Source organism: Paramisgurnus dabryanus, chromosome 5 (assembly GCF_030506205.2).
Source record: "Paramisgurnus dabryanus chromosome 5, PD_genome_1.1, whole genome shotgun sequence".
Classification (NCBI taxonomy): domain Eukaryota; kingdom Metazoa; phylum Chordata; class Actinopteri; order Cypriniformes; family Cobitidae; genus Paramisgurnus; species Paramisgurnus dabryanus.
Genome location: NC_133341.1, coordinates 17,822,365 through 17,894,453, shown reverse-complemented (window position 1 = coordinate 17,894,453; position 72,089 = coordinate 17,822,365). Strand labels below are relative to the sequence as shown.

Genomic DNA, 72,089 nt, shown 5'->3' with positions numbered 1-72,089 from the left:
TTATATTTAGGTGGCATCAACGTCGATGAAGCACCTAAAACCGCCATTTTAAGCACTGAATGAAAGAATGACAGGCTCCTTAGTAACATCGCACAAGGCAAAAAAGAGGGTGACATCTAGTGAAGAAGACGAGTAATTTGATTAACGTTAATATTACATTCATTTTTTGCAGGGAAAAAAATCGATTCTGCTCTTTGAGAATCGATTCTGAATCGACAACGTATAAAAAAACGATTAATCGAAAAATCGATTTTTTTGCCCAGCCCTAGGTAAGCACATAGTAAAATATTGAAAAACGGTGGTGTTTTCCTTTACATGTATTGTTTACTTCAGAAGTCATATATTAGGCAGTGGCTATTTAAGTGCAAACAGTGTTAGATACTATTTACACTTAGTGCAAATAGAGATAAATGCTAAATACACTAAGTGAAAATAGCATATTGTCTTAGGGATTTGCTATGAACACTAGGTGAAGATAAGTTTTATTTATTAAATAAAATTTGGGTGAACTCCTCCTTTATAAGCAAAGGCACCTCAAAAAAGCAAGTCCACTGCAGCAGACTAAATGATTTTACTTCACCAAAGTGAACTTCGCCGCAATCATGGCCTCATTACGCTACATTGTGAAAGAAAGCGGAATAGATTGTGAAACACAAAGTCAGCATTGTTTTGCAAGGCACAATCAGGAGGGCAAGCATCCAGAGAACGCATTCTCATCAATCAATGTATGCCATTAGTAATGTGTACCGTTCTGATTAAGCCCACCACAGAGAGGTGTGACACCGTGTGCTCCAGTCTACCTAAATCTGTCATCACGTGCCCTAATCTCAGCTGACTGAGGTTCAAGAGAAGCACCGGCCTTCGCACAGGGACTGTTGAGAGAATGATTGCTTTCAGGAATTTTACAAACGTTATTGCATTCACATATGTGACCCTGCCTGGCCCACAAAACCAGTCTTAAAGTGCATCCATTTCATTGCTTAAAAACAGTTATTTTATGTATTTGGTATAATACAATATGTTCCGGTGGTTAATGGTTAAAAAACACATTATTTACCACATACCATACATTTTTGTAGCTCCAGATATACTTCTTTCCTCAAACGCTATGATTTTGTACAAAACTCAACGATTTGAAAAGCCCCTGATCTGTACGTTGTGATTAATTTGAATACCTCTGATGTCAGCCGGAAATGTGATGCTGCTTACCATGTTTGAAAGATTCGGTCACAATGCAATGCTTACAGGAGTTAACCTACGGGCAGTGAGTCAAAGCAGGAGGAATTATGATAATGACCGTCGTGTCCAGGTCAACAGGCCAAGAAGTAAACTGTTGCCTACAATCCCTGTTTGTTGTAGTCCAAGAAAAAAGATTTACTTTGGAAATAATAACTCGGGTCATTGTTTACTTTGGGTAATATTAGGAATGCTCCGATCGATCGGCCGATAATGGCATTAAATGACTCGATCGGTGCTCGCTAAATCTGCTGATCTCATAAACCGATCTTTCTGTTTACTTTTGTCATCAAAAGGATCCTGAATGCGGCTGCAATTAAAGACATTTTTTATGTAGCGCGAGCATTTTTACAACCCGTTGCTCATGTGCGGTGTGCAGATTTTTATGTCTCTCTTTGCCTTTACAGAGATATGCGTATTTTCCAAGCAGACGCGCTCCGGTCAACAGCGCGAGGCATCTTCACATCCCCATCAAACAGCGTATGCAACACATATCTATCACGGACAATTGAATCCTCATGCCAAAAGTTTATTGTTTGCATGCGTTTTAAAGTTTTGAGCGTTTAAACAGCAGCCTGTCATCAGTGCACGTGAACAGAGCGATCTCTCTCTCTCATGTCTTAAAGCTGCAGTAACCTAATTCATCTCTCAATAAAATCACTCTCTGCTCTTGACTAAAGAACTTTTATACTTCATACGAATGCGTGTATATTTAATTAATACAGTTAAGACTGTGAAGTGTTTTATTTTCAGTAATTTTAGGAGACATAAGCCTTTTTAAAGCCATATTAAATTTCTCTTTGCAGAATAAATATTTGTTGTGCTTATTTTTTTGAGTCTCTATTAAAACAATAATATACCTAATTACTGCAAGTAATATAACAAAGGCAACATCCGTGGTATTATTTTATCTAGAAAAAATGTAACAGTTACAGTCATCAAAGAGCTTGCATATCAGCTTTTAAAAAATCGGTATCGGAATCGGTATCGGCCGATCACGAAGATTACAAATCGGTGATCGGTATCGGCTGCAAAAATCTTGATCGGAGCATCCCTAGGTAATATGTACCTTTTCTATATCATTAACATGTACTAATAGACATTTACTCACCAAATGTAAAATTATAATGTAAAATCGTGAATTGGACGATAGTTGCTCTTTAAGTCGCATGGATATATTTGTAGCAATAGTAAACAATACATTGTATTGGTCAAAATTATAGATTCTTCTTTTATGTTAAAAATCATATCAAGTAAAGATCATGTTCCATTAAAATATTTAGTAAATTTCCTACCATAAATATATTATAATTTTATTTTTGTGAGTGTGCAGTTGCTAAAGATTTAATTTGGACAACTTTTAAGGTGAGTTTCTCTATATTTAGTTTTTTTTTTGCACCCATAGTTGTATCTTAACCAAACATGGTCCTATCCTAATTAACCATAAACTAATGGATAGTTTATTTATTCAAATTTCATATTAAGTCTCAATTTTAAAAAATGTACCCTTATGACTGTTTTTGTGGTTCATAGTCACATATTGGCTGACTATGTAATAAGAATTTGAAGCAAATAAATAATTTCTCCTGTACATTTATGTATTTGGCAGACGCTTTTATCCAAAGCATCTTACAGTGCATGACAACGTATACATTTTTATCAGCATGTGTGTTCTCTGGGTACGAACCCATGACCCATGTGCAGCTAATGCAATGCTCTACCACTGAGCTATACAGGAGTCTTACTATGACTGTACTTGCTATTAATTTCTCAGTGGTTTGGGAATTTTAATTTGTAAATTGCTACAGTATTTAAGCTGTAATAACAACCTTTCAAAATGTGCATGTTCAACCTAACCAACATTGCTGTTATTTACTATTTGTAGTGGATTACACTATCATGGTAGCTGTTGTTTTAATAGGAAACAATTTTATAGGGGAATAATGAAATGGTTTTAGGGTAGTCATATTCAAACCAATTTAGGGCTGTAATATTAAAGGACTATTTAAGAAGGCGGCCATCATAAATGTCAAGGTATAAGGAATATTCAACTTCTTTTACTGGCATTTTAAGGCTTTTAAACATTTATAATAATGCAAACTATGTATTTTCTAATCATCACACACACATGATACAATGTTGCTCCTTTTTGTACATTACTTTAAGAATCTATTGTGTACCTTTAAATGTACAGTTAACTGTTTTGTACCCCTGAAATTTAACTGGTACAAAATGTTCCTTAAAGTACACAATAGGATAGTCCTTAGGATATAATATTGTACCACAAAAAATTTCAATGTGTTGTATACCCATAAAGGTACCAAAATGAACTTTTGAGGGTACCACCTCAGCGTCAGAAAAGGTACCGTTTAGTACCTTTTTACAGTGCAGGGTGGTTTAGTACTGTATCTTATTAAAAATAAAGCAAAGAGCATAATCTGAAATGAAATCTCTATCAGTAAGCATTAAGTGATTCTTACATTTTTGCCTCCAATGTAAAGACAGCATTTTAAACCTTACGACAGAAAGGGTTAAACTTGACCGTAATTGACTTGACGTGACATTTCATAACAATTCTAACTGGAGTTTTTTTTGTCTGGTGAACTACCGTATCTGTCACATAACCCTACCACCACATCCATGCTGCTAAATTCTGTTACACCCTGCTGTTGAAGTGTGTGGTACCTCTCCCACCCAACTACAGTATTTTTTTATTTCAACTGTTTACTAGTGCATTAACTATTATTACATTTATTGTAATCTCTTTATTTATTTATTGGTGCCCTTGGTGAAAGAAATATTGCTCTCTTTTACATCTGTATATTTAAACTTTTTGATATTGCTTTTTTGCCTCAATAATCTTGTTTCTTCCCAGTTTTGTTTTGCCACTTTTTTCCAAAATATTAAAATACTGTATTCCGTCACAGTATACAGTAAGATACAAAGTCAATCCTATACAAGAAGCATAATCGAAACCAGTCCGAGCATCTCAGGAGAGGAGTCATACATGTGAATACATACATGTGTGAATGACATCTAATGTGTGTGTGTGTGTGTGTGTGTGTGTGTGTGAGTGTGTGTGTGTGTGTGTGCGTGTGCGCCTGTCGTGTACGGCGTGTCGCCACGGCTCGTGATGCACCCCAGGATTAGACAGTTCCAGCGTGGTGGAGCTTGATTGATGAGCCCATTCCAAATGTTTTCGCGTCCAAGTCAGTGGGTGTTTGAGTTGCCTTTGCGCATCTTAATACCAAACAAAACATTAGCGTCGATTCCTAGGGATGGCTGCCTCTCGCTGGATTTCATTAGTCACCCCTCCGCAGCACACAAATGCGCTGCATGGCTCCGGGACACGGAGAAGTGAGGGAGAGCGGGAAAGATGAAGGGCAGGGGGCCATTAAGGGATCATCATCTCATCCGAGATTCCCTACCGATAGGAATCAGAGTGTTCAGAGCGGAAAAAGGTTCCCTTATTCTTCAGTAGTTTCTGATCAGCTCAGCATCTCAGTGTGACTCATTTTTGACAGCTTGTGAATGTGGACACAGAAACTTAGATAGAGATGAAATAATGAATAGATTTAAAGGCCTCCAATATTTTTGCCTCATTTAATTTTGGAGTTTTTTGATTCGCAAAAGTATCAAATAGCTTTATTCAGTCAGCGCCACACACACCGAACCGGCTTACATTAGTAGAAATACTGATCTCATTCGCCCACTAATGAGGGCACTCATCTGTGTGTTTGTCTCCCCTGTCTGCCTTTCCTCCTGCCAAGCCTTGATGCAATTACACCCCCACATCTGCAGGGGGCTCCCTCCTCCCATCGGCTCGGGGCTTTTGAGGGGCCCTGGTGCTCCTGATTCACGGTTAATCAATCATGGTGCCTGGGTAATGACGCCCCACTGCTCCTCTAATGTCTTCTGGCGGGAGCCTCTGCCGCTGGCATTGAGCTCACGCAGGCACACATATGGCCGCTCCAAGTGAGTGACAGGACCCCTTTTGCGCGTGCGGCACCCCGCTCAACGGAAGCCATCAGCTCCACGCACACACACTCATGCCTGCGGCAAGGAGGAGTGAGACTGGGAGGAAATAGTGCCGCTTGGACAATCTTCTCACGTCAAAGCTAACCGTCAAGAACAAAGCAAGTAGGGCATTGCAATGTTTCCCAAACTGGCTCAGTTTGGGGAACAATTGCAGACCTGTTAAGATAGTGTGTGTCGGAAAGGCTAAGCAAAAAGTATGATGCTGCAACATCAAGATGACGTGTATGTACCTATGATATGAGTTTAAATGTCTCGTCCCAGTCCTTTGTGACCTCTCATAATCCTTTAAAGAGCACCAATGGTCCAATTCACGATTTTACATTTCCTTTGGTGTGTAAGTGTGTATTAGTACACGTTAATGATATGCAAAAAGTACAAACCCCAAAGTAAACGATGACGCAAGTTATCATCTCCAAGGTAAATCTCTTTTCTTGGACTATAAAAACATACGGATTGTAGGCAACAGTTTACTTCCTGGGATTTATGAAGTAGACAAGACCGACATTATCATAATTCCTCCCGCTTCAGACTCACAGCCTGTAAGTTAACTCCTGTTAGCATTGCATTGTGAGCGAATCTTTCAAACATGGTAAGGAGCGTCACATTTCCGGCTGACGTCAGAGGTTATCAGGCCAATCACAAAATAGAGGTTACCTGGCTAGGGACAGTTTTTTACAAAATCTGTGCATTTCAGGAAGACAGGGAAATCTGGAGCTACAAAAATGTAAGGTATGTGGAAAATAATGTTTTCTAACCATAAACCACTAACGCATTATATTATACCAAATACACAAAATAACATTGTTTTTAGCAATTAAATAGGTGCTCTTTAATACAAGGGCTTTTTTAAACATGTAAAGTATTTAAGTTTGTCACCTCTCCTCTGTGATAAACGTGTGCATTTCATGTTACATGAAGTTCAGTAGCAGTGCGCTTTGTTGACAAATTTGTATGACCGTTTTTAAGTTTTTATTCATTTCTCTTACTAAATGTTTTAAAAAGATGTATTTCTAAGAATACTTCTAACCCTCGTCCTGTTTCATATGCTTATAAATGATTCATTGCTACCTTCACCACAAGTCTGTAGTTGATGAGTCTGTTTTCTAATTGATATTCCCAGCTTCCATTATCCACATTTACTCTATGCCAGATCAATTTTATCTGGTAAACTTAGCACATATGGCTTTAATAGCCCTTGTCAAAAGCAAAAATAGACAATCACAAAGAAAGACTTTAATTTGGATGAAAAAAATAAACTGAATTAAATATTAAAGGAGATGCCCAATGCTATTACGTGAATTCTGACTTATTTACACTGTTAAATAGTTTCATTCTCAAGCTAAACATGACATAAGATGGAGAATTTTTGTTCGTATCCGAAGGTTTTCGAGTATGGTCCTGTATGACGTCATAAAGGGTGAATTCCTTATATGGCCATTTCTCCTGGAAGAGCGCATGTATCATGTAGCGCATACATCAGCCAAAGTCAGAGCAAGAGCATGGCCATCAACATTCGGGTTATGGAAGTTGTCAGCAACGTGGCAATAGTTGTCAATTTGATTAAAAAATTTAAAGTGTCACAAAAGAAGTGTGTTTTTGGTTGTGAAGGAAATACAACCATGTTCAGCTTCCAAAGGAACGAGCTTTAGGGGAACAATGAATGCAAAGTTCCTAGCTTTTCGGTGATAAATGTTTCATAAACAAGAACCGGTCATGAGACAGAACACAGGCGGTAAGTAAAACTGCATTAAATGTCTGTGTTTTGTTGGCAATAGGCACATAAGTGCATGTTATGTAATTAACACAAACAGAGTGAATCAAAAGTTAGCAGTACCGCTGTACTTGTTTTTATAATAAATCTGATAAAACTAAAGACTCTTTGGAGATATGAAGAATGCAACATTAATCTATAGGTACTCAAAAGAGATTGGCAGAAAATGTTTGTGTTATGTCACAATTGATTAGATTCATGCTGTCCTGTGCAGTAAAGTTGCCATTTTTTATTGTACCCAATTGCAATCCTGTCAACTCTGCTTCAGTATCCAGGACCAGCTAATATTCCTGCAAAATCTCGCCGAATCTATTTCTAGTGAGATGTCCACCTTAGGCTCCAGGTGTTTGTATGCAGTATGTAGTGGCAAAGGCCCATCTGTGCAGCCTAAAACCATCCTAATTTATGTTTCACACATCTTTCTGCTGCCACACTTTGCATCCCATAGCACATAATCTCTCTCTCTCTTTTCTCCTGTCTCTCTTTCCAGCGCCCGTGACAGTGAAGTTGCTTTGGCTGTTAAGGAGCAATCCATCATCTGTTTAGAGTGCTTCATCAACATCGTGTACATAGTAGTGCTAAAACAGAGAGGATGTTTTATGCCGCTCAGACAGAGGCTTTTTCTAGTGCCATATGGATGGCATAAAATCAGCAAAACCAATTAAAAAGAATACCATGCATGCATTAGATTGTAAAGGCTCAGGCAACAAAAGGATTAAATACAGCTCTCATATGTGCTTGTGCGCGCAGCATCCGACTTTAGACTTTAGTTTTAAACAGTTTAAAAGCTGGTATAAATAATGGCATAAGTCTTAGGTATGCTTTAAATCTCTTTTTTCCACATTGCTGCTAAAGTTATTAACACCATGGTACGGATAGGGTGCTATTGTGTTACAGTGTGGCTATGGTCCATTGTCGCTGTTACGCGTGTGGACAAAACGTAACTTTTGGTCTCTGTTTAATGGTCTTGCTAGTGGCTAAACTCTGGAACAAATACTTCATCGAAAATAAAAAATTTTGGTTTCCTAAAGACGAGTGGAGATGGCAATGGATCAATGCTATGTGAAGGGAGCTTTGGCAGCCGATCTGTAGTTAACATTGTATACATTATGTACACATTTTACACAGTAACGTTAGCTCAGTGTAGTTTTTGATATGCTTTTCTAGCTATAAATTGAACTAAGGTGAAATGCTTGTTGTTTATTTAGCTGGTTATCAGAAATAAACTACTCTAAAAGGACTCTGTTGTTATTGATTTTTTTTTTTCTCTGTTGTTATTGATTCTTTGTGAAAGTTTACCGGAAGTTACGTGTGTTCCACAAAAGCCGTTTGTTTATGTTATTACTGCTGAAACCGTCTATACAGTCAACATAAAAAAGATACTAAAACAGGTGTGGTACAGAATTTTTAACAGAACTTCACAAAACAAAACAATCATGTCTCTGTTGTAAGAAACACCCGACCACCTTTGGGTGAACACCAGTTTTGTTATTAGCCGTTTCAAGCAAGGATTTCTTCAAAGCCGGCTAACTGTTACATGCACTCACCCATTATTAATATACACAGCACATTAATAAAGCGCAAATTTAGATGTCATGCAATTTAAAAAATATATGATAGTCTAACTCCTTAAGTGGCGCTGTCCCGCTCACGGGACACCTACGTTTACGTCAATATTTTCCATATAAATTTTATGTATATCACTACAAACTATATATTGTTGGAAAGGTCTAAGCCCCTAGAATACATATATCAACAGTGTTTTATAAAATAAATTATGTAGGGAGAGTAATTGATTCAATTTTACAGAGAGTGCGCCTCAAAACATTTATATCCTGATAAATGTCACTGTCCCGCCAGCGGGACGCCAACATTTACTTCAGTGTTTTGCATGTGAATTCTTATCCAATCATGACAAACTATATATCATTTGAAAGCTCTAAGTGTGTAGATTTCATTTATTATCACTATTTTGGTAAAGGAATGACATAGTGTGAGCTATTTTCTAAAATGCCATGGGTATACAGGTTGGCCCACGTTGTTGTTATATATTTGTAACACTAATACCCTGTTCCAAACCTAAACAATCATGACAAACTATATATCACTGGAAAGCTCTAAGAGTGTAGTTTTCATATTGCATCACCATTTTGGGAAAATAATGATGTAGTGAGAGTCAGTTTCTAAAATGTCACACTGCCACAGTTGGACTCAATTTGTTTTTGCATATGTATAGCACTAATACCCTGTTCTAAACCTAAACAATCTTGACAAACTATATATTGTTGGAAAGCTCTAGGTGTGTAGTTTTCATATTTCATTGCCATTTTGGGAGAATTATGACGTAATGAGAGTCAGTTTCTAAAATGTCACGGGGCCACAGGTAGGCCTAATTTGTTTTTACGTATTTATAAGACTAAAACCCAACTCTAAACCTAAAAAATCATGACAAACTATATATCACTGGAAAGCTCTCAGAATGTAGTTTTCATATTTCAAAGTCATTTGATGATAGAAATAATGTAGTGACAGTTTTTAGTTATATGACCCCACCCCCCATAGGAATGCATATTAATTTTATATATTCATAATTCTAATATCATATTATAAATCTTCAAAAATGTTGACAAACTATATATTGTTGGAAAGCTCTAAGAATGTAGTTTTCATATTTCAAAACATTTTTGCAGTAATAATAATGCAGTGATAGTAATTGAATAATTTGTGACAAGTGTATGCTGCAAACCGTTGACACCTAGTGGCCGTTGTTGTCAAAACCACTAAAAGTGTGACACACACCTCATTTTTTGTGATTTTAACTTGAAATTTGGATCAGAACTACTTGAGACTTATGGCTTCATGTTTGCATTATTATTTTTGTGAAACATTTACATTATTATAATTTTATTTATAAAAATAATATGTTATGGAATTATTTCTATTTATTAAAACAAATATAAACTGCTATAACAATTTAATTATTTAATATGTTCACCTCGTTTCACCTCTGTGAAAACCCCCAAAGTGTCTTCTTTAAAACAAGACCAAGATTAGGCTTCTAGACCAAAAAATGCCAGAGTTATATTAATTTGAAGATGTATATCACAATTCCACCCCCCCACTCTAAAGGTATTTGCGCCACCTAAGGGGCTAACTTACTTAACAATGTTGCGCTGTTGTACTGTCAGCTTACAGAAAATAAACCGTTGCTGTGCAGCAACAGAAATGGTTAATGGAAGTTTCTTAACACAACCAATAACTTAAGTGGGCTAACCATTACTCAATAAATGAAGCCCTCATCTTCAACTCACAACACGGCTAACTTAGTTGATTAAATGAATGTGCTTCCCCCTCTCAACCCTCATGCAATGTTCCATGAAATTGGGCCAGATTGTTAATTAATGCAATCCCCGTTGCATTGAAAGACTTTCTAGTTAATTATTAGACCTGTCTTGATGACAAGATTTATTATTTTAAACGGTATCAATGCTCAATAAATTCTCTTCTTAGATTAAAAGGGTGTGGAAACGCGTTGTTCGCAATTATGAGATAGCAATGCAATTCAGAATATGACAAAAGCAGTTAGCAAAACTAATTTTGATGTAGAAAGACAAACACCTTTCATTTGTTTTACCTTTGTGTATTTTCTGTGAAAGTCTGACTTACCTTTACATTTCCAAACGTCCAAGGCCAATTTGTGTAGCTAAATTCAACACTAATGAAGATCAAATGTCACGAGTGACCTTTACTGTAACTCCCCATCGCCATCTAGTGGTGACTAAAATTTTTTACCCTACATCCTTTGAAAATCCAAAGACGTTTTCGTATCAAAGAATCTCTAATATTAGCATTTTCACTTAAGTCAACTTTTTTCATTTTCCCAATTGTTCAATTATTTATTGATTTTAAATTGCTTCCTTCTAGTGTAGTATATATTGCATTACTGTGATGGGTAAGCTATACAGCCCTAATATTATATAAACTTTTCAGTTTACATTGTGTAATCACTTTTATTTCTATTTTTAACATAAAAGACAAGTTTGCTCCATTTGTACAACAAAGCTAATTATTCTATCCTCATGTAAGAAATAGACAAAAAGGCACTTTAAGCAAAATTAGATCTTTATTAGAAGATTGCTTTATGCTGCTTGTGAAACTGAAAGAGAACAGAAGAGTCAACGAACAAAAAAAATTGTAAGGAAAATGACAGTGAACAGAAACTTTATAAATAACAGTAAACAGACATTTTCAAAGAAATTATCTCCTTATGCAAGCTCCTCCTCTCCCTCTTCCTCAAACTCTCCCTCCTCTTCTGCAGTGGCGTCTTGATACTGTTGGTACTCCGACACCAGATCATTCATGTTGCTCTCTGCTTCGGTAAACTCCATCTCATCCATTCCCTCTCCGGTGTACCAATGTAAGAAAGCCTTGCGCCTGAACATAGCTGTAAACTGCTCAGAGATGCGCTTAAACAGCTCTTGGATGGCGGTGCTGTTGCCGATGAAAGTGGCGGCCATTTTAAGGCCACGAGGTGGGATGTCACAGACGGCAGTTTTGACGTTATTAGGAATCCACTCCACGAAGTAGCTGCTGTTCTTGTTCTGGACATTCAGCATTTGCTCATCCACTTCTTTCATGGACATGCGGCCTCTGAAAATGGCAGCTACGGTGAGATAGCGGCCGTGGCGGGGGTCACACGCAGCCATCATGTTCTTGGCATCGAACATCTGCTGGGTGAGCTCAGGTACCGTAAGGGCCCGGTATTGCTGACTCCCTCTGCTGGTGAGAGGGGCAAAACCTGGCATGAAGAAATGCAGACGGGGGAAAGGCACCATATTGACTGCCAGTTTACGCAGATCGGCGTTTAGCTGACCAGGGAAGCGAAGACATGTGGTGACCCCACTCATCGTGGCAGACACAAGGTGGTTAAGATCACCATAGGTGGGTGTAGTGAGCTTGAGTGTACGGAAGCAAATGTCATACAGGGCTTCATTGTCAATGCAGTATGTTTCATCTGTATTCTCCACTAACTGGTGGACGGACAGCGTGGCATTGTAAGGCTCCACAACAGTGTCTGAGACTTTGGGTGAGGGTACCACACTAAAGGTGTTCATGATGCGGTCTGGGTACTCCTCGCGGATTTTGCTGATGAGCAGGGTGCCCATGCCGGACCCGGTACCGCCACCAAGGGAGTGGGTGAGCTGGAAACCCTGTAGGCAGTCACAGCTTTCTGCCTCTTTTCGAACCACATCCAGAACGGAGTCCACAAGCTCAGCTCCTTCTGTGTAATGACCCTTGGCCCAGTTATTTCCAGCACCACTCTGACCTGAGAGACATGATATTAAGATTAATAAACATCAAAAATATGAAGTAGAATACTGAAGTTACACCAGCAAATGTTAATTTAAAGGGAAAATTCTGAGATAATTTACTAACTCTCATTATGTTACAAACCTGTATACATTGCTTTGTTCTGAGGAACAGAAAGCAAGATATTTTGATAATTGTTTGTAACCGAACAGTTCGTGGATCTCATTTACGTCCATATATTCTTTTATCCTACTATGGAAGTGAATGGGGTCCACGAACAGTTTGAGAGTGAGTAAATGATAACAGAATTATAATTTTTTGGGTGAACTATCACTTTAAGGACTTTAAGTGCCATTTAAAGGCAGACTTACCAAAGACAAAGTTATCTGGTCTAAAGATCTGCCCAAATGGTCCAGATCTCACTGAATCCATGGTTCCAGGCTCCAGGTCAACAAGAACTGCACGAGGAACATACTTTCCACCTGCCACACAAAACAAATTGGTTATCCCACTCTAATTTGAATAATCTATTATAAGAATATAGGAAACTCAAATTTACCAGTTGCTTCGTTGTAATACACATTAATCCGCTCCAACTGCAGATCACTGTCTCCATGATAACTTCCCGTAGGATCAATTCCATGCTCATCACTAATCACCTCCCAAAACTAAGAAGAAAACGTATTTAGACAAAAACTTTACATCTAAAAAGTGTTTACATACAATACTGTACTTGCAATACAATAACACACGACATACATCATATGACATACAATAATTTGAAGTTCTGTCGACTGTTACCATGGGCAACACAACAGGTGTTTAAAGAAGCAATAACAGGAAATCAACACTGTATCAACAACTAACGTTATATATAGAGTTTAATCCCCCTTTATTTATGTTTCTGATCTACTTTGCATTCCGTGCACGCTTAAAATAAATATCCACGTTAAGCAATGCCCCTCGCGACCAGCCTCTCATTAAACGTAACTTACCGCTAAAGTTATTTAAACTCCACTTACTTTGGCACCGATTTGGTTTCCACATTGACCAGCCTGCAGGTGAACAATCTCTCTCATGGTGAAAAGTTAACAAAAGAAGCACGTTTATTTAAACACAAAGGTATTTTCCGTTGGCTCTGCTGCCACACTCTAGTTTGCTGCGTAACTTGCAAAACGGTTCTCAGTTTTAACGGTCATACGCAAACACAGGTGGTTGGCGGAGACGTCAATCACGCCTTGTGTGGTTTTCATTGGTTGAATGAAATGCGTTCTCATGACGTTTCTCATTTTGATTGGGTCAGTGGTGTTTTGATTGGTTGCTACTGGTTACTAAACTGCTGGAGGTCCTGCTAGAAACCGTTTCTATTGGTAACAAGAGACGCATACAAACCTGCGTTTAACATTGAATAAACCTTTATTTCCTTAGAGAGAATCGTGTTACCAAGCACCACCTGCACTAAACTGTACATGGCATGTTTAGACTTGCTTGATGAATGGATTTAAGTTACACATGAACTTCCTGACAAGATAATTCAAATTTTAAACGTCTTCCAAAAACTAACAAACAAACAAAAACATTGTTGTTTACAGATTAGATGTTTACAGATAAAATTGACTTACTCTAAATTGACTTACTTCTATGTCCCTAAAAGAACAATAAATTATTTACTTGTACAGATTTACTTTTTGGATCGGGCAACAGCTCAAATTCCCATTTATTGTCTTTGCTGGTTAGTAAAACACACTAACGCACATCTTATCTTTTTAAACCAAAATATGTATTATTATGTATTATGTGTTATTATTTTATGATTAAAAATAAACACTGGGGCATCATTTGTTTATCTATGCTGATGTTTTATTCTGACAAGGATATCAGCTTGTGATGGCAATTGTATTTACACTAATAGAAAGCTATGAATGAATTATCACAGTTAAAACATTTTCTACTGACAGACTAAAGCAAAATATATGAATATTTTATAAACTAATTTGTTAAAATGACGCATCCAATGTGCCTACTTGCACACTGCTATTATATTACAAATATATTTTGTGCTGTCAGCCTTAAAGCAATGTGTGTCTCAGCAGAAGTGGGAGGCAACACACTTGTAAATTATTTATCAGAGGTGTCAGAGATACTTAGGGGGGTTATTCAGTTCATGTATAGAGACAGAGCGCCGATATGCAAATTTGAAAACCACGCCCACCGGGGGGGAAAACAATCCAACCGTCTCCATTGACTTTGTATTGCGAGAGGCTGCCTCCTTGTCATTTCTGGCTTATAACAAAAAACAGAATAATGCCTAAAAGCTGCTGTGTGACAATATGTACAGCTAACAAGCCAAAGAACCCAGAAATAAGTTTTTATAAGCTGTCGAGCCGTAAAACCCAGCTTTTAAGGAGAATAAAGTGGATCGCCGACTACGTTTCCCCCTAGTGGACGCAGTTCTACTAATAGAAGTACTATGAAAAGTTGCCTGTTTCCACTTTTGTTTCTTTAAACGCTCGTTTTATGAGGTCGACAGCTTAAAAAAAACGTATTTCTGGGTTTTTTGGCTTTTTAGCTGTACACCTTGTCACACAGCAGCTTTTATGTATCATTCTGTTTTTAATTTTAATCTGTAAATAAGTTTTTATAAGCTGTCGACCCCAAAAACGAGCGTTTAAAGACACAAAAATGGAAACAGGCAACTTTTCATAGTAATACTATTAGTAGAACTGCGTCCAATAGGGGGAAACGTAGTCGGCGATCCACTTTTTTCTCCTTAAAAGCTGGGTTTTACGGCTCGACAGCTTATAAAAACTTATTTCTGGGTTCTTTGGCTTGTTAGCTGTACATATTGTCACACAGCAGTTTTTAGGCATTATTCTGTTTTTTGTTATAAGCCAGAAATGACAAGGAGGCAGCCTCTCGCAATACAAAGTCAATGGAGACGGTTGGATTGTTTTCCCCCCCGGTGGGCGTGGTTTTCAGGTTATGACGCGCGGCGCTCTGTCTCTATGCTGTCAGATAGGAACAGACATAGGATGAGCTAGCATAAAATAAAATGGGATTCATAGCAGCCAAGGGGAGGATGATTTTCAACAGCAAGGGGCCTTAATGACAATGGATCATGGACATTGTTGACATGCAGATATGTTAATGATCAGCCTTGCTCCCAGGCCGTTTTAGCCCATAGCAAAAACATTTAAAGGGGACATTTTACAAGACTTTAAATAAATATTTGGTGTTCCCAGAACAGTATGTGAAGTTTTAGCTTAAAATACTATAGATAATTTATTATAACATGTTAAAATATGTGCTGTTTTGGGGTCTTTTTTAAAAGCAAATGAGTTGATCTCTGCACTAAATAGCAGTGCCGTGGTTGGATAGTACAAATAAAGGGGCGGTATTATTCCCTTCTGACATCACAAGGGGAGCCAGATTTCAATTACATATTTTTTCATATGCTTGCAGAGAAAGGTTTACCAAAACAAAGTTACTGGGTTGTTCTTTTACACATTTTCTAGGTTGATAGAAGCACTGGGGACCCAATTAGAGCACTTAAACATGGAAAAACACAGATTTCCATGATATGTCCCCTTTAAAAGATTTTAGTGGAAAGCTCTTCAAAAAATATTGCCTCATGCTCGTGTAGGGCTTGTCTGATCCTGATTGGAGGATAAAACATTTCCTGGCATCATCTTCTATGCATAGTTCAGAATTAACTCAAGTCTAATCTGAGTGTTTTATCCTACGTTTCTAAAGACTAATTGCCAAAAAGGAGGTTTTTAGAGCAAAAACATTATGAGATGTAATGAGTTAGTTCATTGATTTAACTAAAGAAGGACAAAGATAGGACACTAATGTATGTCTCAGGTAGTCAGGATTTGGGAGCCTAAACATGATAGACTGTGTACAGGCATATGGTTAACTGTGTTTGTTTTTTGTTGTGTAAAAGCAGAAAGCGTGTAAGGTAAAACTATGCACTACATTATTGATTAACACTCAAAGTGTAATACTGACATGGGAGCAGCTGCTTTGCGCACACAGATGCACACATGGCAGATGCCTGCCAGAAATTTTGAATTGGTGAAAATGGCTTTTGGGGTGCAACATTTTTTTGTAGTGCTTGACCTAAAACAACCTTTAATCTTTAAAAACAAAATACAAAACATTTAAAATTAATTGATCACAGCATCTGAAGTATCTGAGTTACTTATAACCAGACTATCAGTATGTATGTGGTGAAAGGCATGTGGATAATGCCAGACTTTGCTTTTTCTTGCCTACCGTTGCTGGTGATTCCTATGAGGAAAGTTAACCCAGTTGTGGAAAAAACTCAATTGCCCTCAATTGGCACAACAAAGAGCTCTATAGTAACATGATGCTATAGAAACTTTCCCTGTGCAAGCCTCTCATTTGTGTGACACATAAAGATACAGAGTGTCCAAGAAACTCAAAACAAAAATTGATTTTCTGTATCCAACATATGTACTGTACATGTGCAGTTTGGGTTATACAGTACCCACAAAAAGTTTTGCCTTGATGTAGCAGGAAAAACACTCCGTATACCCCTTCATAATAATATTAAAATATTTTATTTTAATATATTTATGATGAATACTATTAGGATTAAAAGGCAGCTTCTTTACCATGACTTTCATTATTTTGACTTTAAACACAGTTTAAAATAAACGTTAGGAGCTTTGTGCTTGGTTTATTGATTTGCATTTTACTTCCAATTGAAAAGTAAATTAACCTTTTAATTTTAGTTACTCATAGTGGTTCAGTCTCAAATATTTCATTTTTCAGCAAAAAAAATATTTTATGTCATTTTTTGTACTGTATATTATAGCACTTTTCACAACCCTGTATCAAAGCAGACTTACATAAAGTCTTGCCTTGATGTTTTAGTGAGCGTGCCAAAAGTGACTTTGGCAAGAAATAAAGTGCAGCAATAAAGTAATTTGCAGACATTTATTAAGATTAACAAGTATATGCCTGTTACACATGTAAATCAGTATTTTTTGACAGCTTTAACAAATGCATTGGCTTTCATTTTAGCCACTTATTATTCTATTACATACACTCTTAGAAAGAAAGGTACAAAAGTTGTCACTGGGACAGTGCCTTTACAAAAGGTCCTAATATGTACCATTTTGGTATAGATATGTACCTCTGAGATACCATTGTGCACTTTTTAGGTACAAAAGTGTACCTTTTGAAAAGGTACCATTCCAGTGACAACTTTTGTACCTTCTTTAGAGAGTGTATTCAACAAGTAAAAGTCCTTAACCACAGTAAACATGCGTGTGTATATAACTTTTAAGTTGTTCCGGATGGCTATATTCACAAAAAAGACAGAAGCTCAGGAGATTATCAAGAGAGACTTTTGTGTCTGTAGCACCACAATGAAATAGAGATGTTCATGCTACATGACACCATGCAAGTCCAGTTTTGCATTCCCACCCAACCTCTCCAGGTCTATGCAGCAGCAAAGAAGTAAAATGGTACTTTAAAAAACCCTTACCTGCTGAATTGTTAGCAGTTAAAAGCAATTTCTTTTTTTGTGCTTTTTTCTGGATGTGCTTTGAAGTGCTAGACACAAGTTTCAGGCAAAACTGCCATCATCATCAGCGAATGACAAAAATCTTATCTCAAAAAAATGTGACTTGAGCAACTCACATTGACTACCTTTATAATACTTTAATGATAATGACACTTAACACTATAATGACTATTAAAAAATATCTATGTTCATATAATTTTCAGATGGTATTGCAAATATGTGAGGGAGATAAAATAATAAATTAATTTAGTAATTTTACAATTAGCTATTTATAATGTGTAAAACGCTTAGAATTCAGCAGATTACTTTCCAGCAGGTTTGACATTATCCTGAAAGTAGCCAGGGTTGGTGATGTTGCCAGGAGGTTTGTAAAAGGCCACAGTGATATACTTGCCCTTTCCATCTGATCCCAGACCAATCCCAACTTGCTCTGTAGACCTCCAAATCATCTGTGTAAAGTTACCTAAACACACATGAATATTTTTTTATTTTGAAATCATGCATTATTACATTTTTTTTTATAATAGTCTTATTTTAGACTCATGATGACTGAAGAAGAAGAATCAGCAAGCATTAAAAACATTGCTCATATTTTAAATAAACATATTGTACAGCTTTATTATAATTTACTTTTTTATTTAACAATATTAATACAAAATTAATAACCTACCAGTTCCATTTTGAAAGCCAGGGTTTGCAAAGTTGTATTTTGTATTTTCTTTGTACCATGATTCAGCAATCTCTTTTCCTTTATATAAAAAATGCCATTCATCAGTGCTATAACCTCTTACAGTGTATTAAATACTCATCTGGAAAATATACCGTACAACCGACCTGTTGGAGGCACCATGTTGGAGGTCCATTTGTATGACATAGTTTCTCCATGGCCTTTGCCGCTGTTCTTCAGAGTATTTATGCTAATCAGATGTGCTGCCCAATCCTGAGCCTCTTTGCAAAGGGTGGGGCAAAGTGAGAAAGGCCGTGCCCCATGTTGCCGTCTGTAATTGTTTTGAGCATCAAGGAGAGACTGGCGAAACTGTGATAAGTCGTGACCTTCATCACATGGAGAGAAACATATGTTTAAAAAGAATGAAAATAATTTTATAATCAGATTCCACTTTAATCCAGTCTGAGGTTTTACCTTTTTGGCTTTTGCTCTGTGGAGAGGGATGTGAATCATGTGTTGGCGATACAGAAGCGTGAGATGCTGAAGGCAACAGATTTGACTTGATGCTGAGAGCAGCAAGTCCTTGTCCAACTCTGTCAGCTAAACAGCAAAACATGTCAGTCAAGACTGATTGAGAGAACAAAACAGTCCTATTTGCATATAATTAGATATACATGTATGCAGATGCTTTTATCCAAAGCACATCCAGTTCATTCATTATGCAATTTATCATTATGCGTTTGCGCTGCTTAAGCATTTTTTGCATTTTATTTCTATAATCTCTACAACATATTTTATTTTACAACAGTTGTCCGTTAGTCTGATTCTTTTAAAAAATTTTCAATATCACATAGATTCTCTGAGTTTATTATAGTCATACAAGACTCACCAGACGGGGTGGATTTTAGGTCTACAGGGGAACCTGCTGGTAGGACATTTCTTTCAAAATAACCAGCATTGCTGATGTTTCCTGCAGGGAGGTACTGACCCACCACAAACGTCGTGTTACCATCAGTGGCCAATCCAACTCCTAACTCTTTTGTGTCCTTCCACACCACCTGTGTGAAGTGACCTGGACAAACCACCAGAGGTCAGTGTTACAAAAGAAACTATCGCAAACGTTTAACCATCACTTACTGCTGGATTTACCTGTTTTAGAGCTGAATCCAGGCCTGCTGAAGCTGTAGTCTTTTATTTCACTGTACCAGCTTTCCACCGCCTCACGTCCTGTCACATACAAACATTCAAAACATAAAAAAACCAAAACATTTGAGACAAGAACATTTCAGCTAATAGACAATGGCTGATGATGGATTGCTCGAAATAACCAAACCACCAAAGATCCAGTTTTTCTTAAAGAGGTTAGGCTACTGGAAAGTAAACAAATGTCTAGACACAAACCTGTGAGTTTTTTGCTAGCTGAACTCCATGCATAGTACACATTTTCTCCATGCTCTCCATTACTGTGCATGAGAGTTTTGATTGACAGCAGATGTTCCGCCCACTTCTGTGCAGATCCACACAGGTTTCTGTTTATGGCGAGGGGCGGGGCTCCATGTGTTTTGCGGTATGTGTTGTGAGTCTGTAGGAATTCGGTTTCAAAGCTTCTGTCTGGTACTACAGACAAACACAAAAGGAAATTTGATGTCAAGAAAGACAAACAAATCCAATACTGAATGGGATGTTGAAAGTACACCTGTTATATGCTTTTAAAGCGTAACGCGAAAGACAAGCTTCAATGCCAGACCAGGAAGAAACAGAACTAGAAATAGACTAAAATATTTTGTTTGTTTTTAGGGCAGGTACTAGATAAATAAAGGTGAGTTTTACTCACAATCTATGTTTTTTAGTATACACGTTATGTAGTATTGAATACAAGAGGACACAATTGAAGTAATGAATACAAAATGTAAACACTTCAAATAGTGTTTAATACTACTTTTTCATTCAACATCAACATTTACAAGAAACACATTTGATTTTTTTAGGTCTTACCCATTGAGCTGCTGTTCTCACAAGGCTCTCTCCTACCTCCTAGTGGTGATGTTGCTGTATTGCGAGGATGTGAAGGCATTCTGTCTGAATGCATGTTTGATGCACCATGTGCTTGTCCCACTTTGTCAGCTAAATGTGATGTCAGATATTTTGAATATTTACTATACATATTTATTATATATGTAATGATCAACAATACATCTATCTTTTATTATATAACATTTCAGACTAATATTTGCACAACACTTTCATTTTTAGGAATAATGTTTTTATTAAAACTTTATTAATTTTTTGATTTTATTTCATTTTATTAAATCTTCGTCTGTACTCTGTGAAGTAACACTTACTTACCAGTACCAGTTGATTTAGGGTCTATAGGGGAGCCGGCTGGTAAGACATTTCTCTGAAAATACCCAGCATTGGATATATTTCCAGCAGGCAGGTACTGACCCACCACAAACGTTGTGTTTCCATCAGTGGCCAATCCTATCCCAAGCTCCTTTGTGTCCTTCCACACCACCTGGGTAAAGTGACCTGGAGAAGCATCGGATGTTGGTGTTGGTTAGTGTTGCAAAGTTTTGTAACCACATTCTTTTTGCACTTACATTTTTAAGTTTAAGCAACTTGGATTTACTAGTCATTTTAACTGTATTGACTAGTGATGAGTTGCTGTAACATATAAAATAAAGTTGACATAACTAAAGCAAATTCAACTATATTTATTAAGTTATCGAAACTCACCACTTATCAAGATAGTTAAAATGACTTATAAAACTTAAAAATGTAAGTGCAAAAAATATATATATTTTAAAGGGCACCTTAAACAATTTCAGGGGGATATACCTGTTTCAGAGCTGAACCCTGGTCTGCCAAAATTATAGTCCTTAATTTCTTTGTACCAGCTTTCCACTGCTTCACGTCCTAAACAAAGCAAGTTAAAAAAAAGTTAAAGTTATATTTTACATTCTGCTAAAAGATGTTCTATTTGGTACTAAATAATAGAGTTAGTTTTAAGATCTGCGTAATGCATGCATAGATTTTATGTGACCATGACCTATAACATACACTCCAAAATAAATAAAGCTGTCACTGGGGCAGTACCAAAACATACACCTTTATACCTAAAGGGCACATTTTAGTACATCATGGGTACATATTGATAATTTAAACATACATTGTAGCTTAATGTTATATATTGGCACCTAAATGGTACCAGTGACAACTTTTATTTATGTCATTTATTTCTGATAGTGTGCTTGATCACATACTGATCAATAAGTGATTTGCCTCTTGTTCTCATGAGGTTCTCATATTTTGGATGAAGAATTAACCTGCCACAGTTATAAGGATTTAGCAAACAGAGCTGTGAAGCTGACCTGTGAGTTTTGTGGTTCCTGAACTCCAAGCATAATATAGATTTTCCCCATAGTCCTTCTGGCTATGTTTCAGGGTCTTGATGGACAGCAGGTGCTCCGCCCATGCCTGTGCAGAGCGACACAGGTTTCTGTTTATGGCGAGGGGCGGTGCTCCATGTTGTTTGCGGTATGTGTTGTGAGTCTGTAGGAACTCGGTCTCAAAGCTACTTCCTGGAAGAACACAAAGTTTGGTGTGCACAAAGTTTCAATTTTAACTTTAACATTTTTATTGCAATCACTCTTCAGAAATGAACAGGCATTTAAAAAACTAGTCCTTGTCTTTAGTTACATTTAAATAAATAAATATTTTTGTTCTGGGTAGTTGTAGCTGTGGATAAGTTGTATACATTGCCCTGAGATCTACAAAAATATTTTAGTTAACCACATGGTGGAGCCAAAATATATTTAGTGAAAATACATTTGAGATTGAAAAATGTCTAAACTCACCTGCCATCCATATAACTATGTGAAAGACTATGAAACAAAAAGATAAACATGCATTTAGCTAAACCAGTTGAACCACAGTGACCATTTTTAAAGAGATAAGAAATCTAACAGAAGATGTGGACCACTCCCACTGCCTCTATGAAAGAGATATCCTTACAAAATTTACATCACAATGTTAATGTGGACTGCAAACACAGCAGAATATATTTAAAGGTGAATGTTTATGCAGTTTAACATATTGCTGTTTTAAATAAATGGTAAAACATTTTACAAGCCTAAAAATACCACAATGGAACAATTGCATGTCAATAGTACACAAAGGGTAGTGTAAACGCCTACCACTATTCTACCTCATATCACTGGATAGTATATGTTTTCTTAAATAACTTTATAGGTATGTTAATGACTAAAAAGCATTTTATAGATGCCTGCCTACCAAAACTTAGGATAACTTTTTTATTGTGCATTCAGAGACCCATATGATCTCACTATCTTAAATATGCCCATCCTACAATAATTTAAACAATACGATATGTTTCATCAAACAAACTAACAATGCATTAAAACATTTATGTAACAGTTCAACTGAATGTCATTTCTGTGAATTTCAATTCTGGGTTTCAGTTCTGTATTTTAAGAGTTGGCTTGAGTCAGTGTGTGTGCTTGTGTTTATGCGACAGGAAATCATCATGCTTAATGAAAAAGCAAAGGTGTTACTCTTGATTTGACACACGTTAAACTACTCTGCAAACAGAAGTAGGCTTTAATTTAGAGTCAGGCAACTAAACTTAACACACATTGTATTCCACATTTGTTGTAATTTGCATGTAGTCATGCCAAAATTACAATTAAATGTAACCCTTCCACATCCAATATCGCACCTTGGAACAATAGGTAGGCTATGTTTATCATTTGTCCTTCTCATTACTATAATTAAGACTGCTTGAATAAAGCATGTTGAATGGCAGATGCCTTTTGTCCCATTTGTATCTAATGTCATTTACAATTCAAATGACACATATTTTGTATGAAATCTAAATGCTTTCACATTCAGTACACTTTGCAATTGATGCAATTGATGCTGTATTTGCAATTATTTGTAAATGGAAAAGGCAGTAGCCTAATGTTAACTGTACTATTTACTGTTATGTGTAAACAAATTCATGCAGCCATGAATAATATGCATACCTGTCTAGAAGAAAGCAGGAATGTGTCTTCTTTAAATGTTAATTCCTCCCTCTCTCTCTCTTTCTCTGCATCTTGCTGTCTTGCTGTGAATGTACGTGCTATATATCCGCCAAAAGCTGCAACGCCCTCAAGACCAGGAAAGAGTGTGCTGATGAAACCTCTATTAACACACACACACACACATCACACATACAAACACACATAAACACGTGGGCACACAGACACACACACACACACACACGCATACACGCTCACACACACCAACTAACACAAGCAAGTTCGTTTCACAATATTAATAGGGCATCTCATAGACATCAAGGCTTGGCATTTTCTACCCTCTTAACCTGAACTCAAACCTGTTCACTTTAAGCTAAATATCTTTACAAGTTGCTTTCAAACATGCATTATATCCTTATTTGAATGCTACCAAAAACAAGGCTGGGGTTCCAACTTGTTCTGTCATGTGCCATTTTTTTCAGTTCATGTTTTATCTTTTCTTCTTTCCCTGTTATCCCTCTCAACTCTCTCAACTTTCAGTGCTCAACTCTATTGCGCTAACACTTCCTGTCTTGCTTGACTGTTTTCACCCACCAAGTCCGGCTTTATCGTAATGTTAAACACGCCACAATTTCACAATTAGGTCAGAAATAAAAGTCACAGAAAAATATAAAATACAAATATATACGTCAAATTCTATTGTACAGTGTGCCTGAAAAAATTGTTAATTCGAAAGCATTTTTCTGTATTGGGTTTGTCCCCTTTGTCCTGCTTACTCAAAACCATCTTGGGGTTTCAGATCTGTGATGCAGTGGGTAGCACCTGTGGAAATATAATTTTATAATGTTCATCATTGCTGAGAGTTAAACCAATCAACATTGCCAACTAACTGATAATGTGAGTTACTGTATCACCCTAGATGAAAGATATAGGCCATATCCTGGCCCCTGATGCCTTTTGTTCCAGTGTGCGAGTTGGTGGCCTTTAGTTCATGATTTAATCAAAGCTTGAATCGAGAGTAAATCTCAGGGCAAATGTGTGAACTTTTCCTTTATCCTTATGGTAAGGAAGTGGTCTCTTTCTTGCCTAACTGTAACCTTTCTTTCATGTTTATATTGTAATTTGAAGGTATTGTTTTCATATAAAGTGACTGCCCCCTTTGAATGGCTTTAAATGTAATGCATGTATACTTTAAGTCAAAATTGTTGACTGCAGTGCCACAAGTACTATAGTATGCTCTGATTTGAAGACTAATGCTCATCTCTATCTGAAATAAAGACTACTGCTCCTGGCCTTCGCTAAAAAAAGGTTTCCAACACACCTTATTATCTGCACCTTTAGGTCATTTCCCAAACCAGTTTTTCCTCATTTCCTAAACTTTGCCAAAAATAAAAGTTAAATTACCTGTTTTCAAAATGTGACAGTGCAATTTGATACATTAAATTGACTGTAGAGCATTCGAGAACAATGTAGTATAAACATTTTATTTTTTCAGGACCAGGAAATATATGGGCCTAAAGTGCCTTTCTTTTCGTTAACCTTAAACTTTGTATGTGAGAATATATATACTGTAAATCTTATTTAACTTTTAAAGAAATAAAAGTCATTTATATCAATGACCTTGTAATTGTCAAAAGGTTGCTCATTTTACAAAATAATTTAGATTTTATTTTATAGTTCTGAGCTGCAAAAACATCCTCTTGACCTTTTTAAAGATAAAACACACCGCAAGCAGATACATTGTGACACTTCCTGTTTCCATTATTTCACCAATAGTTTAGTTCCTTGCTATTTTAAAGGAGACATATCATGAAAATCTGACTGTGTCCATGTTTAAGTGCTATAATTGGATCCCCAGTGATTCTATCAACCTAGAAAATGTGAAAAAGTACCAGCAACTCAGTTTTGGTAAACCATTCTTTGCAAGCATGTGAAAAAATAGGTCATTGAAAATCTTTAAAAAAGCAAAAGGGTTTTAAATGTGTTCGCTATATGAGCAGTACTGCATGCCACTTAAAAAAATAAATGTTTAAATGGTTTAAGATGCTAAACCAAAGCCAATTGAATTCTCATATTTTTATCTTGCAAAAGCTTTGTTGCTTTAAAGTGTAACCTGAGGGTGGCAAAATGGCTCAGTGGGTAGGACTGTTGCCTCACACAGCAATAAGGTCCCCGGATCGAGTCCTGCTTTTAAGTCAGGTGGCCTTTCTGTGTGGAGTTTGCATGTTCTCCCTTTGCCAACGTGGGTTTACTTTGGGTTCTCCGGTTTTCTCCCATATATAGGCCAAAAACATGGAAGTTATGTGAATTGGAGATATCAAATTGCACCTCCCACAACCAGTTTATGGATTAACCAGTTCAAGCCATGAATATAGCTATAGATGCTGGAATAGCGTGAAGAATAAAGAAAAAAGAAGAAAGAAAATGTAACCTGAGAAAGTGTTCATGTAGGTTTATGACCACTAGTGGGCAGCACAGGTTTAAATATTACTGCCTTATAAAAAATTTCAACAAATAACAGTACATTCTGTTTCTGATCTGAAGCTTCATTTTTATGCAAAGCTGTAGTTCCACAACTGCATGAACAGCTCATTTCATATTGATCATCCTCATTGTCTCAGTATGACTGAAGATATGATGATGTAAATTTGAAGCACAAATCAACACTCTGAATTAAAGACCGATTTAATCAGCACCCATGTGTCCTGTTTTCAGAAGAACAATCGTAAATCTAGATCTGAACACATGAATAGCAAACGCGCAAGCACTGAGCAACGTACACACTCTCAGAAAAAGGTACAAATGTTGTCACTATGTTACCTTTAAAGGGATAGTTACCCAAAAATGAAAATTCTGTCATCATTTACTCACTCTCATATTGTAACAAACCCGCATAAAATGTTTTGTTCTGATAAACACAAAGGGAGATATTTTGAGAAATGTTTGTAACCAAACCGTTTGTGGACCCCATTTACTTCCATAGTATTATTTTTTCCTACTATGGAAGTGAATGGGGTCCACGAATGGTTCAGTTACAAACATTTCTCAAAATATCTTCCTTTGTGTTTATCAGAACAAAGAAATTTATGCGGATTTGTAACAACATGAGAGTGAGTAAATGATAACAGAATTTTCATTTTTGGGTGAACTATCCCTTTGAAAAGGGCCTCTTATATGTACCATTTTGATACAGATATGTACTTTGAGGTACCAATATGCACCTTTAGGTTCAAAGTGTACTTTTATAAACTTGCCCCAGTGACAACTTTTGTACCTTTTTTTCTGAGAGTGTATAAAGTCTTCCCTTTGAATTACAACGAGACTGATAAGTCTAAAACCAACGGCTCAGGATCCTAAAATCTAAGAAACTCTGCTTATGTAAAGGAGCTCTTTACTCTCTCTCTCTCTCTTTATCTGTTCCACTGCTGGTCCTGTATTTCTAACAAACTTTCCTTGTGCTATAAATCTTTTGGACAAAGATAATTCTCATCCAGGCAGATTCATTTTCCACAATGCATCCGAGCTCAGGTTAACAAGGCCCAAAGGATGGAGGAGAGGTTTCTGGGAAAACACATTCATGCGGACAGCACAAACATCATGAATTTTTTAAAGTTGTACGAAATTTACAAATGAGTTGGACTCCCTTGCACTTTGTTCATCTATAGCTGGTAAGAAATCTGTACAGCTTATTTTAATGGAATTGTCATCAAAGTGAAGTTGACTTAAAAGTCAAAGCCAAAGGCAAAATCATTACCTATAATTCATGTTTAAAATAATGAGATAATAAATAGTAAGTCATTTTTTTCTGTGTCTCCTAGTACCTTTATATGTTCACATCCATGTTCACGATGTTCTCTCTCTCTTTTCTTTCTCACTCATTCACACACACACACAGATACTTTAACTTTAACTTTAATGAATGTTAAATGTCACTGATGTCACTAGGGGTTATCAACTAACTGCTGATGAATAAAACTTTCAAATTATATAGTCTTGTGCTGTGGTAATATGATGTGAGGCAGTAAAAAAATCACAAATGACCAGGATCCTGACAGGCCAAGTCATTTAAATGAGTCCAATTAGCATTAAATGTTGGCAAGCTGTAAGGTTGGTGTTTGAAATTCACGCAATTTTGAATACAGTATGTTTGAAACTGATATAACACAGTGTGTATAATGCGGTTTATATTTCCTTTACAGAGCTTTTGGAAGTTTATTTTTATCTTCTGTTAACTTAATCTGTTATTGAAAGACAATAACATTTTTAGTACATGCTTTGTTAGTACATTCATTGTGGAAGACATACAGTTTTTCTGTGCCACAGCTTTCTGAAAAGGAACAAAACAAATAATTATATATTATTACCATTGCATTTTACATTCTCTATGTTTATAGTCTCTATGTTTTGCAGAAATTAAATTTAGTGTTTTTGTAATTTCCTACAAGCTCACTGTAACAGATGCCTTTTCTATAGCATCTCAAAGGAGTATGAACATTCCCTCTTTTAATTTCATTGTCTAATGACTATGCAAAATCCCTTGACACATTTTTTTCAAACAATGTTCTTCATTCACTGAAGCGTACAAATACATATCAGGCAAAACTTTACATATTTTATACTTTCATATCAAGTAAACCCATTATGTTTTTGCCTAATATTAAAGTTAACCCTTTACCTCCCAGAATTTTTATATAAGTACTCGCCTGGTTTAAACTTTTTTTGATACAGAATATTGATTGTTTACCAATGTCAAACAAATGAATGACAAATGAAGAAAAACATCCACTTGCCATGGTTTTTGCTGGTTTTTGCTTTTAATATTTCCCTTAAAATAATATATTAATAACATATTTAATGTAACCCTGTAAATAATCCAAAGGTTTAATAAGCAAATCTTACTCATGGGTCCATATCAGCCTTGGTGCTTTTCGTTTGTGTGAGTTACATCAGGTGTGACAAGAGAAATATTCTGCAGCATTCTGTAAGAGCATGTTTTCTTTCAGCATCAGTAGTGATAAGAGCATTGTATTATTTTTTTTAATTTTTTTTTTTGAGAGAACCACACTAGACTGTCCTGATGAATAATCTATATACATGTACTGTATCTTTATTCCTTTTTAAAGGAACAAACAGAAAGGGGTTTGCGGCTGCTTATATAAATAAGGACTTGATGCAAGAATCCTACCATCATTTTCTGCTCTATATCATAAAGATAAAGCTATTTCAGTGTACTATCACTACATAAAAACCATATCCATTTTTACAGAGTTTCGACAAAACCAGTATTTAGTGGTGATCAGACTGTCTATGATAGAAATGCATCCCTGTGCAGAACACCATGGTGGCTTGTTGTTGTTGTTATACCATGATGATGTGAATTATATTTTTAGCATAGACTTTAAACAAGCATGCAATTTATTTGTCACGCAAAATGTATCTTGACACATCCCTTACAGAATCTAATTTGAACCATTAAAATCATTTTCACTTGACGTTAGGTTCTCAACATGCAGTATTTTGTGCCTTGAGGGAAACAATTTTGAGCCAAAAGACTCCAGACAAACCAGTTATTTATTGTAAACTTAATAAAAGGGGTAGTTTGGGGAAATGTAAAAACAGCATAACATCATTCAAAATCAGCACCTTTAATATGGTATCTGGCTCCATCGGCTCCTCCCTGGTATCTTGCTCCACCAGCTCCACCCTTGTATCTACATCTGCCGGCTCCTTCTTGGTCTATGGCTCCGCCGGCTCCTCACTGGTCTCTGCCTGCGCCGGGTCCTTTCTGGTCTCGTCATGCAAAATGTCATGCAGTGCTGTGCAAACCATTCTGAGTAACACAAGAGCAATTGAAGATCAGACTGAACTAAATGATTTTGAAACGCTTTCGTGATATATCAATATCAAATATAATCGACATTATATATGCTGATTTTTTTGTGACAATAAAGTAGTAAGCTTCGGCAATATCAGCATTGGATTTCATTAGATTCATTTTTTTTCTTTTTATTGTGCCTAATGTTGTCTACTTATCTGGCCCACCTTGTAATAAATGAGGTCAAAAGTTTAACCATTTGTGGCCAACAGGGGGCCGCCCTGACGCTACTGACGGCACAGAATCGAACATTTTCAGCATTATTGTATTTATTAATGTAGGCTATCCTCTGCATATCCTGTTTGCAATGTCTAATGTTTAAAAATCTCATTGTTCTGAGCTCTTAACAAAGGTTAACAGTGGTAAAATTACAGTATGGCACAGTCTCATGTTGCTTACTGCTTTTATAAAATGTAACATGTTAAAGGCATTTGTCTATTATTTGAAGTGCTCACATGCAAAAGTCGCTAAATGCCACATCTGTCGAAAATGAGATTAAGAATTTAACAAAATGCTCTCGCCACGTATTATATGCTTATCAAATACATTTGTTTAAAATTTGGTTAATCCCGGCCTCAGGCCATTCAGAAATATTGCTTTGTTGGCAGAATCCGTTAAACTTGACAGTTTCAGCAAAGTCCTCAAAGTGCACTGAAGACAACTGAACATGAACCGAAAATTGTTAAATACCACTGGAATGACTGAAGTGACTTTTGTGAAAATAAGTGACTAATAACCTTTTCATTGCCATTAAAGTGAAATTGAACCTAAACATAAGAGCCTGATAAAATTGCTCATTTACAAGAAAATGTCAGACTCACTTAGAGGGTTTTGCATACAAGCTCCTCATTTGTTGTTTAAAATGCTTCTGCCAAGCTGATATGCATATAGCACACATTTTTATCCATATCCAATTACACTGCATTTAAGATATACAGTTTATCAGTTTATGTCAACCCCCTGGGAATCATATTTTTAGAGCTAAAAGAATGACAATATCATTTATAATATTATCACATTAAACAGTTCTCACCCCAAATAATTTAATTCAATAGTCTAACTGCATATGATATAATATGTATACTTGGCACTTTAATTAAGAAGTTTATTCATGCACAGTCACTCACAAGTGTGCATATACTGTATCAAGTAGTCATAGTAGCTTTGAATGACTCATTTACATTTAGGCGTTCAGCAGACATTTCATCCAAAGTGACTTACAACAGTGAGAAAAACAATAAAGCAATTCTACTGTATTGCAATACTATGAGAATGCAATACAAAGTTATAAAGTTTCGACCAACTTTGCAGACAACACATAGTGAAAGAAGGAAACTTGATGAGTGAAACTTGAATTCAACTTGATGCGTCCATCTGCTGGTAAGAGATGAAGAATGGTGTGACAGAGCTCTTTTGGGCTCTTGAACGGCCAGTCGAGCTGCTGCATTTGAATCATTCGGAGTGGTTTGATTTCCCCTGCAGGACGATTTACTAATCAGCTGATGAGTGGATTCAGTGGATGAGTGGATTCAGGTGTCTATGAATAGGAAGAGTTGGAAAATATGTGTTAGTATGACTCCAGGAACAGGGTTGGGGAATGCTGCTGTACATTACTAATTGCAAAAAATAAGTTTTTTAGAATTTAAACTTTCTTTGAAATGAATAACCAATAGGGTTTAGTAATATATTTAATAATATACTAAAGATCAGTAAAGGAGTTCACTTTGATGTTAATGCATAAGATTTGGGTGGGGTAAAGGTGTGACATCCAGGGCCCTATCATACACCCCTGCGCAATGCGACTCCAGGCATTTCAGGCGATGCAGTTGTCACTTTCACGTCCAGTGCCACGTTGTTTAAAAAGCAAATGCACTTGCTTGCACATGCTGGTCTGTAAAAGAGGTGTGTTGTTGAAAAGTTGCTATTTTGAGGCACCTGTGGCATGCGATTCAGACCTTGTGCACCAATCACAGTCTTGTTCAGACTTTCATAATATTTCAGTACTCTTTTTGCCTCAACAAATACGACTTCCGGAAAACGCACCGAAATCCTGGCCAGAGCACGTCCGGGAAGAATGGCATAGTCACCCTGCATAAACCGTACATTATTGTTGATCCCTTAATCCGTGCCTACCTCAAAATGCAAGGATTTGTACAAAACTCATTGTTCTGAAAAGCGCTCTGTCCTCTGATTGGCCAGACGTTGTGATTGGCCTTAAGACCATCGGAAATGTAACATTCTTCACCATGTTTTAAAGATTAGGTCACAATCCAGAAAATGCAGATCACCAAATTGATTGATCAACTTTACCAGCGCGGGTTGAGCAGGATGTAACAGACTGGTAAGGTAAGAATTGCTAAAACATTAAAACCATGTCTGCATTTGTGATCGAGAAATGACAAACAACAAGTGCTTCTGTGCACTGCTCAAAACTTGTGTTTGACTCATGGTTTAGTCAGTATTAAATTCTTTAAATATGAAAACTGACTACTAACAGGCTGTATGTCAGAAGCGGGAGGAATTATGATAATGAACATTGTGACCACGTCAACAGGCCCAGGAAGTAAACTGTTGTCAATGCATGTGTTTGTCGTAGTCCAAGAAAAGAGATTTAAGTTTATGGAAGATAACTTGCGTCATTGTTTACAATGGGATTTATACCTTTTGCATATTGTTACATGTAATAATACACACTTACACACCAAAAGAAATGTAAAATCGTGAATCAGATAATTGGTGCTCTTTAAAGAAAATTCATGTTTATGTTCATGGGGCTTAATGCACTTAAGCTGTTTCATAGTGCCAGGTTTTCTTAATTGACGAAAGTTTACGCTTAAAAGACATAAAAAATGGCTTGAAATATGAAGACAACAGCCGCTTGTGTATCCTTGTGTTGTGTTCGAAAGGATTTCGGTATGCGGCATGAACTCTATAACATTCTAATTGTAGACTGTGTATGACTCATGTACTGTATATGCATATGCAACTTACATTTATGTGTTTTTTCAAAGTGTTAACATTAAAAGCTTTTTAATTATAGCCTATACAAATAATGTCTTCTTTACTGCAGGTCTTTCTGCTGTTAGTCCGCTCTAAATAATTACAGCCTTTCCCCTTCATTGATCTGCTGTTTTATGGTACAGAAATAAATTGTTTCTTAGTAGACTTGACCCCGGCAGTGAACACTGTTATTTATGTGTCACCTCCTCACTCAAGAATTGCTAACAGATTTCCTTTAGGTGCTCTATTAATGTTGGTGTGATTCTTTCATTAACTGCCCATAATATACCTTCCTATAAAGTAAACTCCAGTTTAAACTATGTGTCAAATGTGAACATTAATCCTTGAGAACCCACAAACCCTACACTTAGCATCAATTAACATCAGCCAAATTTGACCCGTGGGTTCTTCAGGGTTAAGCAATGTTCCCTTTGTAAATCACAGATCACCTGCAAGTGTGTGTACAAGAATCCGCCTCATATCCCGCCCTGTATGCCGTAAAGACTGATTCATGTCACATATGGTCCATAATCTGAGACCACTACTACAAATGTTTGCATTTTGCATTATTTTTTTATTTAATACATAATGTGCATTTAGATATTTGCCAGAATAAGTTTGTACAAAACTTTATCTTGAGCATCTTGGATAAATATAATAAAGATTATATAGAGAAAGATGCAAACCCCAACACCTGTCCATTTAAATTTCATCAAATCCTTTAAACAGGTACAGTTGGCTTTCTACTTCTCTGAGACCCCGAGTTATCCAGCCATATTAAATTTCCTCAGCTGGCAGTAAAGCTGGTAGCCTGGCATTTGCTTTACCACTAGCTGAGAAAATGTTATTCACCCACTGAGACAGCTCTCGATAGCCTGCTAAGCCCTCAAATAGCCCATTGCTGGGACACCTGGCGCCTTCTTACAGAATTACATTACCTGCTATTAAGCTAAATGTACCGGCCATAACTAACTGATTCAGCCAACCACTCCTCTTTTCGAGTAGTACGTTTTAGTTTAGTAGTTTAGTTCTAATCAATATCTGACAGTGGTAGGAAAGACTGTGTTTATTTGAATAAATAGGCAGACAAATGGAAAATATTTGACAAATGATGACATAATCTTATGACTGATGGGAAATAATTAGTTTAAACAGATCAAATATATGCACTTGTAGAATGTATCATTTTTAACTTAAACAAGGATAGTTTTTACCTTTTACAGGTTATTTTGATCATGGTTGTTATGCTTTGTATCATATGTATATTTACAGCAGTTTACAGTCATATTTTGCTATGATGAACAATATGATGAATTGCTTTGCTGTTTTCCTCACTTTAGTTATTTGCTTTGGATAAAAAACGTCTCCTAAATGCCTAAATGTCAGTTGATTGAAATGTAGTTTTCTATTAATTGGTTTCACAGACATTTATGAAAACATCTTTTGCCATTTTGTTGTGACCTTCTTTCGCCACCACTTAGGGCACAAGAAAGCACAAGAAAACTGTTCATTACTGTTATCACTGTTTCTGCACTATACTGAAATCTTTGCTCTTCCACTGGCTTTCATGCTGCTCCAGTGTGATGTGTTGTTCAGTGCTGTGTTTATATCTTCATCATATTAAATTGGGTGATTTTAATATTGTGAAGCATAGTGAAATATTCAAAGCATTTGAGACAGATTCAAACATTTTTTTTTCAATAAGGAAACCAGCAGCAACATTTAACATCTGTCTCACTGATGAGTAAACAGCAGATCATGCATTTAGGTTTAATCATTGATTTTTCAATATACTTTCCAACCCCTCATGACCACCATATACATCTTTGCATTAGGGTTTATGTTTTTTCTGACTTATAATCTTTAGAAAACTAGTAATTAGTATAGCAGCTGGCTGTGTTTGAAATAGGCTACTATCTTGGTAATGATAATTGCATACTAATTTTCTTCCTGACATAAAATCAGTATGCAGTATACTCATGCTGTGCATTTTCTCTTATCCAGATTATACTCTATATAACACTTGCTTGCCTGTATGGATCTAGAGTGTTTCACTGTAAAAAATATGCAGCATTTTTGTCAAATCAGCATATATTTTTATGTTACTTTGACTTAAAAAATTAAGTTAAACAAATTCAACCTGATTTTACAAGTTATGTCAACTTTTCACATGCCAAACCTTAAAGGGCGTGTTGCAGGTTAACCACCACTGTCGATTAATGGGTACATAAATCACTCAAGATATGTGTATAATTTTTAAAATGTCTCAAAAATGGTCTTAAAGAACACATTTTTTTACGTTTTTGGTATTAACGGTTTTTTTAACGCAATTCTGCGATGACGTCACGTTGGGGAGAAGTGGAGAAAGCCTCAGCCAGAGCCATAGAGATAGATGAGACATTTATTGCTGTTTAATACTTGCGTATACAATTTGGAAATCATATATACATCGTAGGAAATATATAATGTGTTATACTGCAAAGATACCATGCTAAATATTATTTATGATATCTTTGGAGATAAATAAAACTTCGCAAATCTGCTGATTTGATCCATTCATGTCCTGACCACCAGGCTAGAGATTTTTAAACATCCTTAATCCACACTTACTAGTCTATCAAATAATATCTCAAATATATTGTTTTGTGAAATAAAAGGATGCTTTGTTATATTGTTTATGCGATTATAACGAATCACACGATCATTTTATACGCAGCAGTCAGCAGCTGCAGCACACTCGGACCGCATACTGTATACATACTGTAATAAACAGGCGTTCGGCGGCTTTTTACATCACGACAGACTATGCCATTTGAGGAGGAACCGCTCATTGATCACCGTATTTTTATAAATCCTGTACATGTTTGGACCTGCCGAACAGGTTGAGGACTTTCATATACTTTGTTGAGCAGAGAGGCTGCATTTTGACCAGCGGGCTGCGGGAACCGGCGCCCATCACGCCGCCAGACGGTGTTGTTAACTCGAAACGTATAACTATTATCAGATCGACCCACCGGGAAAGTCCCGACTCTCTCGATTGCCATTCCGCTACTGGCTGTAAGAAACCGAGTGCGTTTGGGTCGCTGGTCCCCGCGAACAGATGTGACGTGCCTCACTCACCTTCCTGGAATAGAGACATGCTGCCAAAATCGTTTGTGCTGAAGATCGCATAAAGTTACACCCATTTCAGGCAGGATTATGGACCCCCTCAAGCCAGCATGCACGAGTATGTTAATTGTTTGTTTACTTTCTACACGAAGATATGCTAACGTTATGCTATCTGGCTGTCTGCCTATCTCTCTATACTAGCTTATCCATCTGTCTGTCTGTCTATCTATCTGTCTGTCTGTCTGTCTGTCTGTCTGTCTGTCTGTCTGTCTGTCTATCTATCTATCTATTTATCTATAATCTGCGCTATCAGAACTGTACTTTACTCGTCTTTCTATAGTCATTCTCAATGCTCTCAATGTGGCTTTGGTAAATTCTCTCCCCAGCGTGACGTCATACAGTGCGTTGTGGGGGAAAGGAGAATCACTGCAAACCGCTGTACTTTTTCATACTTTTTCGGGTTTTGTGATACCCAACAACATAAAATAGAATGGATAACACTTTAAATGGTTATTACACACAAGCAAGTTGCACAAATTCGTAAAAAAAAAGAACCTGCAACACACACTTTAAAATAGTGGTTTGAATTGACTTGACTAATTGATTTATGGACATTTTGTGTTTTAACCAAAATTGCTGGCAGACAGTGAAATGCCCTATGCAATTAAGTTTTCTGATCTTGATTTTATTTATTTCCTCTTCGAACCAGAAAACGTGCTTGCTTTTGTATTTAACAGCTGTGTTCAATGCCAGGCTTGTGGGTGGTATATGGAGTCATAATATTCTTTTTTAAATCAGTCCAGGCTTTGCACCAGTTCATTTGGGAGTTTTAGGGGACTGCTCAGGTTGCTTATGCTTGTGTTACCTTGCTACCCTTAACTGTGCTCAAAGTGCTTTGTCACAATACTGTTGGTGGGTGTCATGGAAAATCAAAGTACTGTATGGCTATCTATTAGGAAAGAATGACAAAGCCACTTTTCCATGCACAATGCATTTACACAATCCATTTTCAACAACACTCACAAAGACAGAATGAAAGCGATACAAAGAGAGTACACTATACACAAGATATGAAATTCCTCTGGTTGTTGCATAATGATACTGCTACTTTTGAATGTTGTGATGTGTAGGTGATTATAATATGCATGTGGATTTGTGCTTGCCTAGATCAATTTATTCTTTTTACAACTTTCTATTTTGAATATTGAAACATGGCCTAGAAATAAAACAGGGAAAACAAATAGATTGCATGGGAAATGAAAAAAAAATCTAGATAATTAAAGTCACTATACAGGCACATGTACACACTGCATGATTCCATATGCTGAATATGGGAATTTCATTTCATACATATTTTCAATAACTGTGAGTAGATGAATTGCATTTAAATAGCATGCCTTTAAAAAGTCATGAAATATATACACCAAAGTCCAATTTTGTGTGATAGACTACACCAGACCTTCCATTTCACATAATACCAAACATCTTTTTGTGTCATTTTATGCATTGGTTTCTCAATTTTATTTCTATTTTTAAAAACATTGTCGCTTGGGGTTGGGGTGTCATTATAGGTTTTGTTAAATTCCTGAGGTGTAGTGCCCTTATGGATATTCCATGCCATTCTCACTACATTGCCCATAACTCCATGGACTCAAGACTCTTTATTGATTACATTTAACTGGGTCCTGTTTGCACATTTGTCTTAATACTCTCATTGTTTTCTGCATATTTAAACCCTCTTTGTTTTCATTCATTGCTTTAGTATTGTTTACATATGTCTGCTACTGTACCTTGCTGTTTCAGTTCTTGTTTTCATCTGTATATTTTCTTGTTTTAACTTATCTTTGTTTTTGGACTGATTACCTGTGTTTATGACCTCTGCCTGCTTATGGATTAATGAATGTGGATTATCCTTTTGCATTGCAGATTGTATTGCTTTTGGATTGCATTCAACTGTATCTATGGGGTGTTGTGAATCTATGGGGTATTGTGAAGAGGAAGATGCGCTATGGCAGACCCAACAATGCAGAAGAGATGAAGGCAACTATCAAAGCAACCTGGGCTCTCATAACACCTGAGCAGTGCCACAGACTGATCGACTCCATGCCACACCGCATTGCTGCAGTAATTCAGACAAAAGGAGCCCCAACTAAGTTTTGAATGCTGTACATGCTTGTTGGTTTCAAGTTCATACTTTTTAGTTGAAAAACCTTTCTTTGTATTGGTCTTAAGTAATATTCTAATTTTCTGAGATACTGCATTTGGGATTTTCCTTAGTTGTCAGTTATAATCTTCAAAAATAAAAGAAATTAACATTTGAAATATATCAGTCTGTGTGTAATGAATGAATATAACACAAGTTTCACTTTTTGAATGGAATCAGTGAAATAAATCAACGTTTGATGATATTCTAATTATATGACCAGCACCTGTATATGTTTGTGTTAAATGGAGAAGAAACAGATGTGCGAAAAGACTATAACGGGAAAGACAAAGGGGGCGTACATTTGATGCACAGCATGCTCAAAAATAACTGGCTCTCTGTTGAATCTCATCAAAATATTTTTCCTTAGATATTGCTACTGTATATCAGCACAATATAAAAGTTACACAAGAACAACAAAGGATGTACTTGATGATCTGACAGTATGTGTGTAAACAACATTTCGATTTGAAAGCTCAGTGCAGTACTTGAAACACAGTGGATTCATCCCTCACAGAGAATAACACCGTCCACCTGCTAATGATAGCCCACATAAAGATACATTGTATATGATAAGCATTACCGTAACAAAGATACCCATTGTGGCTGATTTTGTATAACATGAACCCTTTTATCGTTAAAGTGTTTTTTTCTTTCATGTTTTTCCATCTTATGAGTTGTTTTTCAACTGTGCAGTCTGGGCTCCAATATCCTCAATTTGTAGTTAGCCTACTTGCAGTTTTCAAATGAAATCCTTTTAATTTAAACTGCTGGCTTCATTTGAATGACATACCCCATGTCTCTGTTCACAGCCAGACAAAAACGCTAAATACTTTCTGCTTATGTAGTCAGACAAATGTACTGTAATTGGATGCAGGGGATTACACAGGGATTCATTTTCCATCCAGAATCAGACAACCAGGGTAGCATTGACATATTTTAAAACGTAAATCAGTCCAAATGTTTTAACCATTCATTGTAATGTGATGGGACTCCTGAATTTCCCCTAAAAGAAAATGCGCATTGAATCATGGGATAAATATTTGTTACTTTTCCACACTGTCAACTCTTCAAAACATATGAACCTTAAATATTTTAAATGAAAACTTACATGTTTAATTTTATCTTATTATCACTTATTGATTACTTGACTCTAAAAAATATTGGTTTGTTTTTAACCAAGGGCTGGGTAACTATTGGACATAACACATTTCTGGGTTAAAATTACCCAAATAATACCCAGCAGTTCGGTAAAAACAACCCATTATTTGGGTCATTGTAACCCAGAAATGTGTTCTGTCCAATAGTGACCCAGCCATGGGTTAAAAAAACAACCCAACATGTTTAGAGTGTAGATATTTTGAGATGGTGCACAAAAACCAAACCACTATATTCATTGAGGGAATTGGTTGCAATTGGTTGCAATCTCTGTACATTTTAATATTTTGGTGTAATTTTTTTAGTTTTAACATTTTTGTATTGTTTTATATTTAAGTACATTTTATAAGCACCTGTTTAAGGACATCACAAAGTCACGTAAGCTATACATTGTAATAGCTTTATTTGTAAATGCCAAGGTGCAAAGGCTTTAATGGCTTCCTTATTTCATTCAGGTGATTAGCAGCTCGTGTGGAGAACAGCTGGGCGGAATCTTTCGCTAGGTTTTGCACCGTTGACGCGCATCGCGTGCACTAACAGCAGTTTCCTGACACGAGCGCGGAGGGAAACGGCACCAAGTTTTCTCATATAAGAAACAGTGTCTACATCTGGTTTTGGATCTTTCATCAGTTTGAACTTTTCTAACTGTCATCTTAAAGAAAATTTTAAGTAGACTATCGTTTTAATCACGTGTGGAAAAGTTTTTCGCGTAACAGGTGAGGCATTTCCATCATTTCTATTATTTCATCAGTAAGGAAAAGGATGATTTAAAAATGTACATGCTCAAGACGAACGGGATTTACATTTTAGCAATGTTTTCCAAGATTTTTCTTCACAGGACAAGATATCTGTTGAACTGATAGACTTTATATGATTGAAAATATAAGAGTTTATATTCTATAGATTTGTTTACCTTTTTTATTTCTATGTTCTTCATGGTTGAATAAACAAATTGGCAATAATAAAATATTGCTCTGTATATTATTGTTGCTATAGAAATGGTTTTTAGAGTTAGTTTCTGTATTTAGGTTCACACTAAGGCTACTCAGTGTTTCATAGTGTTTCAGTGTAAGTGTAAAATTTTATGTATTGGTAAAACTGCTCACCTGGAGGAATACACCTGACATGAGTTTTCGTTTTATTATCTTCTCTTCATATGCCGTCATTTTCTCTAACAATCGCGTTCACTCACTGTAGCAAAGTGCAAAATGTTGTGACATTAAGGCTAAATGGGCATTATTGCCAGTAGGGGGCAGCACATCTCAATGTGCTGCGTCAAGACGTAGAATGCTCTTAAAATACAGTGCTATTGCGTTTAGTACTTCTTTAAAGGAAAATACCACCGTTTTTCAAAAAAAAAACCTATATATATATATATAGGTATGTATTCATTTAATGTTCTTACCTCAACTTAGACAAATTAATGCATACCTATTTTTTTTATATATATTGAAAAACGGTCGTGTAATGACTCCTCTATTGCCAGTGGTAACATTGCATTAGCACCACAAAAGGTCATGGGTTTGAACCCAGAGAACACAAATAAAGACACCTTATAAAGCTGTACAGTATTATATTGTATTTAGGCTACTTATTTTTTTGTGTCACATTTGATTCTTTAAAAGGTTACTTAAGGTTACTTAAAGTGATGTAATCATATAGAGACTCTGATCCACTTTCATTGTATTTCCCAGCATTTAGGAAGTTTCATGTTTTCATTTTTTTGTCTTGGTTTTACACCTCAGGTGCATGGCTTTAGTGAAAGCAGATTATAGCATGTATATATAGCATGGAAAGATTTTAATACATGGGTTTTCATGAGCATGAGTTTTGCATTTGTAAGAATGCCACAGCGTTATGTTGACTTCGTTAGGTTAAGGTATTTAAAATAACACAGCCAGCTTTTTCTTTTCAGAAGGTATTTCAGAAAGTATGATTATGCAAGTCATTTTCTTTATTCTTGACTCCATTTTTATCAAACACAACAGAATTTTCTACAGTAACTGAAAGACACGAACCCTGTGAAAGGAAAATGAATGCAAAGGTATTATATATGATAATAAGATAATGTAAAACTGGCACACAAAGCCTGCCTAAGATTATCGTGACTAAGACCATTGCCACTAATTTGCATTAATCTTAAAAGTGTCACAATGTTTCAGCCACATTCTGTGCCATTATGTTTTTCTAACTTTCTTATGATTCATTTCCCTCATTTGAAAGCAAGAACAGAAGGTTGCATAAATTGGGTTTAAGTCCCGCTGAAAAAATTATATATCCCTGCAAAAGGGTTCAGCAATGCAAATCGACCGGTGCTTTATTGTTTACCAGACATGCAACCAGACATATGTTTACAAATGTTAAGTATCACACAAATTTGCTGTTACTTTATATAAGAAAAAATGAATTAAGATTCCAAGGTCTCTTCCAATGATATTGTTTAAAATTATGGCAAAAGTGAGCAATTTATATTGAAACTAATTCTTAATAGTAGCTGAATAATCTAAGGATGAAAGAATTGTGCAGCATTTATAGCTTTTCATTTTCAGTAACTTATCAACGTGAGTGTATTGCTTTTCTTAAATCAAGTATAAGTAATGACAAAATCATAGTGGTTAAGTGATGCTCAACTGGCTTTTTATTATTTAGCTTTTACTTTTTTCACATCTGCTGTTCGATTATTCAATCTAAAGGCAATTGTTTTAATAAGAAAACTTGGAATGGGGGTGGACAATTTTTATTGTCAGATCCATTATGCATAACTTGGTGGTTATTTTCTCACTTTATCAGCTAATATATGAGGATTGGGATGGTCACGTCACGTCCTTCACAATTTAGGGCAACATGGATTACATCAATTTTCAGATAAGACAAAAGTGATTTGGAAGTAAAAATGACTATCAGCGCAAATGATGTTCTTTCACATCAGACCATAAATTACTGATGCATGCCATTTTATATGTACATTTTAAAACCTATTGCCTGTTATGGCTAACATTACAGTGGGTTTCTAGCATTTTAGGGACTGTCAGCTTGACTAAAAAACTAGAGAACAAATTTTATTTACAATAATGTAAAACATATTTTAAGTTGTTTTGCCAGTACCGTACCAGATACTGAATAGTTACTTAAGAATGTGATCATATTTTAAAGACTAATCACTGCTATACATGCACTTTTGTCTCAAATACAGTAGATGATTTAAATGGATCTCCCCTCAAGCTCATTCTCTCTCTCCACAGGAATAAGATGGCGCGGAAGCTAACAAATCCCAACTCCACTGCACCATCTGCGTTCTTCTCCGCTGTGGAGAATGTCCACAACTTCTCAGTGAACTCAAGCTCCTCTCGTCCATATCGCTATCCAAACGTCACCTACGTGGACTTTTACCTGCATGAGCCGTTGGTGTCAGCTATCTTTATTGTGTCCTACCTCCTCATTTTCATTGTATGCATGGTGGGAAATGGAGTGGTGTGTTTCATTGTGTTAAGGAGCAAGAACATGCGTACAGTCACCAATCTTTTCATTCTTAACCTGGCTATCAGTGACCTGCTGGTTGGCATCTTCTGCATGCCCACAACACTGGTGGACAACATCATCACGGGTAAGGGCCGTCTTGCAGTTGTGACCAAATATTACATGTGTGCATTTCTGATAAAATGTAAACTGTACTGTATATTAATCTTGTTTATGACAGATTAGTGTGCATAGCTCCATCACTCATTTATGAGAAATTCAAGAGGATGTAGGTGCTCAGATATTATGCAAGTGATCGTGCATGAAATTGTGTTCAATTTATAGCCTATCAAGTACATTGAATTTCATTTAACACTCTGAAACTGCTATATTCTTCTACATCTCTGTATGTCGGTTAAATTCAGAAGCATTTCGTTCTGTAGAGTACTGCACCCTTCGCTCAGTGGCATCTCAAGACACACACAAAAAAAAACATTTCCTTAGCTACATCCAGATTTCTTTCATCCAGTTATGCAATCATTACAAACTTGAAAACCTACACAGTGTGCTTATCCAATAAGAATCTAAAACCATAATCACTATGGACTTCATGGTGCTGTCTGGAACACTTCTCTCTAATCCTAGGATGTGTTTCCCTGTAGCTTAACCAAGCTTTAAATCAGTAAATAGGATGAACCATGTCTTTGAGAAAATTAATGCAGAAGTGGACTAACAGTTTGATACCTTTTATAATATAAAGCATGATAAAATAACTGAGAGACATTGAATAATAGAGTCATGATTAGAGTCAAGCACGAACATCAATGACAGACGAATCACTGAACCAGCTACAACAGCAACATGGTGCTTCATGCTCACTCCTTCCCAGTACTTAATACTGCCAAGTGTAAATCAAATTTTTTTAAACCTTATTGGACTAAATAGGCTTTATGCCCAGCTGCACTACTTCCTGAACTTCAGCCAGCTCCTTGTTTCCTGTCTGCCATTATTGGACAAACTGATTAATCAAGGTGTGTCTGATTATTGTTGTTGTGACTACTGAGGTCAGGGACACCTGGATTAATCAGTTTGTCCAATAATGGCAGACAGGAAACAAGGAGCTGGCTGAAGTTCAGGAAGTAGTGCAGCTGGGCATAAAGCCTATTGGATGCAAGGATTCAGCGCTTACATGACTACATTAAATATCAGCATTATTGAAGACCTAAAGCACTTCTGATAAATTTGGTTAATAAATTTACAACATACTTGTCAAGGCAGTTGTGAAGTCTACTGTATATATTAAAAAATGAACGCACAAAGATAAAGCCACTTACGGGTATGGAATACAAAAGCTGGGAAAATGTGATGTGTTTGATAAGGGTTGGAGCTAAACTCTGCAGAAGAAAGGCACTCCAGGGCCAAAGATGAAAACCTTTGGTCTGTAGCCAAACGCAGAGATCAGCTCCAAAAGGTCTTGAACACAGTGCAATACAAACAACATTGCAAACCTTATTTGTTTATCTGGCATGTCTTTGCTGTTAAAATCACTTATAACGATTAGTTACCAAAAGCGCACATGAAAGTGGGTAATGTACTCTCAAAATTGTAACATGATATTTGAAGAATATTTGTGACAAAAATATTTATGATGATATAGAAAGAAATATGTAACAATATGGAACTGTACAAGTAAACACTTTAAGAGTTAACTAGCCATACATGTGGCAGACACATCACATTCAGAGCTTCAGATTCTAGATCAAGAACACCAGCATAAATATCTGATCAGATGAAAGTTGACCTCATGCGTCTTCCACCACATGAGTCCATGCTGTCTGCTGTTGGGCAGTTCAAGTAGCTGTGTAATTCAGCTGTGATTTTCTTTATCTCAGACACGGCTGTTTCTCTGTTGCTGCACCCTTGAAAAAGCTTCCAAGGGTCTTTCTTGGTCTCTTGATGGCACCTAGATTCAGTTGGGTGTCTTCTGCTGTTTCAGGGGGGGGGGTTCAGATGCAGCTGTATGTGCTGATAGAAAGGAATTCCACCTTACTAAATGCTCTGGCTTGGATACTTTTGCTCATGTATTCAGTGCGGAAACATGGGCCAAGCAGAATTGCCAGGTCAATCAGTTCCTCAGTCACAGTGTCTCCGTACCTGCGGTTCATGTAGTCTAGTAAAGACTTCTTGATTACCTTCGTGAAGTCTGTGTCATTCTCCTTTGTCTGTAGGATGTTATTGTTGTTATAACTCAATATCAGGCTTATCACATAAAATGTGACACAGTCTTTAGCAGAGAATGCAGAATGCACTTAGAGTCTTGCTTACATAAGGACCTCTACATCTTGCCACGTTAGGTGTCTGATTGACCTGTCTGCAGCTAAAATGCGTGTGATAGTTTTTTCTTGTTTCAACAGCCACTGTATCATCTTTTGTCTTGATCCCCATCGTGTGGTAGATTTTGTGACCTATTTGTGCTGAGGTAAGCCTATTTCCACTTGAGCATTTCAGAGTGCCTTCTGCCGCTTCCAGCTGTGAGCAACACTTACAGTGCAGAAAACTACTGGCAATTTTTATATTCTCTCTCTCTCTCTCTCTCTCTCTCTCTCTCTCTCTCTCTCTCTCTCTCTCTCTCTCTCTCTCTCTCTCTCTCTCTCTCTCTCTCTCTCTCTCTCACTCAGTATGACCCATGAAAACAATTGTTTTGGGACTACCTGCTTTGATGAATAGACATGGGGCTATAGGGTTAAAATAGAGGGGATTATGATTTTTAGATTTGTTCTTCCTTGGTTTTGGGGGAAAAGTGACAGCCATTTCTCATAAAAAAAATGTCATTGACGATGCAGTGCACTGTCAGGCTGACATGGATCAGCTGTTTACTCTTCCTGTCAAATGGAGTGCAACTAGCAAGCTCGGTTGAGCCATTTGTTTAAGTTACTTTTGGGACGCACATAACCGACTGCCAATATCTCTTCCTTACGTATCTTCATAGCCTGTTTGTACTTGATGGTATGTTTTTGCTTCAAGTGAAACAAGTTTGAAACACATTGTGTAACCTTTTTAAATATATAAACATACAATATATGAAATAAAAGAACAGACCCTCTGCTTTCAAACAAAAAAATCAGTTTCATCCTACCTTCATGTGTTCTGTTTTCATCACCTCTCAAATATGTGTAGGTTTCATCAAAAACACAAAATTTTAAGCAAAAAGCTGAGATAATTCCATTTTTGTGCAGATGCAGAGCGATCTTTAAAACATACACGGTCATACAGCTGTTTGCCCTATAGGGCAATACTTCCGGTTTTTATAAGTTGCGGAAGATAATAGCGGTATTGCAGATTGACGAGATAACTCGTCAATGGCGGGGAAAGAGTTAAAGACTGTTACATGAGGAGTTACACGAGTAAGTATGATGGCACAAAATAAAACATGGCGATTTTTAAAGCAGATAAAAAATGAGAACTGTATTGTATGGCAGCGGAGCAAATTCCTCAAATTCAAATCTTATTTTAAGTTTCAATGGACACCTTCTGTCCTAGGTGCATTTAGCTGTCATGTTGCAGCACATCTTGTGGAAATTTCTGTGACACTTCTAGACAAATAGTCAAAATGCTGAATCTCGTTCAAATTCTCCACCAGCTCTTTCTTCACCAACAGGACTGTATCACATGAGCTGCTAGACAAACCTATTGTCATTCCAAGGCATTGAGAAGCTTGGTGGATGGTGGTCACAGACAAGTCAATTGACCCAGACAAAGAAAGAATACATTGCATCACTTTACCATTGTACCTAGAGCTAATGATGAAAAACATTATACAGGACATCAACCTGTACCCCAACAGCAGATGGACAAAAGTCTCAAAACATTGTGGTCTGAGTAATAATAGTTTTAGTATTCTGTCTCCTGCAGTTGAATATCAAAATACAATAAATTCAAGGGACTCCTAATCTCAAGAACATTATCACTTTGTATGGATCAATACAAGCAGTAGACCATAACAGCACCCTTATGGCACTATTCAAAAGACTTGAAGAAAACCACCTCAAACTCATCTGCAGTTAATGTAACTTTAATATCTTAAGTCCATGCATGAGTTCATCGGATTTGTGTTCTCAGCAAATTGCATATGCCCCCCTTTCCAATTACGGTGATTCCACAGTTTCTGTCCACAAGAGGTGTAATAAACAATATAGATCAAATAATACCCAGTTGTTGTCATTTGTTTTATTTATTTTTAGTTCACTATTTGTTTAAGATAGATGTAAGAAATAATAAAGTTATTTTATCCCACTAAGGCTTGGCAGTATCATGTAATAAGACTTTATTTACTGTTTTTCCATCTATGTTACATACATTAAATTTTACATTTACTCAACTTTGATCAAAGTATACTAGTTTACCATTTCCCGATTTATCCAGCTTTTCACACAGCTGTACCCCAGGTTTTCTCTGGATGATAACCTGAGGACAATGGCTTTCTCCATGAGGATTGATTTTGCAGGATATTGCCCTTGCAGTTAGGCCTAAACTGTGGAATTGCCCTGATTGAATTGCTCCAAGCTGTGCAGTTGGAGATGTAATGTAAAAGCAAGGTGCAAAGATTCCAGTTCACACTGTAGTGTGATGGTGCCTGAAATATGATGCTAGTCTGATATTAAAGGTTTTTGACGCATATAGTAATTGTACAATATAACCAGTAAAACCGATTAAAGAACCCCCAGATTAAAATACTACCTCCAGAGGCTTGTAAAGTAGGCTAAATGCATTTAAAGGTGTGCCGCTTTAAGGGTTTTCTCTTCTGACCCTGACATGCTCATTGCTTTGGAATAAGACTTATCAGTTATATGACCAGTGTTGGGCAAGCTGCTTGGAAAATATATTGAGCTAAGCTACCAGTTACTCCACATTAAATTAAGCTTCACCACACTGAATCTACCCCCCTGGGAAATATAGCAAGCTACACTAAAGCAATAGTAACCTGCTACATCTACAATTTTTTATATTTTAAATTTTTTTTTTATTATTTAATAACTTATTCAGTTTCCATTTAGCATTTTGATAATTATAGGCAATGAAAGCATAATATACTGCCGTCCAAAGCGAAAGCGCAGTAACTACACACTTGGTCGAAATTGAGTTAAGGCTTGAAATGAGCTTTATGACATCTGTTCTGTCTTGTGACAAAGTCTCCTGGTTCAATTTTGTCCCGTTTCAGAGAAATGAGGGTGTCAAAATTGCAGTAACTACAAAATCCATGCTAATACCAAGGCAAACCGCAGTAAGTGATGTTACTGCGTTCTGGCTTTGTTTTTCCGGCTTTGATACCGCAGATACTGCGGTTTCCCCCGATCGTAACACACAGAAACAACAAACCATGGCACAATCCCGCGGCCAAATGATGGTTGAACTCGCGTTAAAACGCAAAAAAACAAATACTGGTAAGGAATATAGCTAAATAATAACTCATGCTAAGGCAAATTACAGCTTTATAAGTAGTTAACATTGACTAGCCAGCTGCTAGCAAGTTTTGACCTACCTGTGCTCGTCCATTGAAGGCAATATCCTCTGACAATAATGATATAATCCGATTCAAGCGCATTGGTGTTTGTTGATTCGAAAATCTCTCCACTTTTTAGGCAGCTAATCAAATTGTATTGACAGGGGTTACTCCTTCAAAAGTTTGATAAGAGTCTGGTAAAGTTTTATTGTTAGGCAAAGATAGCGGAGCCCAGTCAACCTGACGAGCGCAGCCGGGCCAGCAGAAAGCACACTATGTGAAAAAGTACACTTCCATAATAAGTGCTCTTTCTCCACGAACTAATTTTGTAGGCTACTTAATATTAAAACATTTAGTTTAGTACTTCTAAAGCTAATCTTAAAAATATCTAAGTTTACATAACTGTGCTACTTTGAGATGAAAATTAACTAAAATGTACATACTGTTAGTTACCACTTATAGTAAATTTGAAACAATAATGTCTTCGGGACAAACATGTTCTTCTATTTTTAAATTATGTTAATTTTTAACTACTGTTTTAAAGTAAACCTCGTCTAATGTAATTTTTTTAATAAATAAAAATTAATAAAGTGAGTTAAATACTCTCTTTGTGGTAAAAGGAGCATTTTTAGCATTCAAAAACATAAATAAAACTATTACAGTTATTAAAAACAATCAAAATGTATTAAGAAGCATGAGAAAAAGTTGAATGAACACATTTAGTTCGTAGATACTGCACTTTGCTTTTGCAATAGTGTTTTAGTTGTGTAAGGTCTTTCAAAGGCAGAGTGCAGTATCTGCATTTTGGGAGTCAAAGGTCACATCGGTGGTCATGGTTTTTATCTTTAAAAAATTTCTTCCTAACAAGGCATTACATGAATGCATTACCACTAATCTACCTACAACATGTTTGGCTGGCTAGTGTAAAAACTTTAAAGCCATTTTTCTCAGTTTCAGTGTTTGCGTAGATACTGCACTTAGGCTTTGGAGGGCAATATAGGCCTAGGTACTTCACATTATGGGACAGTTTCCTGGACAGGTCTTATCCTACTTCTAAAATAAAATGCATGTTTGAGCTGCCCAAATTTAAAAACAGCTTGCACTGACGTCTTAACATATATCAGTGCCATTGTTTTGTGTCAAGATGCACACATAATGTATTGTTTTCGATAAGTTTGTAAAAACCACTTAAATTACCTAATATAAATAAGGCCGCTACCTCAGCCATTGTTTAAAATCGACTCCAGACAGAGGAATAAGATCGACCCTTCCTTTGACCCTGATTGGCCCTGACCTGATCCTGACTGTATTAAACAAACTTATCAAACTGATGATGGCATTACCCAGTCAGAATGCAGGTGGGAATGGTTTGCATGAATGAATGCTGCACCACTCAAAAATACGTGACAAACGCCGTCCCGTATTGATTCAAAACTGGATGCGCTGATTCTAAAATTAAGGACTTTAGCACAAGCTAAACTTTAGAAATGTTTGGGAAATTGTAGCTTGTGTGGAAGCTACCGCACTACTTGGTCAAAAAAAGGGCTTCACTACTGAAAAGCTATTTGAGTCAGTAAACAGCAACGCTACTGAAAAAGGGTTAATAGTTAAATAGTTAAACTAGTAACTTCACTACACCAACACTGTATATGACCAAAGGTTTTAGTGATCTTCAGTGACAATCATTCAAAACTTTTTCTGACCACTTTTCTTTTCTGACCACATTTCTTGTGCCAAGATGATGGCTCAGCACTATTAAAGTCACATCTTTCCAGATTTTAATAATGTGTTTTAGCGATCTCTTAAAGGGATAGTTCACCCAAAAATGAAAATTCTGTCATAATTTTCTCCCCATCTTGTTCTAAATTTGTATAAATTTCTTTTTTTCTGATGAACACAAAAGAAGATATTTTGATAAATGATGGTAAGCACACAGCACCCTTTGTAATTTTTGTAATTTTGTTTTTCCTACTATGGAGGTCAATGGTTAACAATCAGCTGTATGCTTACCAAGATTTATCAAAATATCGTCTTCTATGTTCATCAGAAAAAAAATTATACAGAAATTTATACAGATTTAGAACAAGATGCAGAGAAAATTATGACAGAATTTTCATTTTTAGGTGAACTATTCCTTCTCTTGTGCCATGTTTTGTCGGTTCAGGAGGAATGTAAGGTGCTGTTTGCCTTCCATTATTGCTTGTCTGCATGGCCAGTCACCAGCAATCCTAGCCCAAATTAGAGGTCTACACGGAAGACCCGAAGACCCAGGACCCGACCCGGGACCCGTACGGGTTCGGGTCTATGATCAGCCGGGTCCGGGTCGGGGTCTCAATCTATTACTTCTGGTCCCGGGTCTGTTTAACATTGTGGGTAATACTCGTGGTCGATCGGACTCGGAGAACACACACTCACATTTAAATAAAATATTTCAAAAACAGCAACAAAAACTTAGATGAACAGTCGCATACATTTTTTCTATGACGCTAAAATTGAGTTAAAAAGTTTATATTTGGTTGCTCCAACCAGGCAGCTAACGCGCATGTGCTCTTGTAATGTTTCTCTGGCTACCAGTCAGGAGCTTCTGCAGTGAGACACAATGACTTTACCTTTGACAATTGGCTCTTTTATTTAGAAGGCGGGACTTATTCCGCCGTACCGCGCGTTTTGCACTGACGTCTCTAATTTTTATAAAAATATTATAAATTGACCGTCTTGCTGTTATATCTAAAGTTTTCGCGACTCTGCTCAAAGAGCACAGAGAAGATAGCAAAGAAGTAAAGCTAACGAAAGCAGCCATGGCACTGAACGAGCAATCGTTATTATAATCCAAATGGGCAAAATTATTAAGCAAGTTGACCCGATACACAACAAATATAAAACTGCGTTATTAATCACCATGACTGTAAAGTGGACTTTTAAAGCTGGAATAAGCATTAAACATTTCAATCGTCAAGAGAGGAATAACATGAATGGAACTTTCTTGGAAATAAGGATTGTGCATCACACAGTCAGGTACAAGGAGGGAGAAGACTAACTTCTATGGGTAAGACAAAAAGTTTAATTTTCGCTACTTGTTTATTGACTTGTTAATAACATTTAGCTAAAGAATATTTGCTGGTCGGGTCTGTGTCTTCCCGGACGGGTTCGGGTCCAGATTTTAAATAATAGACAGGTCCGCGTCGGATCCGGGTCCAGTTTTTAAATAATAGACGGGTCCGGGTCGGGTCCGGGTCCAGCTTTCAAAACAACAGACGGGTCCGGGTCGGTTCAGTGTAGCACATTTACGGGTCTGATCGGGTTCGGGTAGGAATTTTTGGACCCGTGTAGACCTCTAGCCAAAATATTAAAACTTTGCTTTCATAAATAAAATCATCCCACCTTAAATTGATGACAGGAGATTGTGTGCATGAGCAAGGTGTGCTGATGTATGCAAATACATTCGTAGTTTAACAGGCATTTGGACTAAAAGCAATAATTGGATGAACATGTTATGGGCCTGCGCCTGATAATTTATATAAATATATTTACACCACTTAGTGATTGCTATCTTGATGTTTAGATATTTTCAATCAGCATAACAAAAAGTGTTTCTGGACAAAATTCAACTATTCAATTCAATTTTATTTATATTGTACTTTTCACAATTGTTAATTGTTTCAAAGCAGAATAAAGCGGCTAAGAATAAACCGTACAAGTGAGCGTAGTAATAATGTAACGTATACAGTAAAGTGCTAAGTTAAGCCAATGTTGGCTGACTCTCCCGGGGATGAAAAATACCCCTAGGAGAAAAACCCTGTGGGAAAACTCCTAGGAGGACAATAATATATATATATATATATATATATAAGGGCCGGGACTCGATTAAAAAAATGAATCTAATTAATTAGAGGCTTTGTAATAAATTAATTGAAATTAATCACATTTTAATCACATATAAATATTTGACCTGAGAACATTGAGAAGTAATTTTTTTCACATGGATTTTTAGTATACCATGAATAATGACTGAATACATAAGCTTAAGCAACAAAATATTGTGTCTTTTTGTTCAACCAAGTCGTTGTACTCGGAGTCGGGCTAATGTCCACGCTAGCTGCTATATGTTTTGCATTGAGATGATACTTGAGGCTCGATGTGCTGCGGTGATATGTGAATTCCTTGATGCATAGCTTACACACAACCATGCTCTTATCGACGCTTCCATCCGTTCGTTTTTTATAAAAGAATTTCCCATCCACGGGGCCAACCAAAGCGATCTCATCAGCTTCTTCGTTCATGTTCACTGTGGTTTGTTGTTGTCTGAAGTCATGAACGCTAGTTGGTGCTCCAGTGTAATCGGTCCACCGAAACTCATCCAATGAGAAATGTTCCGAGGTGCAAAAAATAAGTGCGATTAAAATGCGTTAAAAAAGTTCCGGTCCTAATGTATATATTCAGCCGGTGGTCGTTGGTCGCGTATCGGCAGGGCATCACGTTGAAGGACAGCCAGTAGATCAGTGGTCTAATGACCTTCACAGCAGCAAGAACTGGGTCTGTTTGTCTCATTGTCCTCGGGGTCGAGGAGGAAACAGAGAGAGAAAAACAGAATCCCATTAGCGTAGGAACCGTTCGCATGTAATGCAATTATCATACAGTATTGTGGTTTACAATCCGCTCAGTTCCAGACAGGCTACCTATTGCGGCATAAGTATTACCCAGATGAGTTATGTGAATACTTTGTTCTGGACAAACTAGCTATTGCGGGATAGGAACATTTACTTGACATTTTATGAATGCTTTGTTGAAGAAGAATTTCTTAAGCTTAGACTTAAAGTGATCGACTGTGTCTGATACTTGAACATTATTTGGTAAATCATTCCAAAGCTTAGGGGCTAAGTAGGAGAAGGATCTTCCACCTTTAGACACTTTTGATATTCTAGGGATAATTAATTGGCCAGAATTGTGTGATCGCAGTGTACGTGATGGATTGTATTCTGATAGTAATTCTTTAAGATACGAGGGTGCTAGGCCATTTAAGGTTTTGTAGGTGACTAGTAATATTTTAAATTGTATGCGATATTTAATAGCCAGTGTAAAGATTTCAAAATTGGACTTATGTGGTCATACTTTTTAGATCGAGTAAGCACTCTTGCAGCGGAGTTACAATAGTCTATTCTAGAGGTCAAAAAAGTGTGGACTAAAACTAACCCTGCCTTAAAAAATTGTTGGCAGCTGAAGCAAAAAATGACTGAAATCACTGATATGATGATCCAGCGGTAGACTTTATGTATCTGCCTACAGTAGCCTATATATGTAAATCCAATAAACATATATGGAGAGGGAGAGAGACAGAGAGATAAATCAATCATTCTCTCACTTCCCTTCTTCCTCTAGCTAATTTTCTCCTCCATCTGTTTCATGAAATCCTTCTCTTCTATCACATCATTATTCACACCCACACGTAAACCAGGTGCCTCACAATATCTCCAAATTTAATCAGTGCCCTCTTAAGGGGATTTTCCAGGTTCGCTCACAGAAGGTGAACAAAAACAACAGGTCCCATAATGGCTGAGTGTTGATCTTCTCTTCATCTTACTCTATAATCCCCTCAGATAGCACCACTTAACGCACAAAATGCCAGCCACACTTTGTAAGCCAGAAGAGTCATGGGATTAGGTTAAAATGGTGTCAACAATTCAAAAACAGCAATTTAAAGAAAACAAAAGTAATAAGCGAGAACATAAGGGAATAAAGAGATTATAACTAGAAAGATTGTGAGGTTTGCCATTTGGATTGCATTAACCGTTGATATCCGGTATTGTATACGTGGCTAATGTGTGATTACCCCTGATTAAAAGACCAGCCTAAACAGACATGCATTTCTAACATAATTTATTACATTTTTTATTTTCAAATCATTTGGCATTTAAAGAGAGCTGATCCTCCACCAGTTATGCTTTGAAATTCAGACACAAGGTTTTGTTAAGCTTTTCAAGATTAAGAATGTGGATAATAAAATACACATATACCTTTGTGAACAAAATACATTTAGCTGAGGTTGTTTTAGCATGTTAAGATAGGGTTGTGTGATTTAAAGGCATTTTTGGCCTGCTGTCAGTGTCATTTCTCATTGGTAGGTTGGCCTTTCGGCAGCTTGGTGTGTAAGCTGAGCGGGATGGTGCAGGGAATATCAGTATCTGCCTCTGTCTTCACGTTGGTGGCCATCGCTGTGGACAGGTGGGTAAAAAGGTATTGTAAGTAAATGTGTTGTCAGAATGTTTTTTTTCTGATGATAGATGCTTCATTCTGGAATTGTACTTAAAAATACATGTCATTGTTCTTAATTATGGAATAATAAAAAAAAGTTCTGCCAATTTTATCCTAAACATTTGTACAGTATATATGCATTAATACATAACCGCTTTAAACATTTTAAATACAATACTAGTAATACAAATATTTTTAGATCGTATATTTAGATAAATCTATGCAACACAACCTTTAATAAACATTTTGGAATTACTGCTGTTTTACTGCATTTTTTACTTCCAAAAATGTCTTACTTTATTTCTTTAACTGTGTTATGTGTTGTCTCGTCATCTGCACTGTTTTCTGTGATGCGTTCATTTAACTTATTCCTCTGTCTGTGTCATCCTACCTCTCCCTCTATTTCTTGTCATACATAAATGTCAGATTCCGCTGCATTGTCTACCCTTTCAAACAAAAGCTCACTATCTCCACCTCTACCCTAATCATTGTCATCATCTGGGTTCTGGCCATCTCCATCATGTGCCCATCGGGTGTCATGTTACAGGTCACCAAAGAACACAGAGTCGCCATCTTGCTGAGCAATGGCAACACCACCCAACCCTTCTACTGGTGCCGTGAAAACTGGCCTAACCAAGAAATGCGCAAGATTTACACCACAGTGCTCTTCGCTAACATTTATCTGGCACCTCTTACCCTCATTGTGATCATGTACGCCCAGATCGGGATCACATTGTTCAAGACATCAATGCCCGCCTCTGCAAGCCAAACTGAGACCTCGGGCTCTGGAAAGCAAAGCAGATACGAAAGCCGTCAGATGGTGTCGCGGAAAAAGAAGCGGGTAATTAAAATGTTGCTTGTCGTCGCCTTGTTGTTTATCCTCTCGTGGTTGCCATTATGGGCACTCATGATGCTAAGCGACTACGCCAGCTTGAGCGAACGTCAACATCGGGTTATTAATATCTATGTTTACCCTCTGGCACACTGGTTGGCGTTCTGTAACAGCAGCATCAATCCTATAGTCTATGGATTTTTCAATGAGAACTTTCGCAAAGGTTTCAAGGCAGCCTTTAAACTTCAGCTTTGCTCAGCCCATTCGGGAAAGAGGAGGACCTACTCACATCGACTGCAGGGCAATGCTGTATTACCTGCCAACTTCCCTATGACCAAAGAGCCCGTAGAGGATGGAGCTCCTCGGGCACGGGAAAGTGTTATCCAAGGTCTGGTGATGGTGGGCAATGGGAGAGGTCTTGGTGAAAGCAGCCAATCTTCAGGCAAGGAAAACACAAAAGAACAGGATCTGATCATGGAAGATCTGGAAAAGGTTTGTGTATTAGAGAATACATGTCATTATTTTTATATCATGGAGTATTTCTGAAGAAAATTCAACCTTAAGCATTAATCCTTTAGACATTTTTTTATAAATGTATATATTTCACATAACCATACTCTGAATAGTGCTGGATTGTTTTTAACACAGGGCTGGGTCAATATTGGACAGAACACACCGCCGGTTTGAAAATGACCCGATGCTTGGTTGTTTTAACCCAATTGGTGGGTTGTTGTTACTCAACCACGGCTTGATTGCTCTGGTGCAGGGGCGTTGTTAGGCCATTTTTAGAGGGGCTATATCCCCCCTAATTTTTTGCTGTTCCATAAACTGTACACGCATTCATGGTCACTTTAATTCCCTTTAAATTTCATATGAAAACGGCAGCAGGGCAGACTTTGGCTTTTCCCCTCTTAGTTTGTGACTTCAATGCGTTCAGTCCATTTCTGCAATAGTGTACTCCAATAAGGTGGCTAGAGGGGTGTCCAAATGTAATTTTCCAAATGTAATTTTTTGTAATGTCCACTTTCACTCTCTCCCAAAATTAATTTCCTGTTAATCAACGTGTTTAATTCGATGTGCTGCTCTGCCACACATTGTTAAAAACAGACATTATTTTAAAAAGGCTAAATTTGCAAAAAATACGTTGTGTCAACTTATGTTTATACCATTTTTCCTGAACATCGTTATGAAAGTTACTGCCGTTAACATGTGAACTTTTGTTTCATTTACAGACAATAAATCATGTGAGAAATAGAAGTTAAAAATTTAGCCATAAATTATGTTTACATTTGTGCAGTAATTCATGCAATCCGTGCAGTACAGTATGGGTACCAAATTAAACTTCCGCTATGCCCCGCCATATTTGTGTCTGTCTTGAGTGAACACAGCATATCTAATGTGCTAAATGATCACATTTATTAGTTTAATTGAGGGTTTACCAGAGAAAAAAATGCTGATTGTACAATCTGAAGTTGTCGGGTGCCGGCCATTCCCTCCAGTTGTTCGCGAACGCGGAAGAGCACAAAATCAACAAAATGTGAACCTACATTATTTGTCATATTTTGTATTAAATATTTCCAGAAATTAAAAATGTCTCATAAAATAAATAAAGTATAATATCTGTCATTACAGTATATATGAGTTAACAACTTGGTAAAAAAAAAGTTTAACTTTAATTTACTAATGCGAATGAACAATCCCTCTCATTGCACACTGTATTCTGTTCCCATAACAGCCCAGACTAAAGCAGGGTGTGCCGCTGTGACCCGACACGAAAATGGCGGCGACAAAACACAGTGATGTCACATGGTCTGGATTAATAGTAATATTTATCCAATGTGGGATTTCTACATTTGAAACAAGTTACACATCGTTTTCTTTCATGGACTATGGACCCCATAAAGTAGCCTTGGCCACTTTAAACACACACAAACCCTAAACCATTAAATTTCTCATTTGTCATTAAACTTTCTAGCAAACTTCCTTATGCAGTTCAACAGCTGATTTCTCTAAGGGACTTTGGTCCATTTAGAGTTGTCTACAAGGGTTTCTAATACTAAAGTGTGACTTCAAGTGGCTTCAGGATGCATGCTTTTGTTTGTGAAGACAATACTGTATATTAAAGGACTGTGGCATAAATATAACCACTATGTCTGTTTCTTTACAGGTTATGTACGATGTATAGAAGCTCGATGACCTCATGGTTCATGGTCAAAGCTTGTGCAATTAGATGATGCTCATGAAAGGAAAAATATGTTTCCTTCTCTTTGACCGATTTACTGCTGGAAGGACATCGTGAAGTTATAAGATTTCTTCTTTCATCTATTTCCTTCTCTTTCATCCCTGCGGAAAATGTGCTTTTCTCACTTGAAATTTCTCATTTCAAGACAATAATCATGACAGACAGGCTCTTTAAGCTGTAAAGCTTTAAAACTTCAGAAGTCATGCGTGATAAACAAAAAAGGTCATTTTAAGGATATAGGCAAGATGAGAATGACATCTTACTGACTGCCCAATTAATCCCACTGCCATTTTTAAGATGTCGTATCTCGCTACTTCACCGAGGGGCAACCTTCTGATCTCTCTGATGAAGCCAATATGGAAGTGATTTAAACTGCAATACATCGACTGGCGCTTGAGGCAGGCTCCAAAAGGGAGTCAATTCCCATAGACCTCAATGTTAAAATGGCCAAATTTACAGTAGAAAATATGTTTACAGCTGGTACAAAAATTATTTCTGGTCTATATAGCTAATTTTGCCCTTCATGACAACTGTGAGGGGGTGAATTGTTTTGTAACTCGTCCGTTTAAATTATATTAATCCTTAAAGTTCTGCATAATTAAAGGCATGGCCACTTGAGTGACGGTTGAAGAGCCACTGCTGTCACTGAAGTTGACCTAGGCGGGCATGGTTTCAGCAGCCAGTCACCTCAGCTTCACCCACGTCCCACCTCTTTACCCATGTTCGGATATCCGTGAGTGATTCGCGGTGACTCGCGGCCAAGATGGCGATGGAAGACACCACCTACTTTAAGCTTCAAAAACAATCTTCAGAAACTTATGGGTGACATCACAGACACTAGGTCCTTTTTTTAGAGTCTGTGTATTTCACCCTGCCTAACCTAAGGAATTAATTGTGAGCTTCATAAAAAATGACCCACAATGCCATGGTAACAACCAACATGAATAAGGAAACTTAAAGTGGGCATACAGTACAATTGTATATTCTCTACTTCCAGGTAGTGAAATGACGGCAGTTTTTTTCAAATGACCTGTTCACATTTTAAAATGACTGGTAAAATTGCCCACTCAATACTTTTACTCATTAACCAGCATGTCAGTAGCAAGAGGTCAAAAAAAAAGACTCGCAGAACAGTTGACAGACTGATTGTAAAAAGCAGAAGATAATTTTTGATTAAATTGGTGCCTGTGAATCCTTATTAACATAAAACAGTTTGCTGTAAAAGAACAGAATTTAGTTGTGACACTGATGACAATGCCTGAGGATCTCTTCTGACTCATAAATTCATTGTAAATGTACTACTGAATGTGAGAAGGGTTCTATCGAAAAAAAAAGGTCATCAGCTGTCAGAGACAATGAAAACTTGAATAGTCCTATATGAAGAGTGAGTCAGGGGATTCACATGAGATATGGAAACTGTCCAAACTGTCACAGGCTATTTCATCTCATGTTTATGCGTGTCCCCGTTTCATCTTGGGCTTTATATAATCCTGAATCTCGGTGTAGAAGAAATCTCTTATCAAAAATGATTATTGTTGTCTCGGTTTCTAATGTAAACCCATTTGCTAGACACACACAAATGTACTCATTTGTGAAGGTTATTTTTGATCATTGTGTGAAACACATGCCAGTGTACAATGGGTACATGTCCTCCTGGTTGCAATATATAGCATTTCAATTACGTTTGCAATTATGTGCATAAAATCAAGAGGATTTTGTGCTGGAAATGTGGTTTGACAGAATGTTTTTAAAATACATCATGTACTGTTATATTAAAGCTGAACCAGCCACCTGTTTACGACCTCAAATTATAAATGAAATAATCACTGCTGCTTGTTGCTTAATGCGTCTATGAGACATGGAAGAATTGCAAAGAAGAAAGCAAGCAGGACTTTGCTCAAATATGCTACTAGTTAATAGTTGTCATGAACTGTGATTTTTGTGAAACTTGTCACAGTGTGCTTTGACAGCATAAATATGTCTTTAAAACACAGTTTTTCAGTGAGACGTGCAACAGTGTATTTGTTTGTTAGATGTTAGCAATGCTAATGTCACCAGTGGGAAATATGGGTCTTGACAAGACAGGTGCTTTGATATCTACAAACATAACATTACTTTGGCTTACTTCATTGAATGGATAAAACGATACAGGTACAAAACATACAATATAGTTGTGTAATCATTACTGAATGTTACTGACAGTGTTTCTCTATTTGCTTTTGTGTGTTTTGTGATTTATATCAATACTTTGATTGAAGATGTTACTACAGTGTAGCACGAAATAAAAACATTAATGTTACTTTAATACCAACTCACGTGTTGCCAGCATGAAATATGCATCTGTGTAACTTTTAAGGGGAGGGCTTTGGCACACCGTGCCATCTAAACTCTAAATCTTCACAAGCACAAAGCTGCAAGAGCCTTTTCACTGCAACCCATAGCTTCTGGAGTGAAACCAATTCAAAGTGTTTGGAAATGTTCCTGCTTCAGCTTTTTGAAGTTGGCATTTACTCATTAAGTAGAGGTGGTAGCTGGGGACAGAACTTTGAGGTCCTTAAGCCGATAGACCACGAAGAACACACATTTGGCCCCCCACCCACACGCATTACCTACCAACCTTCCAAAATGTACAACATTGTTACAGTAAGAACGCATCCCAGTAAGTTATTTTATTGCCAAATAATTCAATAAACAATCAAAATTTATTTATATAGCATTTTTACAGAGTTTTCTTTTAAAGCATCTTTTTGAATACACCAGTTCTTTAAAATACTATCAATACCAAAATATCATTTAAATGCAATGTTAAAGTTTGCTTTTCACCTACAATCATTTCATCCATGGTTGTTCAGGGGTTGTCATTCAGTAACGGTCTAACTGTTAAACCCTGCAGATCAATGAGAATGGCTCATATCGGCTGGATGTGTCATTCCACATAGCATTGTCATTGTCTGCTTGAATGGCTCCACCTATGAGCAAATCCTTCCATCAGACACCATATCAAAAATATCCAAGTATTACATTTTTTCTTGCCTTTTTTCTTAAGAGAGACTGGAAGCGATAGAGGGTTGAGCAATGACCCAAGCCAGAATCAAGTACCACCCCACAGAGCATGTCAGACAACCTGCACACCCCACTGGACCACTTCTTCAGGATCACAAACCATTTATACCATATTGTTGTGTCAGTGAAATGCATTGTGAAATGCAAGAGAGCATAATGTTATCAAAAAGCAGGGAGAAAGTGACTCGACAGCAGGCTAGACATGATCCATCTGGCACATCTGTCCGAGTTTCTTTCTACACAACTTTACCTTCCCCATTTAATTTTTCAGGGCATCACACAAATGTCTCCACAACTAACAAAGTCCACGTCTGCATTACCTAATTAGTCACCTGAAGTGCCATCAACAGCAAACTGTAAGGCATTAAGACACTTTGATTAAATAAAACACTGGCTACAACTCATGGTCTCTGGATATAAAAGCCCATGGGCAATAGCTCAATCAGCCCTATAGTTAATCCGTCAATCCGTGGTGACAGCCCTGTGGTTGAGGATTTGGTCGGTAACAAGGTTTTCAGGTTTAATCAGATAGGGGAGACATCCGTATTCCTTGAATACAAATGTGACTTTTTAAAGGGGTATACAACAAGGTGACTATAAATGGACTGACCCTCGGATTGCTGCACTGTCAACAGATCCCAAAATTCAAGTGAGTTGAATTTTACTGATGTAACATGCTGTAGAAATTCACCTTTATAGATGGAACATTCGGATGCTATAAGGATAATGAACATGGGCCTGTAAAAGGTGACAGTCTGTTTAATGGTGTTATTGTAAATATTTCCTGTACAGTATAGTGGTTGTTCAGAATGTTGTTGTAACTACTTTAAATGTACGATATGAAACCGCATGATATGTTTTAACATCTTTGGGCATGCAGATGTTTGTAATTGTTTTAACAGGTGTCCCACTTGTTTAATAATTTGTGTGTACAGAATTCTTACCATGGCTGATATGCTTCACTGAACACTTATCTGCATATTTTTATATAAACAGTAAACGCTTTAACAGTGCTTTTTGCAAACAGGGACTTGCTGTTATTCCAACCTTTAAAGAATTATGAAAATAAAACCTGTTAAAAGTGCTAAGATTTGTATGCTGTTGCAATTTGCTTATCTTTGTATATCTACTTCATGTAATTGTAAATATAATGTATTATAGCCTACATATTAATACAAGCAAATAATAAAATATCGGATATTGATGCTGACTGTGTCCGAGAGATTAAACTAGACTACAGTGTACATCTGACCGGTTAAGAAGTACACTTTTGCAGAAATGCAATGGAGGCTCGGGTTATATTCACATCCATCCTTTATTTCTTGTTCTCAAGAATTAATTTAGCTTTCAAATGTTTTACTTAAATTAAGAATGTCTTTCTGTATTTGGCAACCAGAAAAGTATACCACCCATTAAAAAAAGTTTGTGTAAGTAAGAAGATGGATAGCTTATACTCATTGTGGAAAGCTGCCCGAAAGGTTTTCTTGTCCAGTAAAAGTAAAATACAACTGAAAGCAATCATGAACTATAAAGGGATGGGTGTTTTCTGAAGGGTTTTTATTGAATTAGTACAGAGCCTACGGTGTAAATGGTCTTAAAAGCAATCATTTTACTCAGCCTTCATTAAATAGACACAGAACGTTTCTGGCAAAGTTGCTCAAATTCCCTCCACTTAGAGAAACGCATTACCCCACAGAAATCGATACAACCCTCAATGGCTGCAATTGATTGCAAGATAGACTCTTGTTTGTCATGAGGAATTGTTTCAATTTATTTTTTGAGGAATTGTTTTGACGTTTCATACTGTTGCATTGATTGATTCAGTAAAAACCTGTTGCATAAAACACACGTAATATGGTTTTGTTTTACTTGGCCAGCACAAAGCCATGTTAAGTTTAATGTATGGCATTTTATATATTAATTTTATGTGTTATATAATATATGTTCTATATATGTATATATATAACATCTACCTTAGTGGTGGCTCTTTCAAGGGGCGCATATTCAAAATATGTGTTCGGGGTGTCATGGGTGTTGCTCGTGTTTTCAAAATATGTTTGTTGCGTCACGTGAACTATACACGCAAGACACTCCCTTAAAAGTAAACTCTGATTACGCATGAGATTATGCAAGAATCTGGCAAACACGAGCATCTCTTTTATCATAAACCCCTTTAGATGCTTGACAAAACACGTGATAGGATCACTCGACATGCAGAACAGATATTTTGAAATGACAGACAACACACGACGGGCTACATACATGTTGTGACAAACTTCGCATCGAGCACCCTCGAAAAAAGAAGTCCCCTGTATTATCTATGCATTCATACAGAAAGATTGGCGTTAAATTTAAATGGTATCTTAAGCCTTCCCATGACAATACATTGCAACAAGGCAAAGTGAGAGATGAGATTTAATCACTTATAAAAAGATTTTCCTTAGAGAGGATTTAAAAAAAACTACAAATCTTCCATTATTAGATTATCTCTTAAATTCTGTAGAAAAAGTGCAGAGATGACTGTTCTCCATTAGTGGATCACTGTAAGTGCTGTTTAATTAAAAAGAGAGAGAGAGAGTGAGACAGATTCGTCTGCTGGTTTCGTCTGTTCATGTTTTTTTTTGCTTCTCATCATTAACTTGTATAACATTCTGATGTCTGATCATTTTCTACTGCTGTGCTGACTGAGGTGTTTTAACTTCATCAGAGAAAAGAGGAGAGTTTTGACAGAAGACATGAACATAATACAATCTCACTGAAAGAACCTTGTTCTGTTGGTGATTAAACTAACGTGATTGGCATGCATAACCTTGTGTTATTGTTATTCTCCCTTATTGTGTGTGTGAATGAGGAATGAACATTTGAATACAGAAACAAAAAGTGTCATTACAGACAAAAATGTAAATGTAAACTAACAACTGATAAAAAAACAGGAGAAACAAACTACTTTATTCTTATTTCATAATCAGGTAAAATTGTCAATTGCAATGGACCACAGACTTTAAAGGGGACATTTCACACAACTTTTTTAAGATGTACAATAACCCACAGATAATTTATTATAGCACGTTAAAATTGCCACTTTGTAGGTGTGAGCAAAAATTTTTTGTTTATGGGTGTGTCCTTTCAAATGCAAATGAGCTTTCTGCACTAAATGGTCGTGGTTGGATAGTGCAGATTAATGGCATCAAAAGGGGAACCAAAACTTTAATGACCTATTTTTTCCACATGCTTGTAGAGAATGGTTTACCAAAACTAAGTTACTGGGTTGATCTTTTTCACATTTTTTCGGTTGATAGAAGCAGGACCCAAATATAGTACTTATCATGAAAATCTGACTGTTCCATGTCTATGTACCCTTAATTGCCAGTGTTCCATGTCCAGTTAAAAACAAGACAACCTAAACTCTTAATCTTTGTTTTTATTAATACCTTGCCCCATCGTGACTACATGTTTCCATTTTCCAAGCGTGCCTTGTTTTGTTTACTGTTGGTTACTAGGTTATCACCGTCATTCACTCAAACACCTTGATGGAAATGCACCTAATTCGCATTTGTTTGTTTTTCTTTTTTTGTGAATTTTGAAAAGATTTGCTTTAAGTTTGAATGGACACCCAGCTACTGACATCCCCACCACACAGAACTCAGTTGGAGACCGCAGCATTCCCGGTTCGAGCCCCGGCTAGGGCAGGTGACCTTTCTGTGTGGAGTTTCTGCATGTTCTCCCTGTGTCAGCGTCGGTTTACTCCGGGTACTCCGGTTTCCTCCCACAGGCCAAAAACACGCAAGTTAGGCAAATTGGAGATACCAAATTGTCCCTCCCCCAACTTGTGTATGAATCAACTTGTCTGAATAAAACTTGTGTATGGATTACCTGGTTCTCGCCATGAATATAGCCGTAGATGCTGGAATGGCGTTAAGAAATAAAGGTGGAGGAGGAGACCGCAGCATACCATGAGTCCCCAGGAGCTTGAGATCTACAACCCTGGAAGAGAAACAATGCCTCACCTTAGTTAAAGGCACACAAGGCAAGTCTGAGTATTATTTCTCTACTAGCTCCCCCTAGTGTCTGGGAGTAAATGCGTTCTATATCTAAGACTATACGAGACTGAAGGACACCGGGTCGGATACAGCGAACTTGCAAGTGGGGTATTCTTCCTACAGACGGTAGGGGCGGGCGAGAGAGTCTTCATTCGTCATGTAATGAGTAATTTAACCATATACCGACTTACGAAGATGATTTATAAACATAAAAATGCTGCCTTGTGTCCCTTTAATATGCTGCACCGATGCGAAGATCTCAAACTGCAGCTGTCCTCCCATATGCCTTTTCTCATACCATTCCTTATACCCATTCTGCTAATGTTCATGTTTCTACATTAACTGCACCTACTGTACATTAATTCCCTCTGGCAGTTTGGCTAGAATCAGTCTGATCTCTTATCTACTCTCAATATTATGGAACCTATTGTGGTACCTAGAGATCCCCAGATATTTTGTGGCCTTTTCTGTTCATTTGTAACATTTCTACAGACAGAATTCACATTGAGCATTTCTACTTTATCTAACCAGACAATAAAGTTACGTTCTTTCGGTTCTATTAATCAATATTTCTGACAGTTAATTGATAAAATATAACCAACATTTTAAGGTAACCTAAAAACAATTATACAATGCAAACAAAACCTGTTTACCTTCATGGGTAATCAGTGAGGATTACAGTTTTACCATAAGTGCAAACCACAGTATGTATTATGTATTGGCCAGACAAAGAGACAGAGGGAGACACATAAATAGAAAGTGAAGAATGTGAGATTTAAAAGAAACTGAACAGAGATTGCATGTCCCTAACTGCTCCTGCATCGCAGATTCACTTGCATTCAACCGTGTCTGCATGAGAGGCTGTTAAAAGCCTTTTAGAAAAAATGAATGTGTCACATATACTGAGTACAACCACTGATGTTTCTGCTTCGAGAAACTCTCTCATGGTTCCAGAGCTAAATTGTGCTTGACTGTAAAGAGGGAAAGAGAGAGAGAGAGAGTATGAGATTAGAAAAAAGATGAAATGGTGAGAAATGAACTATTAAAGTACCATACGCACGTCTCATATTCCAATCACAATGTCAAAGTGACCTCAGAAAGCACTCATATTAAACATATAAAATAAGTGAGGGATAGGCATGGTGAAATATGTTATGCCTTTCTTTATTCTCTTCCCTCTTTACACTTCTAGGTCATATCGACATTCTTAATAGTCCATCTTCAAATGTTCTGTCTCTTCTTGGCAGCATATCAGAAAACACTGTGATTGTGTTTGATGTATTTTGTAAAAGGTGAAAATATATAACTGTAATCTATTTTGTACATTATGATCTTGGTGTATCTATCTTGGTGTACTGCTGATTTTTACTTGTCACTTTACACTGTCACATTACACCACTTTGTCCTTGGTATAAATTTCAAACATGAAATACTTATGAGTACAATTATTTTGAATGTCGAATATTCTCTCATTGTCTTCCATCCAGGCCCGGGGTGGGTAATCGGGAGAACCGGGAGAATTCCCGGTGGGCCGCTTCACTTTTGGGCCGGTCGAGAGTTTTTTTTTTGTTTTTTTTTTTTTTACATTTGTCACGTTAGTGAGTCTATCTTCTCTTAACCTCTTCAACCCTGAGGACCCTGTCCCGGGTCCAGAATTTCGTATTTTGACTTAATATAAAAGATTCTTTTAATCTTTGATGCTCCGTCATGGACCCCAGTAACACATATGAGATACTGTTTGAAAGCTTAGAGTCTCTACTTTCTGCAGATATGCATCACTTTGACACATCTTTTACTGTAAGAAAGTTATTTACACTTAATTTACACTATCACCCCCCCAATATTTTATTATATCATTTAATATTTACATATTTCATATTTTTCAAAAATGACAAACATGGTCAAGTCTTATATCAAATGAAAGCTCTCACTCTCAGGAATAAGACTACAGCGTTATTTTTGTTCTAATATCAACACATATCCAACAATCATCGAATGAATAATAAGGTAAAAAATGGTCTTTTGTAAACATATGTGAAACTTGAGTGTGGACTGCCTCAGATAGCACAGATAGCCACAAATGATACATCATCTTTTATTTTAGGTCCTACTCTAAACAATGAGTCCATTCACAGCATTTTCTTTGGTTGTGTGCATAATTAATCCCTTGCTATTTATTATATGTGCAAAACAAAAAAAATAATATTTATATGAAAAATGTATTTTCACACTCTTTAGTAAAATGAGAATAACTTTTGAATGCGACATGCTAAAGAGTTCATTCTTTTTTTGGGTGTTTACTGTCTGCTGCTGCTAACAACCAAAACTGTCTGCAGTCTGCTAGAGCACACAGAACCAGAGTTATACACTATCAAAGACAGTATTTACAACATAAAAAATAAAATTTGGTGTTTCATCATATGAAAAACAACATAAATAACAAAATGTGTCACAAACAGCAGCTTTTTATGTAACTTCAAAGGGTTTTCTTTAAAATGATATAAAGAAATTGCATTTATTCCACTGTATGTGGTTATGGGGACACTTCAAATGTTCTTAGGCAGAAATTGTATACAAAAAGGGTATTATTCCTCCCTTCAGTTGGAGTAAAATAACTTTTGCATAGATTATGATAGAGAAAAAATTCCTTTTTCCTTTGTAAGCTGACAATTGCTGGAATCAAACAAAACTGTCTGCAGGGACCTGAGATACCCAGGACCAGAGTTATATACTTTCAAATAAAAACTTTAGAAAAAAAACATAAAAAGCGCCTATTTATTTTTGTGTTTATTAGAGGCCTGACATCACATACAACCATGTTGAGCACTTTTAACAGTGTTTTATGTAATTTCAAAGGGTTACCTGTAAAATGATACCAAACTTTTGTATGTAAACCTCTGCATGTGGGTATGGGATGCTTTTGAAATTGGGTAGGCCAAATCCAGGCGAAAATCCCCAAAATAGCTTCAGGGTGTAAGAAGTTAAATGACACTTCACACGTTTCGCATTGACACTGCAGCGCGCAGCCTCTGCATGGGTTGTACCATGTGAAGGAGTTTTCCCCTCCCCTCCCATAGAGTTGGTTCGGTCCATAGCACGTCCAAGAAAACTTTTCTCCGGTAGGCTGGGCCGGCCCTACCATAACAATACGCGTCTGAGAGGAGGAGGGCGTAAAACACAGGTTGAAGAAAAAATCAATTGGAGGAGGATGCTGCCAAATGTGCCAAACTTACAGATTTATTTTCAAGAGGACAAACAAAAGTGACAACAGGTAACATAAAGAGAAATAAGCCTAGTAATGATTAGCATTAGCAACGTACTTATTTGGCTAATACCGTTGTCAAACTATTTACAGGCCAAAAAAATTTTTTGTTAAAATATTACCCTTTTGTGTATACATGGCGATTCATAGACTTTAAAAATATTATGCAAGCAGCTTCTGAGCAGTCCCCCGCTGAAAATGAGGAGGCCATGAGTAAACAACATGAATTAAAGTTATTTAACCCTCAGGTTGTGTTCACAACCCTATAACACCTTTTGTTTTCCCAGTAAAAAATGACCAGCCTAAAAAAGCTTATAAATCACTTGTTATGCCATTTACCCAATATTGTATTCAATATTTTTATCAAATTGTTTTCTTTTTTAATAAGGACTTTAAAATTTCTATTTGCATTAATCATCGGCCTCATAGCATTAGCAATGCTAATAATTTATCAACCTTTCCTTATGGAATACACTCTGGGTTATTTATATATTTTATATATTAGACAGAACACGCTGCTGGGTTAAAATTGACCCAGTGCTGGGTTGTTTTAACCCAACTGTTGGGTTATTATAATCCATGGTTGCATAACAACAACCCAACATTGGGTTATTTTTAACCCAGTATGTGTTCTGTCCAATATTTACCCATTATGGGTCAAAAGTAACCCAGCCTTTTTTAGAGTGTAGAGGAATATTTTTGTTAACTTCTTATCTTAAGTGAAATATTATTTAACTTTTACCTTATTTGTTGAACCATGATATTAATAAAAACTATAGTAAGAGCTGAACTGTTGCTTTATTTATCCAATTTAAAAAAAAGTGCTAATTTGGAATAACACTATGGAAAAAGTGGGCCGGTCTTGGGCCTGAAACTCCCGGGCTGAAAAGTGGCCCCACTCCGGCCCTGCTTCCATCTCTCATTGCAATATGTGAATACTTTTAAAAGAAATGCTTAAAGACATTATGTATACATCATGAATTCATCTGTTATAAGTGGAATTTGTATTTGTGTGAAACTGCTATCTCTGCCTGCACTTTGAATTCATGGACGATGCCGGACTTTTGTGCTGCAAATGGATGTTAGGCCTACTAGCACTATGCATTATATTTAGAAAACAAAAAAGAAAAAACCTAGAAAATTGTATTTATGACAATTTATGGTGATTTTATTTACGTTATACATTTGCCTACAATGACGCTGATGCAGGGCTCCCCTGTTTCAAGATGGCGGCTCTATTTGACGCATTGGTTACAATAAACTGCCATAGCCAAGGTGACATCTAGGTGGTTTCTCAATGTCAAGGACACTTCATTGGCAGGACTAGTCCTTACAAGTCACTTCATTCAGAGGCTAGGCAAGGCTCCTCTTAAGCATTTGGAGAACACGTAAATGGAACAGGCTAGCGAGTGCACGTAATTGCGTCATGTCATGTCAATTGCGTCAGAGGCTAGGCAAGGCTCCTCTTAAGCATTTGGAGAACACGTAAATGGAACAGGCTAGCGAATGCACGTAATTGCGTCACGTAATTGATTGTGGGTGATTTCAGCACGCGAAGAGCCTGAAGGATACACATATGCATCCTTTCCTGTATATGGGATATTTCTCAAAAGAAGGACTCAGTCCTTGGCTGAAATGCAGAGGATCCTCGAAATTGGAAAAGTCCTTTGACGGACGTCGATGACGTAGCATCCTCAAAATTCTGGCTTCAGAGGATCCTTCCTTGACATTGAGAAATGGCTCTAGTGTATATCTATGTCACTAGCCGTTCCGGTTTCCTGTTTTACATAATAAATACCAACTACTGGCATCTGCTGGTGTGGAAAGTTACAGGCGCAGAATGGACGTGCTACTGGACACCATCTGTTTGGTGTGTCAGGGCAACTTTGGACCCAGATGCAGCCAACATGCAGAAAATGTGAGCCGACCTCACAGTTTGCACTATTTTGTTGCAGTCAGTTTGGTTTGTTCTAGGCTTTAGTCCCTTCAAGCCAAAAGAAAAGAAAAAAATATCAAAACTTAAACAATGTGACTATGCACCCTTGGTGTGCGGTCCATAAATAATAATAATAATCGATGGACCTTGTAACACTGGACCCTTTACAGGTACATCAAAGAGCAGCTGGATGAAGTCATGCACACTAATAAGACAGACCTTAAACTTTCTATCCTAATCTCATTCAAACAAAAGGCCTCATTTATATTCTGCAGTGTCCGCACACATACAACAACAGTAAAATGTTTCTAGTGGGACATAATGTAGGAATGTCCTGAATAGTAAAGAGGATAACTTCTAAACCTTATCAGCTTGTTGTATATTAATTAGCTGACAGAACATAGAAGGTACTGCTTAATCACTGACCTTACTAGATAGCCACCATCTTTACCCCAGTGTACAAAAGCATATGAAACAATTTATATTCAAAAAGTTTTATTTACCACATCATTTGTTAAAAACAATTTGGCTCACTTTGCAAGGCACATAAAATTACAGTTGTTTACTTAGTTGTAAGAGAATAATAAATATCCATTAATAATTAAAGGAGCACTTTAACTTGCTAGACCGTCCAGCTGTGCATTATACTCTTGACTGGCAATTTGTATCTCATTATTATATCTCATGCTTCAGTCATCCACAGCTGCACACTGTTTGCTCCACAATCAATGGAGAGAGAAATCACGCTCCAAGCTACCCTATAGTGAGGAAAACACGAAGACACAAAACAATTCCCTTTGCTCCAGACAAATTACTTGCACTGTTAACATATTCTGGTCTAGAACATGGCAAAAACATAAACTCTTCCAGTGCTGTTATGCTACATGTAAGCATTAATAAACAAAAATTAAATTAACATTAGAGGTGCAAAATTCCTGCCTGACAGAAGACTCTATGCTTTATACTGTAGGGGACAGGGTTTAGATTAAGCCAAGACTAGGCCTTAGGACATTTAGGTAGTTTTAAAAAATATATCTTACAAAAATGTACTGGTCTGCATCTTGAGACAAAACAATGACACTGATGTTTGTTAAGATATGTCAGTGCAAGATGTTTTTAAATTAATTCAAACAGGCGTTTTAGTGAAACCTCGCTATTAAGGCAACTGGGATAGCCTGCAGGGTGTTTTTGTGTTATTGATTATGCAAACAAGTCAGAATGGCCAAAACTAAGAGAAACTCAACAAATGAGCCACCGCCTGCAAGCAATGTTAGAGGAGAAATTTTAATCAAGTTGTTAATCAAACTCCATCTGACACTATTTCCCAGCTATTTGTTACTGCTTCCCTGTAAAGTGTTGTGTTTCTGAGGTTCTTGTAGCTCATTAAGATGATATTATTGATGTATTTCAAACAGTCCAAACAAAAAATTTGCTGTGTGGGCAGATATAATCATGCTGTTGCAAATGAGATCTATTAAATTTAATGAATAGTTTTTTTCACAAGTCTGCTAGTACTTAACAATTGAGAGATATTTGCGTCTGTAATGTGTCAAGGCTTTTGATGATGGCAGCCTCAGTTTCTATATATATGAGTTGAGATAAATGTTATAACATGCCAAATTATTTTATAATGTGCAGAGAAAGTTGCTAAGAAATTTTTTGTGTAGGTTGGAACGTGAAATATTTACAAGATGTAGATTTTTTTTAAATATCCTCTTGTTTTAATTCAATGTGCTTTTAATGAGATTTTTGCGTTAAAAACCCTCATTTCAAACCACTTTAGAGTTGTTGTTGCAGTCTCTCTTTTTCTCTACAAATACCTTTACTCTTAAAAAATATGGTGCTTCACGTGCTGCCACAGAAGGAACATTTTTGTCTAAATGGCTCTATAACATCCAAGAACCTTTCAGTTTCATAAAAGGTTCTTTGTGGTGAAAAAAGCTTCTTTATATTAAAAAGTTCATATTAAAAATAGTAAAAAATATTTATTTAAAGAACGTTTGAATGAATGGTTCTTTAAGGATCCAAAAATCTTCTATGGCTGTGAAGAATTTTTTAAGTACTTTTATTTTGTATTGAGACTACTAACCCTAACTATCAATTTGAATGTGGAAATATTTTAAATGAAAAATAAGCCTACTATGAGACATCAGGACCAGTTGTTGCATATTTCATATACACTAATATATTTCTCGAAAAAATTCTAAAAAAGTAATAAATACACTCCATAGTTGGGTCAAATATGGACAAATCCATCTGCTGGGTTATAACCTTATGCTCGGTTGATGTTGTATATGGGTTAAAACACCCCGCCATTTTTTGGAGTGTAAACTCAGTTGTTTATACAGTATATAAATACAAAAACTTTTTTAAAACGGCAAAAGTAAAGAAAAAAAGCACATATGCTATAGGGGTCTCCAACCTTTTTGTGACCAAAGGCTACCACAATGGATAATGGATAGCTACTTTTTTGATATTGTCTAATTTTTTTCTTTTACTTGTTGATTTTTTTTTACTTTTTGACATGTTTTATCATTGTTTAAA

At 36.7% G+C, this 72,089-nt stretch overlaps 3 protein-coding genes across 4 annotated transcripts; 1 reads left to right on the top strand and 2 right to left on the bottom strand.

Moving 5' to 3' along the window:
• Nucleotides 1–11,149: 11,149 nt before the first annotated feature.
• LOC135748614 (tubulin beta-4B chain) lies at nucleotides 11,150–13,705 on the bottom strand. Its single transcript, XM_065266844.2, has 4 exons — nucleotides 13,378–13,705; nucleotides 12,915–13,023; nucleotides 12,727–12,837; nucleotides 11,150–12,371 (listed from the first exon to the last, which is right to left on the bottom strand). The coding sequence occupies exons 1-4, from the start codon at nucleotides 13,432–13,434 to the stop codon at nucleotides 11,311–11,313; spliced, it is 1,338 nt and encodes a 445-aa protein (XP_065122916.1). The 5' UTR covers nucleotides 13,435–13,705; the 3' UTR covers nucleotides 11,150–11,310.
• Nucleotides 13,706–17,306: 3,601 nt separating this feature from the next.
• Nucleotides 17,307–23,798, bottom strand: glipr2 (GLI pathogenesis-related 2). The gene is made up of 13 exons (XM_065267050.2): nucleotides 23,625–23,798; nucleotides 22,437–22,463; nucleotides 21,951–22,160; nucleotides 21,418–21,495; nucleotides 20,926–21,108; nucleotides 20,575–20,703; nucleotides 19,981–20,196; nucleotides 19,729–19,806; nucleotides 19,469–19,651; nucleotides 19,054–19,179; nucleotides 18,747–18,965; nucleotides 18,583–18,660; nucleotides 17,307–18,375 (listed from the first exon to the last, which is right to left on the bottom strand). The coding sequence occupies exons 2-13, from the start codon at nucleotides 22,441–22,443 to the stop codon at nucleotides 18,215–18,217; spliced, it is 1,668 nt and encodes a 555-aa protein (XP_065123122.1). The 5' UTR covers nucleotides 22,444–22,463; nucleotides 23,625–23,798; the 3' UTR covers nucleotides 17,307–18,214.
• Nucleotides 23,799–39,464: 15,666 nt separating this feature from the next.
• LOC135783043 (neuropeptide FF receptor 2) lies at nucleotides 39,465–60,701 on the top strand. 2 transcript variants are annotated; one of them, XM_065293601.2, is made up of 5 exons: nucleotides 39,465–39,681; nucleotides 42,208–42,569; nucleotides 54,041–54,140; nucleotides 54,597–55,494; nucleotides 57,170–60,701. In XM_065293601.2, the coding sequence occupies exons 2-5, from the start codon at nucleotides 42,215–42,217 to the stop codon at nucleotides 57,185–57,187; spliced, it is 1,371 nt and encodes a 456-aa protein (XP_065149673.2). In that variant the 5' UTR covers nucleotides 39,465–39,681; nucleotides 42,208–42,214; the 3' UTR covers nucleotides 57,188–60,701. The 2 variants fall into 2 exon arrangements, with proteins under 2 accessions (XP_065149673.2, XP_073670773.1); XM_073814672.1 differs by having other exon boundaries at nucleotides 54,597–60,701.
• The last annotated feature ends 11,388 nt before the right edge of the window (nucleotides 60,702–72,089 follow it).

Coding starts and splice junctions, on each gene's coding strand:
- glipr2 (XM_065267050.2), bottom strand. Junction 20,197..20,574: donor TGAGAACAGCAGCTCAATGG/GTAAGACCTAAA, acceptor GTTTGTCTGTAG/TACCAGACAGAAGCTTTGAA. Junction 19,180..19,468: donor CCTAAAATCCACCCCGTCTG/GTGAGTCTTGTA, acceptor TTTGCTGTTTAG/CTGACAGAGTTGGACAAGGA.
- LOC135748614 (XM_065266844.2), bottom strand. CDS start 13,434: ATGAGAGAGATTGTTCACCTGCAGGCTGGTCAATGTGGAAACCAAATC. Junction 12,838..12,914: donor GTATTACAACGAAGCAACTG/GTAAATTTGAGT, acceptor TTTGTGTGGCAG/GTGGAAAGTATGTTCCTCGT. Junction 12,372..12,726: donor ACCAGATAACTTTGTCTTTG/GTAAGTCTGCCT, acceptor CATGTCTCTCAG/GTCAGAGTGGTGCTGGAAAT.
- LOC135783043 (XM_073814672.1), top strand. CDS start 42,215: ATGGCGCGGAAGCTAACAAATCCCAACTCCACTGCACCATCTGCGTTC. Junction 42,570..54,040: donor GGTGGACAACATCATCACGG/GTAAGGGCCGTC, acceptor TCTCATTGGTAG/GTTGGCCTTTCGGCAGCTTG. Junction 54,141..54,596: donor GTGGCCATCGCTGTGGACAG/GTGGGTAAAAAG, acceptor CATAAATGTCAG/ATTCCGCTGCATTGTCTACC.